The 71,107-nt window shown below is 35.6% G+C and overlaps 7 protein-coding genes and 3 pseudogenes across 11 annotated transcripts; 3 read left to right on the plus strand and 7 right to left on the minus strand.

The window, feature by feature from the left end:
* The first annotated feature begins 2,142 nt into the window (after positions 1-2,142).
* Positions 2,143-2,809, plus strand: LOC120210806 (pathogenesis-related protein PR-1-like). Its single transcript, XM_039209473.1, is given in 3 exon segments — positions 2,143-2,359; positions 2,362-2,387; positions 2,390-2,809. Coding segments are annotated over 3 exon segments (558 nt in total). The 5' UTR covers positions 2,143-2,205; the 3' UTR covers positions 2,768-2,809.
* Positions 2,810-9,474: 6,665 nt separating this feature from the next.
* On the minus strand, positions 9,475-11,473 carry LOC120210787 (retinitis pigmentosa 1-like 1 protein). Of its 2 annotated transcripts, XM_039209469.1 has the most exons (2): positions 10,029-11,473; positions 9,475-9,938 (listed from the first exon to the last, which is right to left on the minus strand). In XM_039209469.1, exons 1-2 carry the CDS (start codon positions 11,403-11,405, stop codon positions 9,639-9,641), a joined length of 1,677 nt encoding a protein of 558 aa, XP_039065400.1. In that variant the 5' UTR covers positions 11,406-11,473; the 3' UTR covers positions 9,475-9,638. The 2 variants fall into 2 exon arrangements, with proteins under 2 accessions (XP_039065400.1, XP_039065396.1); XM_039209465.1 differs by having other exon boundaries at positions 9,475-11,473.
* Positions 11,474-12,605: 1,132 nt separating this feature from the next.
* LOC120210010 lies at positions 12,606-15,279 on the minus strand. Its single transcript, XM_039208853.1, has 2 exons — positions 15,033-15,279; positions 12,606-14,584 (listed from the first exon to the last, which is right to left on the minus strand). The coding sequence occupies exon 2, from the start codon at positions 14,435-14,437 to the stop codon at positions 13,175-13,177; it is 1,263 nt and encodes a 420-aa protein (XP_039064784.1). The 5' UTR covers positions 14,438-14,584; positions 15,033-15,279; the 3' UTR covers positions 12,606-13,174.
* Positions 15,280-17,559: 2,280 nt separating this feature from the next.
* LOC120210238 lies at positions 17,560-20,287 on the plus strand (annotated as a pseudogene).
* Positions 20,288-20,387: 100 nt separating this feature from the next.
* Positions 20,388-27,300, minus strand: LOC120210825 (annotated as a pseudogene).
* Positions 27,301-32,205: 4,905 nt separating this feature from the next.
* LOC120210834 (COP9 signalosome complex subunit 5a-like) lies at positions 32,206-34,550 on the minus strand. 2 transcript variants are annotated; one of them, XM_039209511.1, is made up of 6 exons: positions 34,113-34,550; positions 33,405-33,686; positions 33,177-33,324; positions 32,982-33,055; positions 32,804-32,881; positions 32,206-32,715 (listed from the first exon to the last, which is right to left on the minus strand). In XM_039209511.1, the coding sequence occupies exons 1-6, from the start codon at positions 34,491-34,493 to the stop codon at positions 32,626-32,628; spliced, it is 1,053 nt and encodes a 350-aa protein (XP_039065442.1). In that variant the 5' UTR covers positions 34,494-34,550; the 3' UTR covers positions 32,206-32,625. The 2 variants fall into 2 exon arrangements, with proteins under 2 accessions (XP_039065442.1, XP_039065435.1); XM_039209504.1 differs by having other exon boundaries at positions 32,804-32,887.
* A 767-nt stretch (positions 34,551-35,317) lies between these two features.
* Positions 35,318-41,448, minus strand: LOC120210851. The gene is made up of 13 exons (XM_039209519.1): positions 41,068-41,448; positions 40,472-40,536; positions 40,172-40,251; positions 39,813-39,919; positions 39,577-39,683; positions 38,501-38,683; positions 37,863-38,112; positions 37,701-37,750; positions 37,469-37,505; positions 36,470-36,533; positions 36,243-36,331; positions 35,852-35,936; positions 35,318-35,760 (listed from the first exon to the last, which is right to left on the minus strand). Exons 1-13 carry the CDS (start codon positions 41,306-41,308, stop codon positions 35,427-35,429), a joined length of 1,692 nt encoding a protein of 563 aa, XP_039065450.1. The 5' UTR covers positions 41,309-41,448; the 3' UTR covers positions 35,318-35,426.
* Positions 41,449-43,106: 1,658 nt separating this feature from the next.
* Positions 43,107-45,299, plus strand: LOC120210861 (annotated as a pseudogene).
* Positions 45,300-45,544: 245 nt separating this feature from the next.
* LOC120210871 (HBS1-like protein) lies at positions 45,545-51,085 on the minus strand. Of its 2 annotated transcripts, XM_039209530.1 has the most exons (13): positions 50,924-51,085; positions 50,428-50,477; positions 50,177-50,292; positions 49,814-49,969; positions 49,340-49,561; positions 49,030-49,107; positions 48,157-48,659; positions 47,945-48,055; positions 47,390-47,874; positions 46,530-46,695; positions 46,114-46,353; positions 45,879-46,013; positions 45,545-45,775 (listed from the first exon to the last, which is right to left on the minus strand). In XM_039209530.1, exons 3-13 carry the CDS (start codon positions 50,286-50,288, stop codon positions 45,647-45,649), a joined length of 2,337 nt encoding a protein of 778 aa, XP_039065461.1. In that variant the 5' UTR covers positions 50,289-50,292; positions 50,428-50,477; positions 50,924-51,085; the 3' UTR covers positions 45,545-45,646. The 2 variants fall into 2 exon arrangements, with proteins under 2 accessions (XP_039065461.1, XP_039065465.1); XM_039209534.1 differs by lacking the exon at positions 49,340-49,561 and having other exon boundaries at positions 50,924-51,084.
* A 1,536-nt stretch (positions 51,086-52,621) lies between these two features.
* Positions 52,622-58,101, minus strand: LOC120210887 (protein ACTIVITY OF BC1 COMPLEX KINASE 1, chloroplastic). 2 transcript variants are annotated; one of them, XM_039209541.1, is made up of 14 exons: positions 57,678-58,101; positions 57,264-57,470; positions 56,972-57,061; positions 56,728-56,874; positions 55,767-55,931; positions 55,425-55,565; positions 55,150-55,329; positions 54,818-55,013; positions 54,556-54,683; positions 53,893-53,964; positions 53,349-53,464; positions 53,103-53,250; positions 52,949-53,018; positions 52,622-52,830 (listed from the first exon to the last, which is right to left on the minus strand). In XM_039209541.1, the coding sequence occupies exons 1-14, from the start codon at positions 57,975-57,977 to the stop codon at positions 52,766-52,768; spliced, it is 2,025 nt and encodes a 674-aa protein (XP_039065472.1). In that variant the 5' UTR covers positions 57,978-58,101; the 3' UTR covers positions 52,622-52,765. The 2 variants fall into 2 exon arrangements, with proteins under 2 accessions (XP_039065472.1, XP_039065479.1); XM_039209548.1 differs by having other exon boundaries at positions 52,623-52,830; positions 57,694-57,833.
* Positions 58,102-71,107: the final 13,006 nt, after the last annotated feature.

Raw genomic sequence — 71,107 nt, forward strand, 5'->3', positions numbered from 1 at the left:
GAACATGTTGGTTTATATATTCAAAAAATTAAACAAAACCAACTCGTGCTAAAGAAAAATGGTAAAATCACGTCATTAGTGTTTAAACTCCTTAAGCTTCAAAGTTCAAATTTTGATTTCATCATGTGTTCAATTTAGTCTATACATTCAACAATATTTAAAATGTAAAAAAAGAAAAATCAAACGAATCATTAAACGAGTTTGTTCATAAACATAAACGAATGAGTCGATCAACGAGCTTATTCAGGAACATTAATAAACGAGCTCATAAATGAGTTTGTTCGGGAACATAAACGAACCAAACATACATATGTGCGTGTTCATTCATTTACATGAAAATAAAAATTTTGTTCATACTAGTTTATTTAACTTAACAAACGAACATAAACAAACATTATACGAATAATTCATTAACATTTCATCGAATACTCTATTCATTTAAACCTCATCTTAGATGTGGCAGTTGCAGTGCTGCTTTTCACAATTACAAACCAAGTTAAGAAAACCTGAATAAATAAGATCAGGCCAAGGCAAAATCCATTCGTAAAGAAGCAACCCAAGATCAATCAGCACTATGATTTGTGGCCTGTGGGTACCTTTTTGTGGAGCCCTAATCAAATCAAATGGATCTGCCAACGTTCTTTCGTTCAATTTTTATGGTTCTGTTTATTGGTGAATGATATGATGAATCTACGGTTCGAGGAATATTACATAGTTTTATAACTTTTCATCTAAAATGGCAGTGGCAGTAGAATTTGATCGCAAGTAAATAGAGCACCGGTAGGTATAGTCACGGGATGGGATAAATCAAATTTTTAATCCTTAGATTTTTGATTTGAAAATTCTATTAGTTTTGACGTTGGTTAATATTTCTTCTCTCCTAATTTTTGGGCAAAAGGTTGATTCAATTTGACGAAGTTCTTTTATCTTGTCCTATAAGATAATAAAATAATTAAAATATATACAGAAAAATATTATAATAATTATTTAAATGTATAAAGAGTGATGTTATAATAAGTCATGTCAAATTTTTTATAGTAAATTCAACTCCAATTCTTTCTTCGTACAGTTGGTCTCAAATTTAAATTTCATAAAAAGTTTAAAATTATAGTGTAGATCAAATTAAAACTTAATGAATTTAAATATTTTAACATTATTGATATTATACCGAAATAATCATAAAATATTTATATTAACGAAACGACCCAAAATTTTATGTTAAGGGCAAAGTTATAAAATATTAAAAGGACAAAAATAAATTATCAATAAAAAATATATATACATACTTTAAATTATAGGAGAATTTTAAAATTTTAGGGTAGGTGTAACCCCACCCACCCTCCATCCGTGTTTACATCATTAATCTTTCTATTAACATTTAGTTCTGAAATTAAAATCACTCCTCCTCTCCCATTTAAAAAAACACAAGAAAATAGTATTTGAAACATTAACCAAATAAGATATTGGTGTTTCATATCATCATATGCCTAGCCTTCCAGATTTCTCCTGTAGTTATTAGTTGCTTTTGGTTCAAATGCAAAGATGTTTCTGATGGTGTTAGAGGTTTCGTTGATAGTTTTGTTGTATGTGATATTAAAAATCCTTCAATAATTAATAAAATAATATATTTAAAAGTTTAGAAACATTGAAAAGGCAAACACGCGTCTTCCATATGAACTGATGTGTTAAGGCAGTATTTTATGTTAATCATCCAGACGACAAAGAATTCAGACAATTAATAATATTTTTGATCATGGCGTGTTTTAAGCATTTGCTTTTTCCGCCTTCGCAGCTGGTGCACATGGTTTCACGTGTCAATCAAAAGCCCTTTTGCAGCTGAAGCATTTCAGTGACCAAGTCTCTTCAATTTTCCATGTGCTTTGGAATCCCAACTATTTGCTTAGAATGTCTATCTTCTATGACATTCATTTGCATGATGATGAGAGACGTTGTCTGAACTGAATCATTAGCTTACAATGATTAGAATTTAGAAGCCGGTATGTTAGTTAAAAGTCAAACTGATTTTCTTTTTCCACTTCCCACAGCGTTTAATACACCTCAAATCTATTGCTTTTCCTACCATGTGAAATGATTCTTTATATATATAAAAAATTCGTTCATATTAACTATCATGCAACTATATATAACTCTTCATTACCAATCAACTCACTCATCAAATCAAAATCGTTTCTTTAACTCAAATCCATGGAGATGGCAGCCAAGTTTTCATATTATCTACTAGGAGGCTTCATTCTCCTTTCTTCATTTGTTTCGTTATCTTCATCATACTTCGACAACAACGAAATTTCTTCCGACATTGTGTCCAGGCGTCTACTTAAAATAGCCTCTAATAGGGCAATCAACAGTATCTGATCCCTCACAACACAGATTAAGAGCAGAGCTCCGGCTCCCTCCTCTCAGATGGAGCAAAAAGCTGGCAAAATTTGCTTCCTGGTGGGCACATAAGAGGCAAGGAGATCGTGGTTTGATTCATTCGAATAGCGATTACGGGGAGAATCTCTTCTGGGGAAGCGGCAAGGATTGGAAGCCGAGAGATGCAGTAGCGGCATGGGCAGCGGAGAAGAGGAACTACAACTATAAAACTAATAGCTGCAGAAATAATAATCAGTGCCTGCATTATACTCAAATGATTTGGAGAAATAACTTAAAGATCGGATGCGCCAAAGTCGTGTGCCGAAGCGGCGATACATTGATCTCGTGTAACTATGATCCCCATGGTAATGTGGTAGGCCAGAAGCCTTTCTAAGTTTAAATGGCTTTGGCTGCAACTCACGCAGGCAAGCGTGATGGAACCATAGATATATGATCTTGCATGAATGACTGTCACTGTGACTTGGTCATTCTTGTCTATCGTTGTTCATAATATTCATATGTTGTAAGTAACTCCTTCAAGTTGCTAAGTTCATTATTAAGATATCAAAAATTGAAAGAAACTAAGTAGTGTATTATTCGCATTTTTCAGATACATCAACAAGGATTATATACACACACTCTTAACAATCTCCTAACTGCACAACTAGTTGTAACTGCAACAGCAGCTCTAATAGCCTTAACAGTACGCCTAACTAACACTCTAACAACTTGCAACCAAAGTAAACAGCCTCATTCATATACTGATCAAGCTAAACAACCTCCATTATTCTCCCTACTTCTTTAACTTATTCCTTCTGCATCAACAAGACAAAACACACAGCTGACCCCTGAACACCTCAAACGTTCCTTTTGTCAGTGATTTGGTGAGTCCGTCTGCCACTTGATGACTAGCTGGAACCTTATTCACTTACAATTGTTTAGCTACTACTTTCTCACAAACAAAATGCACATCCATATCCACATGTTTTGATTGTGCATGATGAACAGGATTTGTGCTTAAAGCAACAACACTTGTATTATCACACCAACTAACATGTGCATTTTGACATTCAACCCCTAGCTCACATAGTAATGAGCTTATCCACGTGACTTCTGCAGCAACATCATCTACACTCCTGTATTCAGCCTCCATTGTAGACGTGGAGACAGTTTTCTGCTTCCTCGAGCACCAAACCACAGGGCATGCACTAAGAAACACTATATACCCAGAAACAGATCGCCTATCATCGATAGGGATGGCAATGGGTCGGGTTGGGTTTTTGGGTCACCTGACCCGACCCGACCCGAATATATGACTTCGAAACCCGACCCCACCCGAAATAATAAAAAAATATTTTTATTCAATAAAAACAGTGACTTAATTAAAAAAAATTATATATAGAGGGGTATTATTGTAATTATCCCTAAATATATAGGGTAAAATTATATATATTTTCGGGTTGGGTCGGGTTGGATTTTTCTACCCTAAACCCGACCTGACCAGAATAGTGTATAAAAAAAACCCCGACCCGAACTCGATTTTTTTTAAAAAAAATCCGACCCGATCGGGTCGGAACCCGTCGATTTCGGGTTGAGTTGCCATCCCTAATCATCGAGACTGCCCCCCAATCAACATCAGTAAAAGCCACAACTTCAAGCGACTTACCAGTGCATGAGAACGTGAGACCATAATTTAATTTTCAAGATAAATACCGAAGTATCCTCTTTACTGCAGCGAAATGCAATTCTCGCGGAGCATACATATATTGAGCTGCCTTGTTGACACTAAACGCAACATCGGGTCTTATATGAAAAACATACAGAAGAGCACCAACAATGCTACGATATCCTCGGGCATATGTTAAAAGCTCACCAGCTTCCTGAGTTAACTTTGGAGCACCTACCATTGGAGTAACTGAAGGCGTAGAACTCAAAAAATTTGTTCTTTTCAAAAGCTCAACTATATATTTTCGCTGAGACAACACCAAAGAATCCTTAATGCGTTTAACTTCAATACCCAAAAAATCGTACAACTCTCCTAGATCCTTCAAGGAGAAATCCTGATGCAAAGCTTGAACAACACCATCAATGTCATGAGGAGGGCCACCTGTAACAATAATATCATCAACATAAACAAGGATATACGTATAACAACCTCTAATATTCTTTACAAAGAGAGATACATCAACTCGAGATTCACTAAAGCCCAACCAAATCAAACTGAATTTAAGTTTGTCATGCCAATTTCTTGGTGCTTGTCGAAGTCCATACAGTGCCTAGTTAAGTTTGCACACAAGTCGACCACCATCAGCAACATACTCCTTAAACCCAGGCGGCTGCTGCATAAACACATCCTCAGTCAGGTCCCCATTCAGAAATGCATTATTCACATTAACTTGTCTCAAGGGCCAATTCCTTGCAACAACAATAGAAAGAACTACATTTAATGTGGTAAATTTTACAACAGGACTGTATGTTTATTTAAAATCATAACCAGGAACTTGTGAATATCCTTTGGCAACAAGGCGAGCTTTATGCGTTTCAATAGACCCATCAGGGTTCTTTTTACCCGACAACCAACAACCTCACGTCCTTTAGGTAACTCGACAAGTGACCAAGTATTATTCCGCTGTATTGCATCTAATTAAGCCTGAACAGCTTCTCTCCAGCTGGAAGACTTAAGTGCTTCATAAATGTCAACTGGTACTTCATCAACAAGAGAACTAGTATAAGCCTTTGGCTTAAATATTCCACATTTACTCATTGTCATCATTGGATGCCTGGTCATTAGTTCACTACACATATCACCTACACCTGATACAGAAGCATCACAAAAATACAACTCCTGAACACCATATGAGAGCTAGCAACATCATCTTGCTCAACAACATCATCTTGCTCAGCAGCATCAACAACTTGCTCAACACATGGGGCTACAACTGTTACTTCTTGCTCAACATCTGGAACACTATCTGCTGCCTCTGGCATTCCAGGACCAGAATTGGCACTAGGTAGATTAATATGACTACCACTGCTACTAGCCACTGTACCTCTACCAGACCCAACAATACATCTTCCATTATGAAGCTTGCACATATCAGTTACAATTTCTAGTGACTCAGATGGACTACCTACACTAGATGTAGTAGGCGATTGAGCACACTTTTCTGCAAAAGGAAACTGCATTTCATCAAATACCACATGTCTGGTTATATAAATCCTACCATCAACAACAAGACATTAAAACCCCTTATGTTGTGTACTATATAATAAAAACGTGCAAGGTTTGGACTGAAAATCTAATTTATATTTCAAATAGGGTCTCAAATGGGGAAAACAAAGGCAATCAAACACCTTCAGCTCTCTATAATCATGCTTCCTATGAAACAACTTCTCAAATGGTGAAACTCCTTGCATGACCCTTATAGGAAGCCTGTTGATCAAATGGACTATAGTAACCACAACATAAGCCCAAAACCTAACTGGCATCGAAGCTTGAGCAAGGAGAACAAGAGCAAGTTCTATAACATGGCGATGCTTACGTTCAACCACACCATTTTGCTCGGAGGTGTGTGGACATGTAAGCCTATGTGTGATGCCTACTTTCAGTAAATAGCTCGACAGCCTACGATATTCACCTCCCCAATCACTTTGGACAACTTTTATAGGCAAATCAAACTACACCTTAACCATTTGTTTAAACATCTCAAAGGCTATGACTACTTGAGACCTGTCAGTTAACAAATATAATCACGAATGCCTGATGCAAGCATCAACAAACGTTACATAGTACTTATAACCATTAGAGGCAACATGTGAGGGTCCCAAAGATCTGTAAACACTAATTGAAAAGGAGTATCATACACAGTTGTAAAAGCATGAAATGATAACTTATGGCTTTTTCCCATATGGCAGGCAACACACGTATTATTAATACTTGAAGGAAGAATTACACTTAGTTCCTTACAAACTGTGACTAGGCTATCATGCGAGGGATGTCCCAAACGCTGATGCCACAAATCATACACAGATTTAGACAACTGTGTTGTATAAACTTCTGTATTGGAACAATCTTCAACTGATGAATCAACAACAAAGGAATATAAACCACTATCTTCTTTTCCTCGAAGCAAAATTACACTAGTCTTTTTATCACGTACACATCACTCATGTGCATGGAATTCAAAGAAAACATTGTTATCCCTAGCAAGCTTTGACACCGAGAGTAGATTCTTGGCACATGTAATAAATCAGTCAATAACAAAACATGAGAGGATGTATATAAAGGAGATCGACCAACAGATTTAACATCTAACGCAACACCATCACCAACAATTAATTTACCTGTATTGTTAAAATCAACTGTCTGAGAGAGATTCATGTCATCAGAAGTAACATGGTGTGTGGCACCCGAATCCACAACACAATGCTCACGTGTAACTTGTGGCTTAAACTATGTCAATGCTGAGATCTAGACTTATGAGTGGTACCACAGTCACACCCACCATCCTTACAATTATTGACATCATAATAAGCAGTACCAGACTCATTCTTTGAATAAGAGTTACTATTGGTTGTAACTCCAGGAAAATCTTCATCGAACCGATGCCAACATCTATCAACTAGATGGCCGTTCTTCCCACATAGTTGGCACTGCAACCGAGATCTACTTCGTCCTCGACCAACATATTGTCCACGAGAATACACCTGACGAGAGGAAGCATTACGCTCATATTGATCTACAGATTTACCTGACACCTGCCCTTGAGCAATATGAGCACTCATAGAGAGTGATTCGAGTAGATCAAAAAACCCTGCTAACTAAGTTTCAGCATCTAACAACATGGTGTAGATAGAATCAAGAGATATTGTCTCCCTTATAGTGGTTATGACAACCACAAACGGCTAATACTCACAAGGCAACCCCTTCATAATACTAGCAACATGCACAGTTTGAGACACAACACTGCCAAAAGATGCTAGGGCATCACAGACTTCCTTAACTCGAGTAAGATACACTCTCATTGACTCATCACCTTTCTTAAGAGACTGAAGCTTATAATGCAAACTAATGACAACGATTGTAGATCTATTCGAGAAAAACTGAAGCACAATATTCCAAACCGCAGATGCTATTTCACCAGGACGCAAGCGCACTGTCCTGAGCCACAAACTCTTCATACAGTTCATTCAATACAACTTCACCGGAATCATCAAGCACCGTTGACGACGAAGAAGACATCGAATCTGTGAGTAATCGTTCTAATCTATGGCTACGAACAGTGAGCAACCAAAAGTTGTTGTTTCCACAACAAAAAAATTTCTTCTTCAAGAATGACGTTAACCTTCATATTAGAAAACGTCTTAGCATTCCTCGAAACAGATTCCATTGAAGAAGACGATCTATTAGCAGTCAGTATGATGAGTCTTCAAGCAGCGAAAACACAAAGAAACCGCCCAGAACGTTCAGCGAAAGATACCATATTAAGATATCAAGAATTGAAAGAAACTAAGTAATGTATTATTCACATTTTCAGATACATCGACAAGGATTATATACACACACTCTTAACAATCTCCTAACTGCACAACTAGTTGTAACTGCACAACAAATCTAACAGCCTTAACCGTTCTCCTAACTAACACTCTAACAACTTGCAACTAAAGTCAACAGCCTCATGCATATACTGATCAAGCTAAACAGCCTCCAATATTCATAAACATTAAACAAGCATTTAGCTAATATAATTGGCTTTGATGACAGAAAATGCTAATACAAACATAAATGGTCTTCCGATTTTGAACCAAAATACATATAGATCAAGCAAATAACATAAAAATTCCACACTAATCTTACAAATTACGATTATAATAAGCTTATTTATGCTTAACACTCGGCAACTACAACGAAATGAAGCTTATCGGCAGGCATCAGACATCTACTTTGCGCAGGTGCTGCAATAGATCTTCCTCTTCTTCCAGAAAAATAGTGGCAAAAAGAACAACTTCCAGCTAGTCTTTATATTCATAGCTTGCAGCTTGCCTTCACAGTAGGGACAGGCCCCTGGTCGCAGCTGCCCATATTTGACCCTCTCATCTTTTTCGCACACAAATACCCAACATATTCTATGCATTGTCTGCGTTCTTCGAGAGGTGATTCTTGCGGTATTGTTAGACATCGTCTTCTGTTTTCTTTACTGCATTGAATTGAAATATTGTTTAGACAATGCAACTTTTTATAGACAAGAGATGGGATTGGAGCTCTCTGTAAAGTGTGTCTCGGTGTCTGTATCTCCAGCTGGAAGATATTGACTGACCAGTAACCACATGGCTGGATGTTTTTTATCTAGGTAACTTGACATTTTCAGTTTTACCATAATTCCACCATTTTTCTGGTCAAATACAGAACTGTAGGTAATGAAGTCTATTTCTTGTAGTACCATCTAGCTTGGCTGCACCCTGCGGCATTGAATAATGCACGCCTGTCAGATTCAGATGTCATTCAATAAATGGCAACTTCGATAATTTCTGATGGAGCTGCACATGTGCTGGCAGACTGAGCTTGTAGCTCCTGAAATCAATGGCAGCATGGCTTCAAAACCTTTGGTGTTGGAATTCATCATGCTGATTACATTTGCTTGGAACATGCATTAAGTTTATCCTTATTGGGTGTAACTCCAAGGTAAATTTTTAAATATCTGTATGCTAATGTTTTTACTAGAACTTTTGCTAAGGTCACACTCGGAGCCATGCACATAATATATGAACCAAAAGTTTGCACATTCCTAGCTGCCCTTTGCATATTTGGAGAAATTTTAAAGCGGGCTGATGCAAATGTGGGCTTGAGGCCCAAGCCTCACCTTTATCTCTCCATGATGCGTGCTTTTGTTTGCCGATGGAGGGAATCACAATATTATTTCAGCAAATATCAGAAGCCGAGATCACCATAATGCAAGTAAATAAAACTTTATCGTGTTTATTTGTTGCTGATTTGTTTCCCACGGCGGATAAGCTTTAGCAAGTTTGGGTTGTTTAACTTGTTATTACCATTTTACCACATTGAGTTGTATACAAAGAATCAGGGCAAAGTTAGAAGAAAGAATAAAATTTTAAATAAAATAAACAATGGCATGTCTCCATGCGGTGTAGATGGTGATGAGAAATCTATGAGCTGTGGCATACAAAGTGTTGATCGCAACTGAGTGTGAATCTCGGGACATCGTTAGATCATTTATATCACTGCCGGTTTTGGAAGAGAACCATGTTCATTTGGTGCGAAGGGATTCTTTATCTATGACAGTCTGAAATGCCCCAACAAGTGCTAACACCTTGTTCCTCCTCTCTTGTACTAGTTTACTGGCTGTCTCCTTGATCAAATTATTGTATGGTTTTGCAGGCTCCTTTCCTTGTACTTGGCTCTTGCTGATGACTTTTGTAGTCTCTGGCTCTGGCTCTGTCTTTGTCTTTACCTCTACGTTTACCTCTTCCTTTGCCTCTACCTTTTCCTCCCCTTCTGCCTCTGACTTTACCTTTACATTTTCCTCTGTTTCTGCCTCAGGTCCTGCCTTTGGCTCTGCCCCTGCCTTTACCTCTATTTCTGCCTCTGGCTCTGCCTTTGCCACTGTTTCTGCCTCTTCCTCTACCTCTGTTTTTGCCTCTTCCTCTACCTCTGTCTCTGCGTCTAATTCTTGAACTGTTTCTTCGTTACTGGATTCAAGTCCCTGTTGCACACTTCCTTCATTATCCTTTTTCTGCCTTTTTTCAGGTTGCTTTTCTTCTTTTTCTTCTTTAGTTGCAGCCACCTCTTCAGTTGCATGTTCTTCTCCTCCATGTCCAATTTCAGGGTTCTCTTCCTGATCCTTATGAGTCTTTTCCTGCTGAGGATTATCATCATCAATGATCTCCTCTTGGCTTTGACTCTCCTTATCTCCATCATCAAGTTGAGCAATGTGATCTGATTTTACTTGCTCAACCCCATCTTCCACTTTTTCAGTCTGAGGCTGAGGCCGAGGCTCATGTTCATTTTGTTGTTCGGAAACTGCACTAAAAATATCATTCTGTTGTTCCGAAACTGAACTAGAAATATCATTCTGTTGTTCCGAAACTGCACTAGAAATATCGGTATGATGTTCCGAAACTGGACTGGAAATATCAGTTTTATTTTGTTGTTCTGAAACTGGATTAGAAATATCAGCAGTATATTTTCCTCCTTTATCAACCACACTTGTGACCTGAGTAGTATCTTCGTCAACCTCCACGGCCTCATCTTTGGTGTTGCCACTTTTTTCAGCTTTTGGTGGTTCGTTATCATCCACTTCACCTTGTTCAGCTCTTGGTGTTTCGGTATCATCCAGTTCACCTTGATCTGCTTTTGGTGTTTTGGTATCATCCACTTGGCCCTGATCATCTTTCACAACCTCTTCAGCCTCAGGCTCAACTTGATGATCCAAATTTTCCTTATTTTTATGCTCGGTTTCAACAGACAATGCTTCCCTTCTATCAGGACTGCTCGGAGGTTTCCTTGAAGCCGAAGGAGGAGTCAAAGATCCCTTCCTAGTCCTAGTACTATTGGTAGAGGGAGATTTGTGCGAGCTCTTAGACGAAAATGACGTCTGTGTCTGTGGTCTCGCCGGAGCATTTGGCTTTTTGGCAACCTTTTCCAAGGGTGCCTTGGGTGCAGCAGCCGCTTTTGAAGTAACAGAAGAAGACGAGGATGTTGCTCCTGCTGCCGTTTTAGGTCGAACGGGAGAGACAAGTGCCTTGTTAGCTCGAGCAGCCGATGGAGGCCTATCAAAGGATCTTCTCCTGAGAACAGTGGGATTTTGGGTGGCGTCTTCGGTCGCAGGTTTCTTTAAAGTCTTAAGAGCAACATCAATGCGTGAGGACTTCGTGGGCTTGAGATAGTTTGGTACTTGTTTTTCACTTGAACCTAAAGCCGAAGAGGAAGGTTTTCTTGGAGAAGGCTTCAAATTCGCAGGGGAAGAGCCCTTCTCTTTCACCGAAGTGCCAACTTCTCTCTTTGTGGTCGCCATAAATTATTGATTTCGTTTCTCTGATTATCAAAATTGCAATACAAACCTGCATTATTATCAAATATAAATCACTTCCTTTATTTATTTATTTTTTTGTTAATCACTTATGCATGTACATATACCTTGGCACGAGCACCACCTTGAAAAAGAAGGGGAGAAAGACCGCGTACCGCCTTGAGAATGAAACCAAGTTTTATGGACGAAATGAATTGATATAAAGAAGACTTATTGTATATGAAGGAGATGATAAAGATAAATTGGTTTGTTTTCTTAGTTTGATAAAAGGAAATCAAAGGGAAAAGGAGCGACAATATCGCACAACTCAACGGTCTATATACACGCAGGGCATCCCACAAAATTGGGCATCTTTTGACCTCTTCAACCACATTTCTTTGGTCTTTACCCATATTGGCTTTTCATATTTTAGAAACATTAGTTGGCGCCACCTACCTCCAATACTATATAAAGCTAAAGCAGCTGCTCAGCTTAAAATACATTACCAAATAATCTAAAAGTAATTTTCAAAAGTCCTAAAAAGTATTTTTCAACCACACTTTTAAAAAACAACGCTAAAATGATCAACCGTTTAGGAATAATAATCACGCCAACAATAATGGTATTTGATTGCTAGTAAAACAAAATATCTTTTTGGACATTTGTGGCTCTTTCAAGACAGTATATGTAATTGTAATTTTCCGGTAATGTGAAAGTTTGATAAACAGCGATACAGGATCTCTTATGTGATTGGTGTGCATGATTGAAACTTAATTGGTTCATCAAGTTGGTAAATTTTCTCAAAGTGGCACTTGAATAATCAATTAGGACGTTGACGGCATTGATTGGTCAATGTTGAACGATCAACTAAGGTACCAAAACCTGAAAAAAAAAATCTCTCCATCAAAGCAATATTATATAATAGAGAATCTCAGTTTTATGGCCGGGGAATAACATGGTTCCAGGACAGATAGTTTTAATAAATTAAAAATGCGCAAGATTTCTTGTTCTTCATGCCACTGCCTTATGTTTCCCGTACATACAACGTAACAAATTACACTGATCTTCACAAGCATTGATATTCAATCAACAAAATAAGAACAGTAGCTTGAGCACTACGGAAAACTGTATGCCACCAAATATTTTAAATGACAATTACAATTAGCAAATCATAAATCCACAAAAACATCGAATCAAAGCCTCGCAAATACATTTTTCAGTGGTCATCGGCAGAAAATCATAATATAAACCACACGGACAATTTAATGGATGTCGACTTCTTATTAATATTGAAACTCAATCTATTCTCGGATTCTAGATTACATATAGAGCAATGCTGCAGCTCTTTCAAAAATAAATTTACCTTTCACCAAGTTACAAGGCAGTGTCTCTGCAAAACTTTCTCAGATTTCCTCCTCAATGGCTGTAAATTACAAGAAACGATTGAGATCTGTAGAAGACAACCAACAACAATGCTAATTGTACAACAGAGCAACGAGTTGTAAGTTCTTCCTTTTTTAGCACTTCAGCTCAGTTGCTCAAAAATAATAATCTGATCCGTCCCAGCTCTGCGGCAAGGTATAGGCATGAGGCATCCCAACACTCACACCCAGAATTTAATCTTGCAAGGGCCAGAGCTTTATCTGACTGGGAACAATCTGGTTCATGTCAGTAAATGTAAACAAACTGGAAGCTTCAACATTAGTCAAGCACATTGAACCAGGATGAACATATCTTTATAACAGCTTCATGATAAGCATTTTTTTGTTGGGAGTTCATTCTTCAAACGAAAGCATACAGATTTTTTCCAGAAGCAATGACCAATCTTCACCCAGCTGCTGGGGATTTAGCTCCATTGCAACTTTGAAATCAAGCAAAGAAATTGAGCACCCTTGCCGCTTTTCCTGCAAAACTTCTGTAGGCCCAGAGCAACTCTTCATACGCATGTGACTACTTGACCAAAAACCATTAACAAGCTTGCTTTGGGGCTGCTGCGTGTGGGCAGAGTGCTGTCTCAATTCACATGTAGATCTTGATCCCACCAGATTGACACATGATCTAATCAGTCTTTTCAAGTATACATCCAACATGTTGTTCAACATATTAGCACATTCCAATGAAACCCCTCCAAGGCCCTGCGCTGCTGCGATCTGTTCCATACGTTTCTTCAATGTCTCAGTATCATACAAACTACCACTGTCATAGTAACTAATGAACTCGCCAATGCTTGCCACATGCATAGCTTTGTGGGCCCCACCAACACTAGCTGAGCAAAATGGAATCCCAAGAGGTGCAAGCAAAGGATTTCTAGAGAAATCAATGTGGCTGGCTTGCTCCACCCCCTCCCCATCTTCAACAACAGCTCCTTCAGTTAGACCTTTGATAAGCACCCTTGGTTTTCCTGTGGAACCCCCCAAACCTTCTCTTTCAATTTCAGGCTGCTCGGCAACTGTTTGAGGATGCTGCAATGGTCTCTGATAGTCATATGACGACAAATCCCCATTTTCTAGACCCAATTTATTGCCATTGTCTTCAGTACCCATGGATTGATGTGAGAAACTCTCAACTTTTCCATTTGGCCCCAACGGGCTGGGTCGATCCCTGAGCTTTCTATCCTGTATTCCAGATCTAACCTTTCGCAGGGATGACAATGACAAAACCCCATTTGAAGAAATAGCCATGTTTGGATTCAGGTTGGGTACAAGGGATCCAATTGGCTCATGCCCATCATCTCTACCAGCATAACTTTTCACATTTCGTATCGAAGATTTAGCGGGACCTACTTCATGAACTGGTGGTGGAGTCTTAGCCTGACATGCATTTTTCAATATTGAACGTATCAACTGGTTATGCAGTGGCAGATTTTCCCTTCCCAGAATGCGGTAACATGACTTATCGAACTCACTTTTACTAAGCTTCTGGCTCAAAAACCTACTCAAATTATAAAAATACCTTTTTGACCTCTCAGCCCCAATCTTCTTCACTATCTGAGCTTTTAATTCGCCTAAATTGATTCTGGAGCCCTGCTGTGGTTGCATTGCTCAATAAGCAGATTTCTACACGATTCACAGAACTATAAATCCACCGAGACCTGTTTCCACCCCAATTTACAATTTTCTCAGATGCCAAATGAATCCGAATCCACCGATTTGCATGCTATATAATGCAAACCGAACTCTTAATCTCTGCATATTGAGAGAAAAAGAGCAAGCATGAAATCCCAGAGAAAGAAAGAAAAACAAACTCCACAGGGGAACCGTTCATACAATGCAAACCCAAATTTCATCTAGGCAGAATCAAAACCCTAGGGATCAAACTCCACTTAAGTAATAAACAGAACCCCCCACAAAACACAAAGCCGAATTGAATAAACGCAAAGCACAAATGAAAACCCTAGAGTTGGAACAGCAAATAAAAACAAAGGAAACAGTGCAGCAATTGAAACCACGAAGGTATGGCTTTTACCGGCAACTGAAAAAGGGAAAAGGTTGGAAATTAGGAAATTGAAGTCGAGGGAAAGAGATCAGTGGAGTTGGGTAGGGTAAGAGTTGAGGAAGGGAGCTGGAATTGCAGAGACAAAATAAGCAAGGAGTAACGAAAGAGAAGCTTAAAAGGATTGATAAGAAGGCTGACCTTAGGCAAGTTGCTTCAGCAATTGCAGAGAAATCCAGCGCCACAACAGTTGTTGGTTGGTGTCGGGGTTGGATTGTTAGGAGCCTCTATTGATTTCTTTTTGGCTCCCTCTTTCGATTTTTTTTAATTATTTCCTTCTTTCTTCTTTTTTTTTTTATAAATATTACTCCAATATACAATAATCTGTATATTTAGAGTCCATTTTCTTTTTCAGTTTTCTCCTTCCCGTTCTCTCCTTGTCGTGCTAATGCCAATGCTCATTATATTTTCAGCTCGGCTTTCTTTTTGGTTAGCTCCATCTCTCGCTGCTACTATTTTAGTTTCTCTTTTATTTATTTCATTTTTATTTTTCTCTTACTACATATAATTACAATTATTTCTACCTATATGGTCCGTTGAACCTAATAAAATTTATCAAATACTTTTATTTAAAAATATTTGAACTCTTAGGTTAATTATTTAAATAGTAATTTTTAATGTGTTACGGATCATGGATCACGACTTTTGATTTGTCGGGTGGTCGATTATCTTATTCTCTATTTTTATTTTATATTAAAATTTCATTTTCGATCTTTAAATTATTTCACTCTAATATTTAAAATCTCTAATTTAAAAGATTGTTTCATTCTAGCATCTTAATTTTTTTTTATCCTCAAATAAATTTAAATTTTATATTTCTTAAAAAAAGTTACTTTTGAATTGTGTAATTTAGATATTTAAATTCTATATTATGATTTTTTAAGTTTCATGTCTTTTATATGATAATATTTCTAAAAGTAATGTAATTTAAAGAAAAAATAAAATAAATATAAATTGGATATTTATAATCCGAAAATACATGCATCCGAGTTCAATAGTTCGGGACATAAATAAAATATTTTAGTATCCGAAAAATTATATATACATACCTCAAGTACCTGAATATAGGGATACTGATAAAGAACATACATGATATCATACTTATATCTATTTATTATTTATTTGATAGAAACCATTAGTTTTATTGAAAATAGAAAATATTCAAATTAAAATGAAGGTTTACGGCCATAAATGTAACTAAATATATAATAAGAATGTTTTTCTAAACACAAGAAAACTAACACTTAAAATCACACAAGGAATAAAACCTAACCAAATAAACTCTTATACTCGAACAAGAGATAAATATGAATAGATCTGAATACATCGGTGAACGAACCACAAAAGAAAATAAAGATATTGAAAGACCACCGATATACTTCAAATCATAATCAAGTAATGTGAAAATAATATCCATGAACGCAAATTGTATATCTAAATTCAATCTGAGAGTCTAAAGTAAGGAAGATCATCATGATAACAAATAAACACCAACTTAATAAGTCGTAGCGATGTTAAATCAAAATTTGAAAAAAAAAACGAAACCAAAGGTAAAACAACCGAAAACATGTCATAGAGACAGAGAAAAACATGCTATAAAGGCAGAAAAATAAATGTCAAAAAGTCAGAATTATTAAAAATAAAAAAAGAAAAAACAAAGATACACTATAATAAAAAAAAATGAATACCAATGGTCGGCAACTAATACAAAAACTGATGTCGCCGTCGATTATAAAAATTAAAAAAAGAGACTAACAACGACTATTAAAAAAGAGAGAAAAAAAGAACAAACCTAAAAAATCTTAAAAATATATATTTATTTATTTTTAAAATTACTTATCATATATGTATATAATATATATTTTTATATATAAATATATCTCAATCAATTATGTACATATAAATATCGATTAAGTCTTAATTTTGATTTATATGTTTTGTAATACAATTGATTGAGATATATTTATATATAAAAATATATATTGATTGAGATATTGCCCCACGTCAACAATTTATTAAGATTGTTCATAATTGATTGAGATATATTTATATATAAAAACTAAGACTTAATCGATATTTATATGTACATAATTGATTAAGATATATTTATATATAAAAATATTATATATATATATATATGATAAGTAATTTTAAAAATAAATAAATATATATTTTTAAGATTTTTTAGGGTTTATTCTTTTTTTCTCTCTTTTTTATATCGATTAAGTCTTAGTTTTTAGATATAAAATTACTTAATAAAGATTTTTTTAATACAATTGATTGAGATATATTTATATCTAAAAATATATGAACAAATATATATTTATTTATATTTAGCTATGCATTGTATTATAAATTGTTGACGTGGGGCAATATCTCACTGTGTAATTGGTACACAACTTCTTGCAAGAGGAAGATATTCGGTTGGAGACTACACGAGAAAGATGTAATGTAACTAATATATCTTTCTTTCTTTTTCCTTTAGTAATTCTGTATGTAGACATAAGATTACACAAAAATGATTGCGTTGATAGCGTATACATACCTGGATAAGGCAGCTGATTTCTTGTTGGTTTTATGAACCTAGAGTAGGAAGTAGAGAGCTGATGAACATGCTCGTATTCTTTGACTTTTTTTCTTTGAGGATTAATGCTCCAAATGGTCATGATTTGCTAGGGATTCTGAAAAGATGATATTTGAGCGTCTACAAAAAGAATTTGAAGCTGCAAGAGCTTCTCAAAGTCAAGGTGAATATATGCATTTGCAGTATGAATAACATTTTTTTATAACTGTGTTTTATAGCAATCAAATACGTGTTCTATACTGCTTTATCTATATGTTTAAAATCTCATTTGGCACTATACTCTTATCTAATATGAAAACAAAAGTTGTATAATTCATGATTTTTAAGCTCTGACAAGAAATTTCCTTCCCCCTTTCTGATTTTCAGAGATTAATTTAGATGGTGAACAGTGGAATGACGGGCTATTAGCTACAATAAGAGAGCAGGTATCGCATTTTTTCCATTCTGAATGCTTCAAAACAATTTTTTGTGATTCTATTTTACTGTTCAAGTCGGGATTTGATGATGTTGGAGTTATATTGATGTTGACTGATGTTCTTGCTTTAAATTACTCTCTGTTAATGATGATTTCTCTATTCCCCATTTGATAAAAGTATCTAGATGCAAACTTATCTGATTTTTTATCAGGTTCATATGGAGGCTGATAGAAAGGCCACATCTGGAGACACAAACAACATTCCAACATCTCATTTCCAAGAAAAGGTTACTTACAGAGTCGGAAACAAGGTAACAAAATATGTAGAGAATACTTTTTGCAATTTTCATTATATATAATCCTGGATTATAACTGATATTAAATTTGTCCTCATAAAAACTAGATTTGTAAGAATGTGATTGAAATTAATATAATCAAAGTTTAATCAAATCAAAGATGAGGGAAGCTGGGGCAGCTTTCTAACAGTTGCTGGGAATCTGGGATAGGATTTAAATTTTAAGGGGAAGTGCTTTTAATTTGGAGTTGGAAAAAGAAAAGAGTTTTTCTTTAATTATAGTTAAGCAAGTCAGTTTCAGAAAGTGTGTGTGTAATTATCAGTAGGTTTTGCTTTAGGTGATCAATATTGCAACAACTCTTTTATGTATGTGCTTTGTTATTGTTGTATCTGTGAAGTCATTTCCAGGGAGCTCAAACTTATAAGTGGACAGGTGATTTGTTGTTTGGAAGGGACAAGAATATGCATATTGTATGAGACGTCTTTTGCAGATGCTACTGAAGAAGTTTTTATAATTTGATTATTAGTATCTGCAGTTAATTATTTATTTGGCTTATTGTATGTAAAAAGTTATTACCTCAAGCTAAGGCATATACTGTGGTGTATTTTGATTTAAAGATGTAATTTTTTTAGAGAAGTTGAGTAAGAAAATGAATTGTCCTTCATATATGTGACAAGGGTTATTCTTGCAATTCTTGTTTCTGTAATTTTGGTTGGGGAACCTTGTGAACTTTACCACTGTGTGCTAGAGAGCACGTCATTTCTTGAAAAGATAACTGTCATTGAACATTCAATATCCTTTCTTTCTGCTACTACGAGAAGTAGAAAATGATCTTCTTTCTTCTAATGCCATGGTAACTAGAAAATGATCTTCTTTCTTCTAATGCCATGGTAACTTCGTTGCATATCTAGTTTTTATTTTAAGATGATGGTATTTATAGATCATACTGGAGGATTATTGCAGGCTTATGTGGACAGATGTGAACAGGTAATGCTGTCATGTCGCTCAATATGAATTTGTAACATTTTATTATCCCAAATCAGTAGTTCACATGTTTAGGTGATATTTTGTTTCTTGAAGCACTTACTTGGTCCACCATGACAGGTTCGGCTTGTCAAGGAGCTGTACAGAAATCAAATAGGAGAGCTATATCATAGTCTTCCGTACCACATGATTGAATTTGCACTCGATGATTCTGATTGGTTGGTCGGCTTTATACTTTCTAGTGTATCTGTACTTTCTGTATATTTACATGGTTTAGTTGTATCTTTGGGATATTTTGGTTTCTGAAATTATTGTGTTTGCCTGAATATGGATGCTTCAGTCTTTCTTAATTTTATACTATTTGGAAATGGGAATATGGAATAACTGTTTCTTATAGAATAGTCTTCACTATAAGGTTCGATAACTATCTTAAACAGGAAATAGTTGTTAAGTAGTTAGTTTTGCTTGGCTGTTGACAGGACTGTTATGTCTACATTTGTTGCAGCAAGGTGACATTCGGTCTTAGATATCCAGATCTTGTTTCTGTTCTTCCAACTCGAGTAAAAGTTCTAGCATGGCCAATGCATCAATTTAAGAAGAATCATGCAAGCTCAGCTGGAGCAATGGGCTCCCAACCTATTCCAGCTCGTTTATCTTATGCAGAAGATGCTTCGAGAACCTTGAGCTTACCAGAAGGTATTACCTTTTCTTTTCCCATCTCCAGTTGAAGAAGTTCCTGGTAATTGATGTTGTGAAATATCATTTGCTGCTGAATTTATATTTGGATTCAAGTTTGAAGCAATTCTTCATGAGATGGAATCATTGCCTTAGAAAACCACTTACTACTTTCTCTGCTTTGTTGCGAGTGGGTAAGTAATATGTGATATGATTTTCTTTGAGTTTTTCCACTTACATTTGGTTGATTTCTTGTTTCTTTGTATCATCAGCATACGCGGAGATTGTGTTGAATCTACCACAAGCCCCGCTGCAAATATTTCAGGTTGGGAGCCCTAGTTAGTGCTTCACTTCGCTTACTTTCCTTCCAGTATGCGTGGTGTACAACAGTTGTATGGGTTGTATAGGATGGCATTACATGAATATATACTTGAATCATTGGGTATTGTTGGTTTTCCATTGTTTAGTTAATATACAGGAACATTCCCCAAAATCAAATGGTTGATTTTTAAGTCTACATGTTCATTTCTTAAAATTTCAGATTATGCTGTTAAAAAGAGGAGTTCCCTCTGTGGCATTGAAAAAGAGAGTAACAATGGAATGTGATAATATTCCGAACATTTAGGAAAACAAATATGATCCTATAGATCTCCATTACCACTACTACTACTATAATAATATAATAATAATAATAATAATCATCCTCACTTGTTCCTCGTCATCATAACGAGAATATTCCAAACAACTCTCTTGGCACTTCAAACTGTATAATGCTGCTGAATGGTATCGATATCAAGTCCCTTCAGCTTAACCACTGATTCAACGTGCCCCTTCAGTGTATTCAGCTCCCTCAGCCTACACAATTCCATTAAATAAATATCATAATCATGAAAAAAAGAAAAGGAACATCTTTTATTAATATGTATGCATGGGTCTCACCTTGCAACCTCTGCCCTGCGCTTGGCCTGCTCAGCAATCTCCGAAAGTTCTCTGTAACCACTCTTTTCATTGAAGAGGCCTGAGGTTTCAGGTGGTTGAAGGCCATGCAGAGTTCTCTGCGCAGCTGCCCATTGAGCTTCTCTTTCCTCTTTTCCATAATCTTTCTTTGTAGTGAACGCAGTCTATCATTGGGGGGAGGAAGAAGTTGGAAGAAATTCATGAGCAACAACAGGTTGGAATTGCAAATACAAAAGAATGAATCCAATATATTATATATATATACCTTGTTCTCCAAAAGGTTATCCCAAGCCTTTCCACTAAGAACATATCGGATTGCAAATTTGATGAGATCAAGTGGGATATAAGTCACCACACTGTAAAGCCATATCACACCAGCCCATCCCCAACCCATTCCTTGAATCCTTGCGAAACCCCAATTTGCATACACAGCTATCGCAGTGGCCACCTGCCAACAACAAATTCATTTGGTGGCTAAGCTTCATTTTTTTTTACTTGGGTAAAATGTGCTGAATCTGTGCACCTGCTATGCTAAAATCTTACCAAGGAAATAAAAGAGTTAAATTTTCTTACCAGCTGAGCAAGAACAAAAGCAGTGAGAAGTAAAAGTCCAGGACGTTCAACATAGGACCAGCTGCGTGACCGTGTGACAAAAATGAGGGCCTGACTCACGATACTAACTTGAAGGTATAAAGCTGCCATCATTTCTTCAGGATTATCCCTTAGTGGTCTAACATTAAACATGTTCTGAAAAATAGGAAATGGGAGCTTAGCAAAACCATACCAAATCCCACAAAATAAAACAGAAAAACTGGAACATGAGCATAGCTGTCCTTACTGAGAAGAAATCGGTGTCTTTCATTGCCCAGAAGAATACCACAGTCATTAGTGCTAAGTAACCTCCAAGCACAATGCCGGTCGAGAAAATCTCCTTGAGTTTCCAGCTGTCTGGCAACGGAGACGGTTTTACTCTGTCCTTGGAAATTGTCATGATTGTGCCTATTGATGTGATGATGAATTAGATTAGATTCATCAAACATAATTGAACATATAATATTTATTAGTGGTCAGGAAGGTGATGGCCTTAGACAATTTATCTTCTGGATTAGATAGAAAGTCGCAGTTGATAGTGGTCAAGAGAAAAACGAAAGAAAAGATTGTATAAGAGGATGAACGGTGGGTGCAGGATTAAAGATCCTGTCTTTCAGTCTTGTTTGTGCGAGTAAGGTGATTGGTGTCAGTTAAAACTGATGACTGTTGATGGGTTGATAGATGGGTAGATCCAGTGGTCGGATAATAAATTTAACTAATTATGAGGTTGACAAGGTCATGTTAAGAGACTGTAGTCAAATGAAGATAATAACGGAATTATGTCCAAATGAGTTTTGGAATATTTTAGAAAAAATCTGTAGACCTTAAACTCCTCATGCAAAAGAGTGACAATGAAAATATGCGGAGGAGTAATAGAGAGACGTAATTTAAGGGATACATCAATATTGATGTAACAATCTGATAAAGGTAGCATCTTACCGTCGTTTAGGATGGCGATAATTAAAACCATGAAGGGTGCAAAGTCAAACTTCCATATCAAGGCGATAAACATGAAGCCAAACTGCCAAAATGAAAATTAACATATTTAAATAATCCATATGTAAAACTATATAGAATTATTAGTGACTTAGTGTTCAAGTCTTAACGGCTCTTTAAAGACTTACCACAATACGAATGGTGATTGAAACTGCATAGATCTGCAGAGTCAAATAGAATCAGGCAAAAGATTACAAACACTTAACACTGTGGAACAAGGACCGTAAAGATGCAAACAAAAGTAAGCTAAAATATGACTAACCGTGTAGTTCTTCATCCTTTGGAAAATAGCCCTACTGGTCAGCACTGCACTGATGATGACACTTAGCCCAGGTTCAGTGAGTACAATGTCTGAAGCACTTCGAGCAGCATCTGTAGCATCAGCAACAGCAATTCCAATGTCTGCCTTCTTTAAAGCAGGGGCATCGTTGACACCATCTCCTGTCATGCCACAAATATGTTTCCTCTCTTGTAGCCTCTTTACAATTTCATATTTGTGCTCTGTCGTTGACATAAAAAGGATTTGTTAGGGGGGAAAAGAGAACCTAGAGTAGAGGACCCTATAGCAAAGAAATTTATTACACTATGAAAAACGACCTAAAAATATCAAAGTCCCCTGGATAATGTGCATGATAACTATTTAAAAAAAATAAAGAGAGAAAAACTATAGCTGCTGCAAACATATCGTCTTGATTATCAGCAATTTATATTTTCTAGAATATCGCAGATTTTGGATACATCGTACGAGTAAAACACACCAGGAAATACTCCTGCAAATCCATCAGCCTTCTCAATCAATTCATCTACAGGGAGAGCAGCAATTGAAGAATCCTTGTCTCCGCCCAGCAAGGAAGAGGAGGGGTACATGTTTGTTCCCATTCCAAGCCTCCTACCAGTTTCTTTGGCAATTGCAAGCTGATCCCCTGGGTATAATTGGAAAATCTCAATATAGAATTTACACATGAAATTATAGACATCATAAAATATTAAAATAATGTTCAAAGACCTCTTACCAGTAATCATCTTAACATTCACCCCAAGGTTTAGGGCTCTTCTGATGGTTTCTGCACTATCATGCCTTGGAGGATCAAACAGTGGCAACAAACCAATAAACTGCCATGGTCCCCCAGGAGCATCTTTTGATTTCTCGGGTACTTCCTATTCAAATAGATATAATATGATTTTACCCCGAGTTTACTCATTCAATCAAAATGAAGCAAGCTAAGTTTAATTTGCTTACCTGTCTTGCAACTGCTAAAGATCGAAGTCCACGTTCAGCAAACTTATCAATAACTGCATGAACCTTTTTCCTGACATCTTCTTTGCAATTGCAGAGAGTTATGATCTGTTTCAGAAAGAAAAACAGAAGCATGTATGTTAGAAGTTACCTAGCTAAACTTTCAAAACTGATTTTGTTTTTTCTTTTTAAAAAAGAGAAGTAACATTACCTGCTCTGGAGCACCTTTGCTAGCACGATGCCAGTTTCCAGCAGAATCAATATAGGTTAGGGCAGTTCTCTTGTCTACTGGGTTGAATGGTAGGAAGTGAACCTCTCGAATACCAGCTCTTGCCTGGCCAATTAGAATCCAAAATTACTTTAAGAATTCTCGGATCAAATCCTTAATATAACAGAAGAAAGACCTGGAAGAAAATAATACCTCCTTTGGATCTGCAAGCATCCCTACAATTGCAGCATCAATAGCATCCTGGTTTTCAGTCCTTGAAGCCCTTGCTGCATAAAGCATAACATGCTCTTTTTCGACTCCCTTTGCAAACACTTCAATTAGGTTTCTATCAACAGTGAGTTTGTTTAAAGTTAAAGTTCCAGTCTTATCACTGCAAAGAACATCCATGCCTGCCATTTCCTCAATGGCTGTCATTCTCTTTGTGATAGCTCCTTGTTGAGAAAGCCTATGGGAACCGATAGCCATGGTGACAGACAACACCGTTGGCATAGCAATTGGGATTCCACCGATCAAGAGAACTAGTAAATTGTCAATTCCATCTCTATACTTGCGGTGTTGTATTGGATACATGACTATTAACTCAATGATTATTCCAACAGCAATGGAGCAAATACAGAAATTACCAATGGAAGTAAGCACTTGCTGGAAATGTCCAACTTGATTGGTGCTGTCCACTAGGTGGGCAGCTTTACCAAAGAAGGTGTGGACGCCGGTTGCAATAACAACTGCTTCTATTTCACCTTGTTTACACGTTGAGCCAGAGAACACTTCATCTGATGGATTCTTCGTGACCGGCAGGGACTCCCCAGTGAGAGCAGATTGATCTATCTTCAAAGGATCGCCCTCAAGAAGACGGCATCAGCAGGAACTATGTCCCCCAATTTGATAGTGATAATGTCCCCCGGAACCAGAATTGCTGCTTCTTGCTCACTCCATCGACCATCTCTAAGAACCTACATTATGTTATAAGAACAACATGCAATTATTAAAATTGAAAGATACTCTATGAACTGTTGAGTTGCTGAATGTTTCATTTTCACCTTAGTTTTTGGAGCAAGATTAGCCATGAGAGCAGCTGCAGCGTTTCCAGCATTATTTTCTTCAATAAAACTTATGGTGGAGTTGATCAGCAACAAGGCAATGATACCAACGAAGTCTTGCCAGTCAGGAGGCCTTCCATCACCATTTGCCAAGGCAATAGCCATTAGAGCAGCAGCTTCCATGACCCATGACAAAGGGTTCCACATAAAACCCAAGAACTTGAGGAATTTGCTCTCCTGTTTGTAGAGTATCATACCGTATTATGCAACAATATACAAGCTGAAATTTTACAAACTCATACGAAGCGATAAGTAGTTTACTATACGGACCTTTTTCTCTTCTAGTTTGTTTGGTCCAAAAACTTGAAGGCGATTGGCGCCTTCCTCGGAAGTCAAACCTGCTCTTGTACATTTCAGCTGCTCGAAAACTTCCTCAATAGGAATCCGTTCCTGAAACAATTATCATTATCTTAGCCAACTTAAACGGCAGAAAAAATGAATTTTTGGAGTATGCTTTTTGGTTTAACCGTTTAGGTTGTGACTGCTCATTTCAGCTTAAAGTTGTAGCGGAAATTATCCAAGCGTAGCATCTTTTCGCAGAGAATCATGGAGTTGCGTTTAGTCTAACCACGTGGAATCGATTCTTTTTCGATGTAACCTACCTGATCTCAGGCAAAAAAACGAACCTATCGCCAACAGAATCGATTCTAAATTCTAATGGTGGGCTTCAGGAACTCCTAAAACAAAGTCATAGCAGTGAATGGTATAAGAAGCGGACTGAACTAAAATGAAACCAACAGCTTGGCATAGTTGTTTAACCCCTCGACTCTGGAAAAGATCCGCGTTGAATTTTTTAAAAACCAAACAATTTTGTTCAAAAATATTGTATAAAGATAATAATTTATAAATTATTCATTATATATATATTATTTAATGATAATTAATTAGTATTTATATTTTAAATTATGTAAAAAAAATAATTAAAAATTATATCTATTAAAATAAGTATTGTTAAAAATTAATTAATAAATAGTATCAGATGATTCTCAAGTTTCAAATAATCATATTTATTAAACATAATCATATTATTTTATATATATTGCTAGAGTCTTAATTTAATTAATATTTTATAAAAACTGAATTTAAATATATTTAAGTACAATATATTTTATTTAAACATTTAAAAAATTATGAATTATTTAAATATTATCCATTTGTAAATCAAAATATCTCACTAATACAGAGAATTAAGGCATATATGTTACTATTATAATATGGTGAAATTATTGAAATGGATTTTCAAAATATGCCAATCTATGCACCAGCAGTCAGCCATGAATGATAGGAATATTTGGCAAGCCTTTTAGTTTAATGGCACGTATATATTGTAAAAGGCCGTATAACGATTTGGTTGGTTTGGTTGTATCATGATTTCTCTCTTGGACATCAATGCATTCGGCAACTACGTTCCCCAGTGATTCTCAAGCCTTATCGACCAACTTGTTTCATGTGATTCGGTCACTCCAAATTTTCAAAAGAGAAAGAACTTCCAAAAAAAATGTAAATCGCAGATTTTTCAAAAACAAAATCCTGAAACCAAGCATTTAGCCGTAGAATCATAGGCAAATTGGATTATTTTTCAATAGCAAAATCATCGGTGAATGCGGACAACAAGATTTATGGAGAAAATGATGATTCATACGCTCATTATACTTGATCTTTGATAAATCCACATCTTTCTCTCTTTTCTCACCTCAAGAAATAGGAAAAAATGAAAAGAAAAAAAATGGAGTTCTTAATTCGAGAAAGCTTTCTGTGAGAAAGAGAAAAGCGAAAAGCCAAAAAATGAAGTTACTAAAAATAATAGAGATTACAGAGAGTGAAAAGGATGTAACCAAAGCACACGCAAATCATTGTTTGAATGAATCATCCATGATTTTTTTTCAAAGAAGGACCGAAAATAATTCCAGAAGTGAGAAAACTATACAAAAACAAATTATTCATAATATTATATAAACACAAACACAACCAATCAATAATATAGACTTGCATACATCAAATTAACATGATTGATGTAATCAAATGATTAGAGAAAAGAACATACCAAATCGACGGATTCGTTTTTGATCTCCTCAAGGCTGATTCCCTTGTCGTCACCCATCTTCCAAGCTTAGTTGGATAGCAGGCGAGGAAGGAACAAAGCTTTCGAAGTATATAAATTAAAGCAAATGCAAAATGAAACCACGAAACATTTAAATACTCCCTTTCAAACCAAGGAAATAAGCAGCACTGATAACAAAATCTACTAAGAAAATGATTTTTTTCCTTCTTCTTACAGACGTAAATGAATGGAGTATCTGTTTCTGCGTTTATGGGTTTATATACGTGAAATGGCGGAGGAGCCTCCTGATCGCTGCCTCGAAGTACAATACAAAACAACGAGCGCACCAGAAAGCCAGTGTGAGGCTGGGACCCGCTTGGCCTGGTTCTTCTCGTGACACCACTACCACGCGCTGTTTCTTTAAGTTGACTTCACACTATATGTATAGTTTCTGTATAATATTCGTATTTGGAATTTTAATTCTTTATATAAATTTTAAATAGAAAAATACGAAACTATGCTAATGATTTTAGTTTTAAATTTTATAAATGGTGAAATTATATATATAAATAAAATTATATTTAAAATTTTAAAGTGAAAGTCTATTATTTTTATACTAAATTTATCATTTTTTATTAGGTTTACGTAAATCACAATGCAAAAGCTTTAATTTATAAATCGGATTTAAAATTTTAAATTTTAGTATCATTTTACGTATGGTATTAAAATATATGTAAAAAAAATTAGTATCCTTTTACATATGATGTTAAAATATATGTAAAAGAAAATGGTATCATTTTACGTATAATGTTAAAATATATGTAAATCTATCTCGGGAAGATATGGTGTTAAAAAATATTTTTAATGTTTTATTAAATAACTATTTTGTTTATATTTTTATCTTTGAAGTATCTTGGACCTCAACATTTATTTTTAGAGCAAAAAAGTCCATTGCATTTGATTAAATTGTCAATTTAACTCTTATTTTTTATTATATCATTTTGATATGTTACGTTTCATTTTATGATAAAAAAGATTTTTATTTTAGAGCGTTAGTTGTTTGTTAACTAATAATTTTTATTCATTGAAAAACTTTTTTACGTAAAAATAAAATGTAATAATCAAAGTATTCTAAAAATAAAATAAAATTATTGTTATAGAAAATATTTTTGTCATTATACCTTTCAAGAAATGGAGAAGAGAAAGTCGTGCAACCGACGCAAGGGTGGCGGCGAGTGGTAGCATCAGTTGAACGAAATTAAATGGGAAATGTTTCTCCTGATCTCTGAGTTCTCCCGCTGTCAAAAGAAAGGTTACGTGTAATTGTGGTGGCTCACCGGCTTTGATTTTATTTTGAAATTGATTTTGGTCGTCATGCATGCAACAAAATTACCCACCCTTTAGGCCGGAACATCTGCAGCCTTCAATTGCACATGTTTTGTTTTAGGCTCTTATAATTGAACTGCTCAATGTTTTATCATAAATACGACCGACCTAATAATATATGCATGGCGTGTAAGAAAACTAAATTGATAGGAGTACTACTTACAAAAAAGGTAAACATTGTTAAGGTAAAATAATTTCATAGATAGATAGTGAATACGATGGTGTTGTTGTCCACGATAATTATTTTTTAAAAGAAATTATAATTCAATTAACTATATCATGTAGTTTGATATATGATTCATGGTGTTCTCATAATCTTGGTTTAGGCCCCAATAGAGTGGGGAGTTTGGAAGAGGGGGAACTCTTGGATTCTCCACCTTCTCCCTTTTATTTATAAATATTCTATCAAAATATTCAGTTATGCTATGTATGAATACAAATGAAATTTTACATTTTTGAGTAAAATTGATGAAATTTTACATAATACAAGTAAATCTTAATCTCTATATATAATTTAATATTACATAATTGTTTTAATTACAAATATTAGTAAATAACGGAGTTCCAACTATGTTTTACCATCCAAGATAAGAAATTGATCACTCCCCTCCTGGGAAAAAGGAATAAAGGGAAAGAGAAATTGAAAAAGAGAGAGACAAGTGTTTGGCAGAGCAGATAGTGGTGTTCAATCCAATTACTTAACGGCTGCTATTCCCATTCACTAATGCTCACACCAGATATGTATGCATGCATGCATAAGACGGTCCATTATTCTTGTTTCAAGCAAACGAAACACAAATGTTATAAAAGCAAAGGCAGACGGGCATATCTGCCAGAAGAATAATTGGTACAAAAGATGTGGCTGCCTTCACCCTCCACAATATCCATACCTGGGAATCGAACATTTTCTTTTTAGGTGGCCTTTTTTATTATTCGTTTGAAAAGAAAATACATCTCTTTTCGGGTAAAAAGGGGTTTGGCTGAGTTGGTTTAGATGCTCTTTGGATTGAGCAAGAGTTAGAGCAATGTGGGTGTGTGGAAGGAAACACGACACATACCTGTACCGTAGGTAACGCAAAATAGTGGAAACGCTAACAGTTTCAACATGATCATAAATAGCAGACGATTCGTAACACTTCCCCGGTAGGGATGATGAAAGTTAGATTCGGAATACTTTAGAAAAGAATACGGTTACTCATTTATTAGGTAATTGATAAATGATTAAGATATGTTTATTTTAAAAAAATAATTAAAACTTATTATTTAAGATTTAAACATAAGACTATTATGCAAAAAAAATATATAAGATTAATGAATTTATACAAGATGGACCAAGGGGAGCAATCAGAAGCAGTCATCCCCTCAAAGTTTTAAATAATTACATATTTTAGATATTTTTTGTATTTTCTATTAATAATATATTTACGCCCTCCAGAATTGTATGAGTCCACTCTCACAAAGGCGTTTACAATGATGAAAGCATTTTTGAAGCGGCGATCCTTAGAACGGGTCTTTGGGTGAAAAACAAATGCCCTAATAGTGCCTGGTCTATAAACGATTTCATTAGAAACCCAAAGGAGTGTGACATTGGCCTGTTTTGATGATTCAGACTTTTGTTATGAGTTTATACTTTTTGTGACAACTAGTAGCTATCTCGTCGTTGAGCCCAAAGATGTCATGTTTGTGTCATTCGCCTTATTGCAGTTTTAGGTTGTAGTTTTAGGAGTCAGGCAGTGGGGGTCTCGCGCGGGTGCTGCCGAGATGGATTCTCTTGTTCATGGTGTTGCTCGGGAGCACTGGGGTTATCTCATTTGCTCTTACATGTGGCAGCTGCTGGTCTCCTTTGCTGGAAGGTCTTGGGCACATGTAGTATGGCGTTGGAGCGTTGTTTTGCTTCTTCGGAGTTGTGTGTGTGCGCTCTGTTTTGAGGCAATACTAAAGTTGGGGTTTGGCTCTGAGCCTCGTTTGTGTGTATGCTTTTGTTTAATTGTGGCTTTGTATTCTTGTTCTATTGTTGGTTTTCTTTCATGAAAACTCATGGTGCACTCTTTTTCTTCTATATAGGTTTAGAGAGGTTTTTTAACGAATCTCATGATGTTGTTTAATTTTGTATTCTATCCATCTTGAATACAAAATCCCTTTCTCAAAAAAAAAAATAAAAAAATCTGGCGTTTGTCCTTGAATTCATATAAAAATATTTGACAACTTCATCTATAATCATTCGTTAAAATATTTCAGGAATATACTTTTTTACATTAAATTTTATTTTTTTTTAAAAAATTATATGGTATTTTAAAATTATTTTTCACTAATTCAAAATCTAAAATGATTATTATATTAAAAATTCAAAAATATAATTATAAAAATAAATTCAAATCGATCCCAGATAAAAATAATTATTTGCGTACGTCTAGTGTAGTCTGGAAAATGTAGTGCATGAGTTGAGGGCGTGATAATATTTATAGATCTGTCTGATATAAATATACATGGATTGTGATGACTCACGGGACCTGTCCAAGTATAGCTTGTTTTAATTAATGAAATTGGTTAAGAGGGGGAGCGTGACACAACATATTTGAAAAGAGAGGCCAAAGTGTATTGAGATCACATGCAGGTGAGCAGTGGGAAATGCTGGCTCTCTCACATGTTACCCTCCTCTGCTAAATGTTTTTTATTTTATATACGACTAGGCATCAAGAGAAGTGAATTTGAGAGTAGTGCACTTATATATTAATATAAAAAGGATAAAACAAAAAGAAAGGAGAGGTAGGGAGTTAACCCCATGTGAGATCGTCACAAGCAGTGCCTCAAAGTCAAAGATACATGGCAAAGAGAAAGAGCCCAACCCCATGAACAGAACCATTTCTCTGTTAAATCTTGAAACAATTAAATTCTCTTTTTGTGCGGCTAAGAGGACCATTTCGTTCACCCTTCAACCAGCAAAGAAAGACAAATTTGAAAACCTTTTGTCCGTCTTTGGCAAATTTCAAAGTAGTGGGACATTTGGAGATAGAGTGATGGTGATGACAAGTCTCATCTGGAATGCACTGGTGGGAGGCTCCGTATTCATAATCGTAATGATTAAAAAGAAAAGAGGGTTCACAAGGGATGTGCTTTCTTTGCATGTGAAAAAGCACTACACCTGTGCTTGGAGTTTAAGTGAGACGCTGCCTATCTTTTTCTTCAACGATATTTATATCGTCTAACTTATTTGGTTCAGCAAAAGGAAAACGGGTCCTTTCTCCTTGCTCTTTAAGTTCGACTACCCTACAACCCATTGACCTCACCAGACTACTAACGTTACATCGTTTGTCATTAGATTGTTGAACCAGCAATAAGAAACAAACTCATGATTTTATACATGAGGATAAATTTATAAAAATATAAGTAACGATATTAGATTATTAATAAAATTATATAAAAATTTTAAATTTATTTTATATCTAAGGATAAATTTATAAAATTATAAGAAAAGACAATAGATTATTAATAAAAAATTATAAAATAAAATTTATATGAAATATTAAAATTTTCAAGAAGGGTCAAACCCACCCATCCATCGATGCCAACTATGATGAATGCGGCGAAAATGGGTCAACGGAGTTGGAGAAAATAGCAACAGAACCAATTGGATTTGGACAGGGTGTTTTAGTTTACCAGATTCAAAGTAGAGACTAGAGACATAGTATGCAAACTTAGGGTTGGGCCCAACCTAACAGCAGTTTCGTTTTTATATTGTTTGTACACTTTAGTTATGGGTTATACGAAGGCCTAGTTCATCTGTCGGTCTGAATAAAAAGCCGGAGTTCATATCTTCAATTAATTGCGGAGCAAGAGATCTTTCAACAATTCCAAAGGTGTTATTCATTCCACTGCGAGTATTTTCAACTCAAATCCCTTGTGTTTTGTAAAGCTGCCAGCCACCATATTCAGCAAATTTTATCACGACTCCTATAACATAACAAGTTTACAAAGGAAACAGATAATTTGAAACTACTACTTGGATTTGATTCCATACTTGGATCTCTTCAACAATTCATGCATAAACTAGCACAGAATTAGGCAAAAAGCTTAGTTCAAAACAGATTAATGATTAAACCCCACCCCAAAGGATCTGACTTCTTACATCAACAGAGTATGGGAAAGACACTGCCGCCTGGAATCCCATGTATATGTATTTTCTTCTTGTAAAAACTGGTCTCTCAAGCTCAAGGTAACCATTTCATCAGGCCAGAGGTTAGGATCAAGCTTCAACCATAGGCTCAGGACCAGATTGCCCACTAGGGGACCCACTTGACTGTCGTACGGAGTTGAAAAGAATGTCCTTGATGACCTAAAGATATGAAATGGTTAAAACCGAATTCCATAATCAATTCATGGATAAAGTAACAATTTCTAAGAACCTGGAACAGCTAAGTCACCTGCGACATTAAACCATGGACTTGCTCCACACTTATCTTTGAGCTATCTCTAGTAATCTTAGCCAGCTGAGATTCTTCCTGCAACTAATAAGCGGGTAGCCACATTGCATTCATTAAGAGAGAGATAAATTATCCTGAAAATAGCTTGAGCATACAAAATTAAAAAAAAAATACAGACCTTCTTTCGTGGGGGTCCTAGAGGGCTGATGCGAGAGTGAGCCAATTGGTTTTCTGCTTGCTCCAGTTTTTCAGCTGTAAGATGGAACAGTGTGAACAACATAAACAACCAAGAAATTAGTAACAAATAAAATTTTGTGTGCAAACTAAGAAAATATATCTGTACAGCAACATTAAATAGGAAAAGAAGAGTTACCTAAATCTGAAATTTGTCCAGCAACATAATCTCCATTAGCCAAGATAGGTGAAGAAGAAAGGGTGTTTACCCAGTATTTATTCCATAACAGATCCAGGAGGTGACTATCAAGAGACGACTTAAAATAAGTGATATCCAATGAATAGTACTGCAGAAAAACATACAAGTAAATAAACAGAGAGAGGACAAGTATTCTTGAAAATAAGGCTAGTTGGATTTCAGAATAACCTGTTTACAGTGCACACCAAAGTCTTCGATCTTATTGAGAGGAATGGTCTGATATTCGGAGACAGGGTCATCTTGAGGAACATGTCCTTCAGGGTATGTCCTGAAAGCTCCAATCTCAACTTTACCAGCCGAAACAGTCCTAGTTGGATCGATTACAACTGCCAGGAAAGGCTCCTGAAACTGCTGGTTCAGCATTTGGGTTGAAACATCAATACCGGATAGCCAGCATCCATACCCGGGATGAGAATGGTACCATCCAACAGCATTCTCCAATCGACCAGCCTACAAGACAGGATATCTTATTCTTCTTAAGAGCAATGATTTTCATAGACAACAATATTACCATGTTTCCTGAAACATAACACTATCTTGCATCACACAAAAACTGCTGATACAAATATACATAACTGCAAGAATGTAAGTGGAAACCATGTAGTTCAACTTGAATTCAATCAACTTTAATGATCCTTCTACAATCTAGATGGTGCAACAACAATGAGAAATTAGCTCCTCGCAGTAGAAGGAAATGATACCCATAGACATTCATTTATTTTATTTGGCATTTCCCTCTCCGTATATAATCATCAACTCTTTCCGTTTGCCCTGGTTACGGTAAACTACTTAAATTACCGAGACTAAATTGATTTAGGGTTTCATAAACGCCAGCTTTAAAGCAAAACCATACAAAAAAGAGACTTTAAAAAGAACCTGCTTGTTAGTCTGGGAATAGTCGACCATATACTCATAGGCATCAGCCTGAGCGTTAACCCTAGTCTCAGTCCCTTCAACAGGCAAAGCAAAGGCGTCCATGACGATGATGGCGTCCCCGTCAGTCTTCCCTTGCATCAGCCCCATCACCTCTATGGTACCACCAGATCGGGCGTGGACAACCATCTTGAGGAGAGCGAGGGCCGAGATCTTGACGCGCTTGAAGTAGTGATCATCATTGGCCCAAGGTTTCTCTTGCTGGAACTTGGCTTGAGCCGCCTCGTCGTAGTAGAAAATTGAATCCGATGAACGGTTTGGTGTTTCAACTGTGAGGATATTGTTCTCTAATTCCCATGTTTTCTGGGCTATTGCGGAATCCATTATTGTTGTACTTCCAACTCTTTTTCACTGAGGCACCCAAGGACCCTATTGGAGTATTGGTTTTAATTTTATAAAGCACCGGAGACGAGAGGACAGGTGAGAGAGGTATTAAGAAAACAACAGCCTCCCTCCCAAGGATTCAGGCCCATGCCTATCGCTTGGCTGCAAACCGTTTGGCAGTTATTGGGCTTGGCCCTTAAATCTCAATTGTTTCAAAATTACTGGTTAAACCTCCATGTTCACGACAAAAAGTACAACAAAATAATCGAATCTTTAGTGGAAGTGTGATGATTTTTCAGTTTGGTGGCAGAAAGGCTGTAGGAATCGGCGGCGGAGTCGGTGGAGAGGAAGAGTTTATGTTTTTTATGAAAAGAATGAAAAGGAAAAAGAACCGTCTAACTTAATCTAAAAAGAAAAAGGTACAATTGTTCTTATGCAGTTCATTTTCTGTTAACATAAAAAAGGTAAAATTATTTTAAAGCCCCTTAATTTTAATTGATTTTTTCTACGACATAGTCCATTGTTTCTCCACCTGATAAATAAGTCATAAATAATAGTCACGACTATTTAATAATAATTTTGACTCGAAAATAAATTATAAAAATCAGTTATATATTTAACATATGACGGTTGATTTCGATTTATGATTTTTACCTATTATCACTTAATATATGTTCAGTAATCATTCAGAAGTTAATTTTCAAATTATAAGTCCATATATGTGAACGATGATTTTCAACGTATTCAATAATAACGAGCCAAAAAATAATGGACCAAATCCTACTCTAAAATATGACACCTTAATATCAACCACTAAAAACCTAACAGCTCTGATATCATTTGTGAATTTTACTATCGCTTACGAATGTTCTCTCTGTCATGCCGTTATCTTTTGCCTCGGCTATAGTTTACACAGGTCATTTTACAGTTAACTCATCTGTGCGGTCCTCTGTTTCGCATGTTGTATCTGCTCACTTTCTCTCTCTGTTGCTGCTGCTCTATAGTAAAGTCACGTTTGCCTGTCGAACTGGCTTTTGATGTTGGTGTATTCTGGTCTTGTGGTGAACCTTCATTCTGCATGCTCCAACTGCGGTGGGAACCAGAGTCAGCAGCATCGGTTTCATTTACCGTAGGAGCCTCACACAAAAGCTCACGCTTCTCCTCTGCCACAACTCTATACCTATTCTCATCTCTGCATGCACCTGCCTTGTTTTCCTCGCTAATAATTGGTCCATGATTTTTCTCTTTATCCACTTCAGAAGACATACTGAAAAGAGAGACAACTCATTAAACAAAAAATAATCAAAACTATACAAAATTAAACCATGCAGATTAAATGGTAGATGTGGCTGTGTTACTTGGATCCTGAAGGGAACCTGGTGGGGCTGCGTATTCCAGCAACTTCGTTTAATTTCCAACAGTTTTTTTCTTCTACTTGTGAATCTGCAGATTATGTTTAGCAGTGAAGCAAGCTCATTATAAACTAAGCATTAAATAACAGACCATCTCGAACCCAAAATGTTGCAAATAAACACTTGAACAATATAAATGGAATCTTAACAGTTGAGATTTCTCTGAGTTATATTATCTTCCAATCACTCTACTTGAATCATGCAAACTGTTATATTTTTAGCTGTGACCGTTACTGGTGAGCTAGTATTTACATGAGCTAAGAAGAGTTAAATAGGATAGTAACACAACTTCATAAGCATCAAGTGAAAAAAAAAACTCATATGACTAGTTTCTTACCCTGAGCAGTTCCTTCCCTAGTACAGCTAAATGGTTGGATAGACCCGTTGGATTCCTTTAAATGATAGGCCTCGGGAGCATCAACATCACTGTGACATAAATAGATAAAATTTACAAGAAAAATGATCATTGACATTATCGCCAAAGACGAGATTTTCCAAGGGAATCATTCAAAATCAGAGCTATTTTTTCCCTTCGGGGAGATTTAATGAGAATTATAGACCAACCTATGTGTTTCAGTCTTCACATATACTGTTGATTGAAGTATTGGTCCCACTTCTAATGTCTCATCTGATCCAAAAAATCTCACTCAGAAACATTTTATAGAGGAACAGATTTATTAGCGATAAAGACTGTAAAAAGAAGACGAAAAAAGAAAGGGAATATAGTGTGGCTGCAGTTATCCACAACGGAAAATGGAAATGTCTCAATCACAAATTTATTGGATTTACAGAGAATCTAAACAATAAGAACACTTCTTTTGCATTGAGCCACTAGAAGATCTTGCTGGAGACCATAACCCATCAATCTGATGTGGATGTTTTTATTGGAAAACAATATCAGAGAAGCAGGCAATAAATATATAGCGGGCAGCAAATTAGTGTTTTAATTGTTTCCTCGATTATATTAGATTTTTATTTCTTTTATAGCTTTAGTATTGCTAGTCGAGATCCTATTTGTTAGGGATCTTTATTTTATGTCCATTTTGACTCTTTCCTTTGTCACTAAAGGCATATAAAAGGCAAACTAATTGAGCGGCCTCACTAGTTAAAGGAAGTTTTCTTCTATCTAGAGGTCTCAGGTTCTAGTAGTTGCATCTATAAGGTGTGTATAAAGTGTCAATGGTTAAAAAAGATTATGAACAGTTACTAGCATATAATCACCCCCACACTATTAAAAAAAAGAAATATTTTTAAATTTGCTGGCCTCTATATATTTATTACCTTCGTTCTCTGATATTGCTTTCCAATGAAAGCATCCACATCACAATCTTCCAGAAATATGACACGACATGCCCTGTTTAAGTCCATGAACCAGTAATCGTAAATTTTGGAATACAAATTGCACGGGTGGACTATGAGTCTACTGATACTTGTCCACTTTTACTTATACCTCTAAAGTGAAAACGTTACTCCGAACTAAACTCTAATTCTTATTAATTATATTACTTTCTCCAGTAATATGTTTGATATGCGACAAAATGAAAGACGTGATGCAAAGAATACCTTTTTCCTCCTTAATGCTTTGAGTGGGTTGCATAACCTTTGCAAGAAAGAGAATAAATCTATCAAATACCATACACCGTGATTAATGAAATGAATTATCAACATAAATCTACTCTATAAAAATAATGGAAAGGTTTTGGCTATAAACTAAGGGCATAAATATTGGCATAACTGTACAATTAAAGACATTTAATGAGCACCATGTGAGCTTCATGTTCCACCATTAACATACCTGGTCTTGTAAAGCATCAATATGAAATAAATCTTTTGTAAGCTGTGGAACTGAAAGGAAAAAGCAGGAGAGGTAATGTCTTTGATCATTATGACCTAGAAACTGAACAGACTAGCTGAATTTTGAAAATCAGGAAACACAATCTGATGAAAAATACAGTACCTGATTTTGCAGCAAGGTCTATAGACACATCCACCGGCCTTTTAGAGATCTGTACCTTGTCTTCCCTAGCAGGTCCTAAGTTATTGGCAGCTATAGAATCAGGACCCTTCTTATGTTCTAATGGAATTGAAGGCCAATCAATTTTTGAGGACGACAGATTCCTCAGCATTTCTTCCGTTGCTTTAAATCTCACTTTTCGTATTTCATCTTGGATGTTCCATGAGCCGGTGGCAAGAGAATTTCTTTTCCGCTACATTCATGTTAATACAAACCCAGCAAATTAAATCATAACCAAGGGAAAAAGGAATTTCAATCAATCACTTATACCCACACTACATGCACATTACGGGCATGCATCTTTTCCAATCAGTTAACCAAGTTTCAACAGCTTCAGGTTAGAGAAACCTGTAATTTTATTTCTTCTATGCTATGAAAACACACACACGGGGGCTCAACCCCAAAAGCAGTTGCAAAAGTAACACAAACGGTCAGCTGGAAAATCATATCACATCCATCCATGATTAAACCACATGTTATATGCCAAAGAAGCCACAGTAGCCTTCTTACATGTATTTGAATAAGATACATATATGAATTGTGACATAATTTCATGCATAGGAATAATCATATAATAGCACCTTGGATGAGTACAGGAAATTGCTCCCAATTGAATATGGTGTGTCTTCCTTGAAAAGTGACATCACAACTGATGATGGAGATCTAAATTCAGTATTGTTCTTAGAAGGTGATGCCCATGGAGGACAAGTTTGCTTGTATGACTTGGCCAAGTCCACAGGTAATCCCACTTCACGTTCAACATCCTGCAGCAATAAAACCTACTGAGAAAAATGGGTATATTTTTGCACTAATATAATATTCAGATATCAACAATTTTCATTTTTAGTTTTCTTCTACAGCGGTGGTGTTTGAATCAGTACTTCATTAAAACATATGCAACAAGGATAAGAAATCGCTTTAAATTGTTGCATTCGCAAATGTGAGTAAACTATGAAACCAAACAACCGACACAAATACTCCTTATAAGAAATTGGCGTGTATAAGGAAAAAAGAATTCTCTAGTCAGCATTTTATAACAGATGACATCACTTAAGATTTTTTTTCTTTGTAAGATCTTCCAACAACCATTTAAGCACATGAAGCATGATTTATGATATCATCTAAATGTGTAATTGGTATTTTATAACAAATGAAACCAAGTAAATTTAGGTTATGGTAACACCAAACATCATAGAGACATATGGACATACATGTATTTAGAAAGAGAAGCAAAGAACACATGAAAAGACATAAGCTTAAAAGTTGTATGAAAACAGAGGCAGAGATAATTTCAGTCTTCAAAGCAGAAAGAGATGACACAGAGAGAAGGTGAGAAGGAGAATTAAAAGAACATTCAACTTAAAATTATCTGAGGCAAGAAACAAGTTAAACATATCAGCATAAAGGAGATGGCACATAATCAATGAGAGAAGGGAAAGAAAAAGAACATTCAGCATAAGTTATTAGGTTATATGAGGCAAAAGGGGTTAACCAATACCACACAGCCTTACTTAAGAAGCTAGCAATGCCTAGCACCATCGATGAAACAGGAAACATCATGATGATGATATAATAAAAACCCTCATAACTTTTTCACATGCACTTTTTCCTTATAAGAAAGAATCCACGAGGATTATAGGAAAAAAGTGTTACAAACATGTTTCAGCATAACGGAATTCAGAGCAGCGGTCCCATGGTGCCCTTCTGACTTATCATTTGATCCTGACTTCTTCTCCTCCAACAACTTTGTTGCCTCCAAAACAGCTTTTTTGCAAAAATCATGAATTTTAACATCAGAGAAACAAGAAACACAATCAGTCAACTATGAGTGCCGAGAAATTCATTCTTCAAATCTGGTGCCTCTCAAGTTTATGAAAGCAAAACTATTTCCACCTGTTCTCTCAGGTGTTTCACCTAGTCGCCCAAGCCCCAAGCCACAGATTGATGGAGAATCCACAACTCTTGACTTGATAATATCTGTTAGTTTATCACACTCTTGCCTGGTCAAAATAGCATCCATTTATGACTTAAACTATGCTTATGGGACATAAAAATGAGGGATAATCAGTTAAAACAAAAACAATGTCATGTGAAGTTTTCCCAAGGATTTAAACACTGAACATGCCATAATGTACATGCATTACTAGGTGTCGATCGCATAGTGTATGAGCAGAACACCTTATGGAGGAAGAAGAAAAGGATTAAAATAAGAAAAATGTCCAAATAAGAAAGTAAGAAAATTAAGTTTTTACCTCGAGAAAGACTCCTCCATGAGAAGCTGCTCTATTAGACACTTGGATTCAGTCTTTCCTGCAAAAGATTGGGGCACTCTCTGATGCCCTCAAAGGAACAACTAAGGCATCCTCTAAGATAATTATAACCCTCAATTGTGTCAAGAATGTGTACATGCTACCATGGCAAGTAACCAAAATAAGAAGAAAAAAAGAATATTATGAAATTAGCATCAAATTTACCAGTATCACCACATATTAAGAGAAAAATCATAGTTCTTTTTGAAGCATGACCTAAAGCATAAAGAGCAGCACGCTTACATATTCAATTGCATGAACCCCTTGAGATGAAACTTCCTGGTCATCATTGTTGTCATGAGTGTCATCTGCACCAAAATAAATAAATAAATGAACAGACGCAATGTGCTTCATGAGGGAACAAAACTTTTTCGGAAGAATAGACAAAGTAGCAACAAGGAACGTTTATCTCCTCCAATTTTTATCTATTAGCCTCTATTCCTATAAAAAGAAAAATGCTTAATTATCATTTAAAAAGTTAGAGCCACTATGAAAAAGGACGAGAAAGACTGGAGACATCCGCAATAATAAAATTAAAGTACGCAGCATCCCCGAAATCACGCAGACATAAAGCGGTTGGCGTGCAAAGCAAAGCATTTTGCAAAAGGGAAGCATAACACAATCAAAATTAATACTAATGTTACTTCCCGCAGACATGCCATGCTCCTATTTTGTGTGGAATTGAACAGTTAAAAAATGCACCCACTTTAATTTCGGAGATGCAAAAAACTAGAATAAAAGCTACTAGCGCAATCGCTGATATCGTTAAACTAAAAGGAGGAAATTAGTGGGAAAAGTCGCATTCTGAAAAATCCAAATATAAAAAGGGTAGATGGAACCTGAACAAGAACCGCATTCCGAAGATGAAGAAGAGGAGGAGGATTCAAAGCCAAGAACAGAGGCGAGCACTCGGCCGGCACCAGTAACAATGGAGCGAGTGGGAGGAAAAATGTTCCTGGAGATCCAATTATGATTTTGCAGGGCTGAATTGAGAAACCCGGGGCGGTCGTAAGGCGTGTCGGGTGACACGGCACCCGATTGAGAGTCTCGGTGTGGGGAAGCTCCAGAAACGGTGGCCATATTGGAGGAAGAAAGATAAGCTGATTAGTTAGAAAGTGGTCCGTCAGGCTCAGGCCATTGTGATTTATTTGATTTCATCCGTTTTTTATTGTTGTTTTACTTTTTCTGGAGTGGTTAATAACCGTTATTTCCAAATTCCCTAAATTTTCAAGTGTTATTATATTTTCGGCCATTTTCAGCGAGACTGGAAATGAATTGGATGGTTAAGCTTTCAAGAATAAGAGCAGAGTTTTTTTTTTGGAAGGCAAGAAAGGAGAAGAGTTGTGTTTATGTTTAGGATAAATCACATAAGAGGTCCTGAAACTATACTCTAAATGGTTTTTTTGGATATTAATTTTTGATAAATTTGAAAAATTATTAAATTTGTCAAAATAGTATAAAATAATCATCATAATCTATGAAATGATTATAAAATTTATTAAATTATCATAAATAGTCATTAAAGTTATTAAATCATTACAAAATATACATTAAATTTATCAAAAATTATGATAATAAGACGGCGTGGAAATCATTTTACAACAAGTTGATAAATTAAAAAAAAAACTTGAGTGATCTAAAATGTCTTATAATATACGATTTTAATTAATTTTTTTAGATTTGCAAATATAATCAACGAATTCGCAACACGAAAGCCAATTTGCAACATAGTTTCCGAATTCGCAACTTGAATTTGGAATTCGCAACACAAAAGTCGAATACGCAACTCGAATTTGACATTTTCGCAACACGATTTTTTTTTCACAACTCGATTTTTAAATTCGCAACACGAGTTTCATTTTCGCAACTCGATTTTCTAATTCGTAGCACACATTTCGTTTTCGCAACTCGATTTTCGAATTCGCAACTCGAATTTAAATTTTACAACTCAACTTTTGTAAAATTCACGTTGCGAAATTGCTTTTGTGAGTTAACGTTTTCCTTCTCAAGCACCCAGATGTCCCTGACATAGAGAATGTCTGCCTCAAGGACGAGGTCCTCAACGCAGTAAAATCCAACTATAACTCATCCGATTAAGCTCTTATATTTTTTCCGAGATAATTATTCTTGCTCAACTCTAACACCAATTCTTCTCGTGTTTTCGTCATGGTTGTGGCGGCGGCTGTAGAAATGACTCCATATTACGAAACCCTAGTTGCTGATAAAGTGGTGGAGCTGGATCAGAGCGTTTTGGACTCGATGTGTGCCAAGAATGAAGACGAGATTAAGAAGCTCGACGAGAAGTGAGATTTTATTCTGTTTTTTTCTTTCTTTCAATTTTTTATGTTTGCTTAGTGATTCGATTTGCGAATTAAAAAATCGAGTTGCGAATTCGACTTCTGTGTTGCGAATTCCGAATTCGAGTTGTAAATTCCGAATTCGAGTTGCGAATTCAAAAACTGTGTTGCGAAATTGGCTTTCATGTTGTAAATTCGAAATTGAGTTGCGAATTCATTAGTTATTTTTGCAAATTCAAAAAAAGTTGATTAAAATTATATATTATAAGACATTTTTTGTCACTTAAATTTTTTCTCTTAAAAATTTTTATAATTTTTAAAAGTTAAGTGATCAAATATATTATTTGAGAATAGTTTAGGGATCTATATTAAGGTTAAGGTTGAAGCCCATTAACCATTGGAATTCAACCCACTCAAATGGGTAAACGTAACAGCAGAAACCAGGCCCATCATATTGGACTCACAGCTAAGGTCTGTTTTCTCATCCTCAACCTCCCGTCACCGACTAGGGAGGATGCTACGTTTTTTTTTCCTGGTAAATAATATACACACAATGTTTATATATATATTTGACAAACCCTAATGCCCTCCTTTCATCATCCCTCAAAAACCCTAAACTCCAGTTTTTAGATAATTATCTGCGATCAAAACAAAAGAGGAAATGTTGGGTCTAACCTGCAACGCGTGTAACAAAGAATTCCTTGACGATGCTGATCAGAAGCTCCATTACAAGTCTGAATGGCATCGCTACAATTTCAAGCGCAAGGTCCAATTTTTAGCTATTCCTGATTGCTTCTCTTTTTATTTTGTTATGATTTTTCTGAACATCCTTGATTTTTAGCTACTATCGCTGAACAGTTGCATCGTGTTTGGAGATGAATAATACTGATAACTATGTTAAAGCTTGAAAACTCTGTCTGGGAATGATAATTAAGTGAGTTTTAACGGTAAAATTAATTAAATCAGGTAGCTGGAGTTCCTGGAGTTACGGAAGCTCTATTTCTGGCAGGACAATCGGCACTTGCTCAAGAGAAACAAAAGCAGAATGAAACCCCAATGTTTTACAGTTGTGGTGTTTGTGGCAAGGACTATCGAAGTTCCAAGGCTTATTCCCAGCATCTTAAGTCACGACCTGTTAGAAATAGAATGTAATTAGTTGGTATTGGTTTAGTCAAGATTAACTGAGTTTCTTAAAGGTTGGTTAGTTTGTTAGATCAAGTTGTTAAACTTAGTTTAGTGGTGCTATATAAGTACTGTTGTAATGGGTTGACTCAAGCATTTTTGTAATTCATTTTTCACATTTAGTAAACAGAGTTGCCTCTTTCACAGCTTCTCATCTTCATTCACTGTCAATTACTTTCCTTCATCTTATGGTCATCAATGGCACCTTTCTCACACGAGCCCATATCATGCAAGCTTCTCAAGGAACCAATCACCCTCGAGAGGAGAAGGCAATTATCAAGCCACTTCTTCGTCTAGCTGTAAACAAACCTCTGACCCAACCGAGGGATAGAGATGACGAGGAAAGCGAAGACGAGTGGGAGGAAGTTGATCCGGAAGAAGAATTGGTTGGTCAAGCTGCAAATTCTTTATGCCATTTGAATGTAACCGAGCATGGTGCTGGTGATCAGATGGAAGAAGATGAAGAAGAGGAGGAGCTAGACCCGTGCTGCAGTTTTATGTGCTACCTTGAGCACGATACAATTGAAAGTTGCATGGTTCACATGCATAAGTTACATGGTTTACATGCATAAGTTACATGGTTTCTTCATTCCTGATGTTGAATATTTGAAGGACCCATAAGGCTTGCTCACCTTCCTTGGCCTTAAAGGTACCATATTGATGTGATTTCTAGTTTTTGACTAAATATGTTATATTAATATATTGAGTTTTGGTCTGTTCATGGTTGTGTTTCAGGTTAAGAGGGATTTCATTTGTCTGTATTGTAATGAAAGGTGCCATCCTTTTGCTAGCTTAGAAGCTGCTAGGAAACATATGGAAGCCAGAGGTCATTGCAAGGTGCATTCTGGTGATGGTGATGAAGATGAGGAAGCAGAGTTGGAAGAATTCTATGATTATAGCAGCAGGTATGCATCTCATTTTACCTTTTTTTCTTTATATATATAGATATATATAATATTTTTATTGCTTATTATTATTTCTCTGGAAACAGCGACGTGGATGAGAGTGGGAAGCAGTTGGTTGCCGTTGGTGATATGGGCAACTCTGTTGAACTTGTTGGTGGCTCAGAGCTTGTTATAACCAAAAGAACTGATGGGGGAATAATAAGTATAACACTTGGTTCCCGAGAGTACTTGCGCTACTATCGCCAGAAGCCTCGTCCATCACCTGCAAATAACATGGCCATTACGACTGCCCTGGCCTCTAGGTTTGTTTCCACTCTCCCCAAGTCTTGCAGTCTAGCTCATCTATGATATGAACTGCAATTGCAACCGTCAAACAACTATAATTATGTGTATATATATTGAAGGAGGAAATTCTGCATTGATTTTCAAGTACAAGAGTATGGGCATAGCAACTGTGCAGTCAAGGGAGCAAGTAGTGAGAATGAAGGTTATGAAAGCAATGAATAGGAAGGGTGTGGAGGCAATGCGTATAAAAGTTGGCATGAAGAATAATGTCATTCGGAACTTGCCAAAGAATGTCCCATATTAGTTCCAACTCTCGGCATATTCACTTTTCTTTTTTAGTATTATATTATATTGAGAAACTCGCACTATTTTTGCTTGCGCCGATCCCAGTAAAATCTTAAATGAAATTAGCTGGACTACAAATACAATTGGTTTGGTCATTTGCTCAAAGGTGATGAATAATGTTCAGTTTGGTAAAAGTTCTTGTTAAGTGGTACCTAAGAAATTTTGATTAAAAGATTACTCTTTCTCACCTAGGAAACTAGTACTTTTCCAATGCCTACATATAATAAATCTGTTGGAAATTTGAATTATTACACAAGCCCGGCTCTTCAGTCTTAGTACTTTTCCTATGCCTAGATTCATAGGACCAAAACAAATGCCTTTCCTCATTTTATAACACTTTATATTTTTCACATCGATCTTGAATTACTACACAAGCCCGGCCCTTCAGTCTTAGTATGAAACTACTACTGCTCCTCAACTATTCGAGTCACGATGCCCACAGCAACTGTTCTTCCTAATGTTCTTAGAGACACCCTTCCAAGGGCTTTATATTTTGAAAACTCTTCAATGCAAACTGGTTCTTGCAAAACCACCTGAAAGTAGAAAAACAGACCCATGTCAAACCAAATTTGGTTGCAATTATGAGGCCAAAACTCAAATAAAACAGCAACTGGAAACAACATCCAGCTGACTTGCCTCAACGACTGCACTCTGCTTGGCCACAATGCAGCGGGGTGCTTTCTTTGCGACCTTCCCGGTCTTTGAATCAAGCAATGATGATATCCTTGAAACTCTTGCAGCTTCCTTTGCATGATGTACATAGAACTCCAACTGATTTTTCCATTTTGATTTTAGATTGTTAAGTAAAACCTTAACATTTCAGACAAAAGAAGAAGAAAAATACACGGCAGAATGAACAGAGGAAGCTTGCCTGAGAACCCGTTAAAATTGGGGTTGCACCATCCAAAACCAGCACCCTCAACTCCAAATGTTTTGCAAATGCAACTGGAAAATCAGGATGACATAAAACACCACCAGCCATCACATGATTTCCATCTATCCCATGCAGGTTGATAACTACATTGTCTCCAGCTCTTGCAATTGAACAAGCTTGGGAATCACGCTCTAAGGAACGCACGGTTGCTATATCTGCAGATGGCATAACTAAAACCTACAATTGTACGCAACAAATCATGGTTACAGATGATATTCATGTTATAAACAGAAATTAATATCATTGGGCACCAAAAAGGAACTTTTGTAGGTAAAGTTAATCAAATATAGCAAGCCAAGATAACATATTATCCCAACAAAAACAACAATCTCTATCATCAGAAAAGGGCATGCCTTTGATCCACTTCGAATAGCTCCAGCCTCTAACTTGCCACAGGCAGACACTTGCCCCTGTGAAGATTTTATAACATCACATATAGGCATAAGTAGGGGCTTTGAAAAATCTCTAATAGAAGGCTGGAAGGAATCAATTGCATCTAACAAATAAGGTCCCTGATACCTGCATTAAAATTACCAGTTAATTTTACAATGTTTGAACATGAATGGGAATTCCGCCATATTTCTGCAGTGTGCAGTCTCACTTCTAAGTGATTATAAAAATTACGAAATTAGCATAGAACTCCATAACATAAATATATGTAATGAACATCACCATGCTAAATCTTGTAGTTCAAAGTCCAACCTGGCATGCATGTTTGAACCTAAACGATGGCATTAATCAGTGTATAAGACATTGCCTTTAAATGAGATACACGATGGATGCTATGTTCTTCATGGAAGTAAGGCCCTCTCTCCTACCTCGTGCAATCAAGATAACAGAATTGGCCATCACAAATTGGAGATACACAAATAAGAAACGAGAAATTTTACTAGACTTGAGGTGATAATCATATTTCTCAAGACATATAAATCACTATTGAAAGTGGGGTAGGACATTAAAAATAAAGTGTAATTCACAATTTGGAAAAGGAGCTAAGCCAAACCTAGATTTAGTTTCACCAAACCATGAAAAGGCACAATTCAGCAGCCAACTAATATCATCTCCGGAAAAAATTGACCTAGAATACTTCACAAGTTTTCATTTGGATCTGTTAGACTAATTTTGCCCTTGTTTTTTTGTGGTCAGCAGAGATACACAACATATGAATTCTAAAAGTATAGTAATTTTGAATACATGCAATAAGACACCTCACCAGGATAAATGAACATCAGAAGGTGCAGCCACTAAATTCTGATTTTCAACAGCACTTAGTGGAATCCATGAAACTGAGGAGTCCTTAAAGCCACAAGAGCGGAGAAATGTCCCAAGCTGTGATTTTATAAAATCAAATCGATCCTTAGAATAGTCCACAGCATCCATCTTGTTAATTGCAACTATAATTTGATCAACACCAAAACTTCTGATGAGTTGTGCATGTTCCCGTGTCTGTCCCTTTGTGCCATCCATACCAGCTTCAAACGAACCAATAGAGGCATCTATGACAAGAATCACAGCATCAGCTTGGGCTGCCCCAGTTATCATATTTGGAACAAAATCTTTGTGCCCTGGGGAGTCAAGGACAACAACATGATAGTTTTTTGAATCAAAATAAGCTACAGCCACAGTCATAGTGATTCCCCTTTCCCTTTCTTCAGCACTCTCATCCAATGCCCAAGCATAAGCAAAGGATCCTTTTCCCTGATTGAAAATAAAACATCAGATTATGGACTTGAACTCACAAACTCAAAGTGAATAGTCCAGAAATCACCTGCAATCTGGACTCCTTTTCATATTTGTGCATTTCTTTTTGGGATATTCGTCCCAAAAGGTGAAGCAATCTACCAGAGAGTGTTGATTTTCCAGAATCAACATGCCCAACCTAAGACATATGAAGAGTTATATCATTACCATGCTAAGATGAGAAATAATAACACCAAAACATTTTAAGACTGTTAGGCCCAAACTTAAAATGTAACTTACAATTGCAAGATTTAATTGAGTCAGAGAATCTTCTGCTTTTTCAGAGAGCGTCCACTTTTCAGGCTTATATTCTGCATGTGAATTTACTCTTCCACGGCTTATATCTTTTGAGTTCCCAGATTCAGAAGCCAAAACCATGTTTTTTAGATTACTGGTGAGACTATGTGCCTCATCTCCATGCCTTGAAGAGCTGCTGTCATCAATCATGTCAGTTCTTTCTTTTTGCATCAACGATGATGAGCTTGGACCACTAGAACACATATTAACAGCAATACTACTTTTGTCCGTATTTTCAAGGCCACCTTTTGGCACTGAAGAAGAAGTTCTTGAACCTAATGGTACATTGATTTCTAAATTCTTCGGAAAGATAATCTCATCGTGCTTGTCTTTTGCTGTTGAGTCATATGAGCTATCTGACCTTTTAGCACTTGATGCTTTAACTGCCTTATTCTTCCCAACCACACTTGAGGGAACTTTGGAAGATTTCAAGCCAAAATTCTGTGCTGCAAATGAATTGAAGCATAGAAAGAAGACAAGACAACATTTAACTCGGTAAAATGGAAAAAGTTATCCACAATATCCATTAATTCTGGGTCCATTTTAGAGACTTTGAACTTTAATGTATAACCACACTCTTAAAATGCTAAACAGAAAATCAGCACCTATATAGAATTCAGACTTGCATATGCATATCAAGATGAAGCAGATATAGTTTGATTGTGATCCCAATTCATTGCAGCAATACAGAATAATGACAATAAGAAATGAACTATCCTCATTGAAAAACAATGGTCCTTTAGTTTCTTTAATGCCGAGTACAACGACTACTAGGGAATGATTTCAACATATCCAATTGCAATAGCCAAAGAATACCTCTTGGATGCTGTTTAGACAAATGCATGCCATTGGAAACCATGTCATCTGGAGATGGAGTATCAAATTTGAAAGGGGCTGTATCATTAAAGCATGTATGGTTAGAATATATAATTGCAAGATACATCAAGCACTATTTTTGAAAAGAAAAACGTTAAAATGCCTCCCAAAAGTAGATGACAAAATAATAATAATAATAATAATAATAATAATAATAAGGAATTTTAAAATAAACAACAAAATGTTCCTTCTGTTTGGAACAGCATATTTTCACATTAAAGTAACACCTGTGATACTAATATGTCCAGACCTATATTAATACGAGAATGGGTAGGAGAACTATAAGCTTCATGAAATTCATGAAACTGTTGTTGGTTATTCCCAAGCAGGTGGAAGTTATTGCCCTCTTTCAGCCGAAAATCATTGTTCTGTTGTTGAGAATCTACAACATTTTTGGACATTTGATGTGGCGATGATGCAAAAAGTGACTTGGCCATAACAGATACTCCAGAAACTTTGCATATGCCATGAACTGCAGGAAAGGGGTCTAATCTATAAAATGTCTCACCAATGCAAAAAGGAACCTTGGAAACAAAGAGACGTACTGGACATCCAACCATCCACAAGTTATCTAATCTAAAGAAGATGGAACATGTACATCCTGAATTAAATAGGAAGTGAGGTGAGGAACATGGAGAGGGGAACAAGGAGAATTTAATAGTTCCCCCATACTTGATGATATAAACAGAAACATCAAGAGGTCAACTACAATTGTAACACATACCTGTTCTCTTCTCATCATAGGTTCTGTTACTGACCGAAGGACTGCGAAGAACCCCACAGATATCACATGATGACATGGTATTATCATTATCATAAGTACAAATGGAGCAACGCCACACACCATGTCTGATAGTATCTTGCTCAGAAGGTCCTTTCACTGTTTTAAGAAACAAATAGCATTAAGTCTGTAAGCAGAATGATAAATGTATAATTTCTGTTAACCATTTTGATCAGTATTAAATTATAGGCTCATATTAGAGAAGCTTTTCATGAAACATAAAGTTAACTAACAAAAAAGCATCTAATTGGAATCTCATCGTAAAACTAAGATGTGACAAAAATGGAGGGAAAAAAGTCCACTTACCATTTTCTTCTACAGCATATCCAATTTCATAATCATAGTCATAGTCATAGTCATAGTCATAGTCATTATAGCCATCGGCATACTCGTTTCCGTAACTAACTTTTCGAGGCATAGTTCTAGCACCCAAGAAAGAAACAGATATTTCAATCAATTATGAAACAAGTTCACAAAGAGAATTTAAAGTCTAAGCTAAGAAAAAGAGTCCCATATTCCAAATAATAGCAGGAATTGCAAGGGGAAATGAAATCAACCTTTAACCAATACTAAGATCTCTCCCACATCGATGAAGGCTAAAGCTGCACTGCATGAAAACCCAAAATCCAATTCAGTTCACACAATATACACTCTTCCATTTTTTTTCTTTCAAATTGTGTCTCGAGTATTTCAGTTTTTCTTTCCCCAGAAAAGCTCGCTTCCCTTCTCCTTCTAATGATTAAATAACCAAAACTAAAACTCAACTATACTAACTAGAGATTCAAATAATCAGACTTAGTTGAGGAGTGAAACTAAAATGTTCTAAACTAAAATAAAATAAAAAGCTCAACAGTTTAACCGTTTCATAGTCTAGGTAGTGCAAGTTTTTTCAGGCATTTATCTTGATTAGGAAGAATCGCAATAGATTATGAATTTCACAGAAACTTGACCACTCCCTAAATATCATACCGACTGGCCTATTTAGTAAAAGAGCATGTTATTGTAAAGCCGCTTTCAATCATCCAAAAGAAACCAGTTAATTGAGCAAGATACCTGATTGAGGCCGAGGAAGGCGAGGGGGGAGGGAGGGACCCAGATGCTCTCTCTCTTCTCTGGATGTAAGCAATGCTTCGATTGCCTGCCGGCAATTGCAGATATATTTGTTTCTCGAGTTTCTTTTTTCCCCCTCTCTTTTGGGCTAAATCGTAAGCTTTTAGGAAATTTGAGGAAAAATTGAACTTCAACCGTTACTTAGGCTGGCGTAGCCTAGTATACTCTTTTTAAAATGGGCCGGGCTCCTCAATAATTTTTTATTTTTTTAATTGAACAAAAACAAAATATAATTCATGAATTATAAAATTTTAAGTTAATATATCAAATTTAGAATCATATTATAATACAGGACAGACAATATTATTTTATCAAGGATTAGCAACGATCCTAATACATGGTACTTTCAATATCACTTTTTTAAACTTATAGTATCATTTTGGTCTTTTTATTTCTTTATTATTTTTTAACAAATAAATTTATTATTTCTGTCATTAGAAAAAGCAATAAACAAAAAAATCCTACCCACAATATTTTAGAAATAAAGTTAGCACTAACAGTTAGTTTGTTAATTAATTAGGTCGTATTATGTTAAACGGTTTCTAATTAATTTGAGAATAAATTATAAATACACATTGATGTAATAGGCTTAAGCACAAGAATATACTATTTCATTTTAAGCACAAGAATTGCCCGTCTAACTCAGTTGGTAGAGCACAAGGCTCTTAAACCTTGTGGTCGTGGGATTGAGTCCCACTGTGGACAATTCATAATTCTGACTGCCAGAGGTCTTCCACGGAAGCTGCTCTCAACCTGGCGTTGGGGACAACCTACTACCTACTACCTTATCTCCTCTTCACCTCATTACATATGGGAATAGGGTTAACTACTTTTTTTTTATTTTAAGTGTGTGTCTAATATCATGTAAACCTTGTCGCTCTTCGTTTTCATTACACTTATGTCACTGTTCAGTCACCAATGCCTCTTATCTTACACAATAGACTAATTATATGTGTACGAATCATGAATATCAAAGGTTTGAGCATTTAATGTCAAATGATTAAGAATTATCTAAAAAACAGATACAACATTATACTTAATGAAAATTTTTAATGATCGTTACAATCAGAACACTTAAAATGATAACATTTGTAACGTTACGCATCTGGATTGACCGAAAAATAATTTATACACCTAATGGAAAAAAATATAATTTGAGCATTTATTTTTGTATTAAACTAAATTTTATAAAATGAAATGACCATCCAGCTCAGTTGGTAGAGCACAAGGTTCTTAACCTTGAGGTCGTGGGATCAAGTCCTACGGAGGGCATTTCATAATTTGGATATCTCTTACGAAAGCTGCTCTCAATCTGGTGTTGGGGGTAGCCTACTATCTTACCTCCCCTTACCCCATATATATGAGAAAAAAAGGACAACCATTTTTATAAAATGTGATTTTAAATATTTTTTATACCTTCAACCAAATATCAAAATCTAATATTCCTAATGATTAAATCAAACTTAATAAAACGAAATAATATTTTTATGATAAATAATGTAGATAAATATCATAATTAGTCTAACATTCTATGAACCAAACCTCGATTAAATTTGTTTTCCGTTTCACATTTAATAAAATCCACCTTTCCATTGCAAATAGGCCATATACAATGTGATAACCACCTACACCAATAATGAATATATATTATATACAACTATCAACTCCAATAAGGTACAACATTCATATTCACTTGTCACAGTTTCAATAAACCAGCTGCTCTCTTGCTCCACAACGTGTACTGGAACTCATCTATACAAAATAAATGTCTGCCAAAATTTTGCTTCATCTATCAGATAAAACCGAGTTGCTCCATGAAAGCAAGAAATCCCGAACAACATTTGGAAAATCTACCCAAAGAAAGGAGATTTAACAACCAGAAACACAGTTAACCAACCAACTTATTATCTCATCACAACAGGTTGTATTAATATTCTGATGTAACTTGAAAAGCTCGAAGAAAGTTACCTCGTACAATTTCCCTAGCCACCGCTGGTACGTCTATATCATCTTCAACCAGTCTATAGACATCCACCAGCTGATAGACAAAACATAGCATTAAGGAGCCTCATACATAAGGTATTCTAACCATCGAATTGCAACTACTGAAATTCATACAAACCTCTTCAACATGGAGCTTAGAGTCTTCAGTCAGAGCAAGCAGAAGCTGTCTACGGATACCTTCATCAAAGAGGAAAAGGCGAGCTCCGTCTTTAATGGTGTCTGTCAAGTCCAATTTGCTTACTGTTTGCCAGCTTCTTGAACTTGGCCTAAGAAAAGAAAAAACAATTGAAAACTTTATGCAACTGCCCATTATTTGATGGAATCTAAAACAAGATGAGTAAGAGATTAGGCATCAGATTCGTACACACTCTTCTTCACTTGCAGTGCAGGGTTACTACTCATTTTGGCCACATTTTCCTTCGCAAGAACAATAAGATTTTCTAGCCGTTTCCACTGGAAAACACCATCTTTAAAAAGAACCTGACAGAAAAGGACCCTTAGTCTTGATTACAATCTCAGAAACCTTTCAATGCAACAACTTGGGCAACAACAGTTATTGATTTACCATAATAACAATATAAACTCTACTTAAGAAGTGTCATTTATGATAACCTAGTACATACATGACCTGCGAATGGAAATGATATGCAAAGAGGCAACACAAATAACAAGTCTCAAATCCCTTTTATATGTAGTAAGTGCACCACAAGCAATTTGGAACCAAGTTGTAGTAGTAAGTATAGCCCAAAATCATCATTTTGACATAGTGCTGTTACACTGAATCTAATTGGTAATTATAAGTATACTCCTTTAATTTAAATGGCACATGCAGAGGAAGGGCATTTTCACTTTATCAAATGGAATATAAGAGCGATGGGCATTCTAAATCAAGTAACAGATACAAGTACCTGTATGAGGCGTTCACGAAGAGCTGGATTAGGATCTGTTAACAGGCGCTTTGCCACATATGGGTAAGCAACCTAGTGAAAACACTTAAAATCAGTAGAGTGATTGGTATGATGTGCATCAGACAGTGTACCAATGCAATCAAGAATAAAATAATTATCCCATTTTATGCATAACAGAAACATAACAAGCTCTTAATCACAACAGGGGTATATTCACATAAGAAGCTGAAGATCGGTTAAAAAAATCCTAACCATTGGCATATTAACAAAGGAGTAAACTAGTGCAGCACCAATTCTTGAGCTTAGAGAAGATGTGTTTTAAGGGAACCAAAGGGGCAGGCCTTTCCTATGGACATTCATAAATTCAAAAGAATCCCAGTTTGTAATATTTTGCTTCTCTTTTTGCTCATACACATGTTATAAGCTAGATGTTCCAAAGACAAAATGAAAAAAAAAGAAGCTATCCACTAAGGTTATAATGATATGATAACCCCAGGACCACTCTACTAAATAATTGAAGGTGTAAAAAAATGAAAAAAAAAGAAGCTATCCACTAAGGTTATAATGATATGATAACCCCAGGACCACTCTACTAAATAATTGAAGGTGTAAAAAGGGTGAGGGTGGGGCAATGGGCAAGTAAAAGAAAAAATGTAACCTCACCTCTAGAAATTTAAAATCTGGCTTGAGTTTAAAACAGATACCCTCCTGAGTCAATAAAGAACGAATAACAAGAGAAAACCTCTCTGGAATCCTAATGGGATAATTATAAACCAGTTTGTTGAATTGCCCTGCAGTTAAAATAGCAGATATATAAGGCTTGTAATCTTCATAAATCAAACATAAGTTAAGAATAATGATTTATCAACTAAAAACACAATATTATATACATACATATAAATATATATATATATATATATATTACCAGTAACACTTCGGAAATTAAAGTCAGCAAGTCCTTTTCCAGAAGAATTCTGCCAGATAGCTTCTAAAGCTGGAATAATAGGAGAGACATCAGTTCCACTAGCCAAGAAACCAAGTCTGGTAAAATCATTTGCCATTTCAGCATAGTCCTCATTAACAGCATGGACAACAGCATCAATTAGTATCTGCTTATTTTGCTGAAAAACAAAAGGCACAACAATGTGTGAGGTAAGACATACCAAACATAGTGAAAATAAACTACTATTGCTATCAATTGCCTTTTATAATTGGTAACATGCTGAAAAACAGAATTTGACTTCTGGTATATCTTACCTGACTAAGCACAGCCACATTCCCAAAGTCCACATAAGCAATACGTCCATCTCGCAAGGCAAATATATTTCCAGGGTGTGGATCTCCATGAAATAACCCAAATTCAAGCAACTGCCGGAGAGCAGCGCTTACTCCAACTGTTAGAAATCCATTTACGTCAATTCCAGCATCCTTGATGGCCTGAGATGCATTGAGACAATGTTACAAAGAGTGATACAACAACATGAAATTGCTTCCAAATGAATACATAATGAATACAATCTTGATATCCAAACCTTTGGGTCAGTGCATCGAATGCCATCTATCCATTCCATTACCAAAACACGTGACCCAGAGAATTGTTTGTAAGCCCGAGGAATTTTAACAGTAGGATCATCTTTGAAGTTCTCAAGGAAGTCTTCAATGTTCCTGGCTTCCTAAATAATAAAGAAAGAAAAGAATATAAGATAGAAATACAAACAACACATCCATTTTAGCAGTGTTTGTTTACCACTTTAATGAATATGTAGAAAGGCATTATCGTGACTGGCATTCTGGAAATCAAGCTAAACTCCAATGTTATCCTTGTAAAAAGAGCATAGGCAAAGCACCAGGAAGCTTAGAATAAATGAACATACCAAGGTATAATCAAGCTCCTCCAAAAGCTTTTCACCAAATTCATCAACTATTAGTTCAGCATTGCAGCCCAATTTTTGTATGCTAATTCCATTTAAGAAGGAGGCAAGTGTTCGAAATAGAAAAAGATCACGATAGATTATAGGTTCTATCTGTGGCCTCTGCACCTGTAAGTAAATGAAATATTATTAATTGTATGTCCTTGCTTTTGTTGTATGATTACCATTTTAGAGTTGAACTTCAAAAACAAATCCAGCAAATGCAAATATAGGTGTGCATGACAGACAATAACTAATATGTTTTCTCGGCAGAACTTCATAATTCATTGGCAGATTTTAATAGGTCAACTAAAACAAAATGACACATATAAGAGAAAATCAAGTATAGAGATCTCTAATCATGAAAATTATGGACCCTTAAATGCAAAAGTGGCAAATAGTAATTAGTAGTTTCGAACTTAGGCTGATGAAAAAAATTAAAGGCATGTAGAGTAACATGAGTAGGAAACATTTCCTTGATAATGTGCAGAAGCTAAATAAGATAGCTAAAATTACAATAATAATCTGCATTAGATGTTAAGCAAACCAAAATCACTACTTTTGAACTGACCACAGCAAGGCATTTAAAGCAAGCAAGTAACCCAGAGTAAAATTACAGAAGCTACAGGTAGAACACTATACATGCTTGTAGAACTTAAGGTGCAACAGTACTTGAGAATGTGATCTTAACTTGTAGCCCAAAGTGCAATTATCATGTAACAATTCATGCAGTACAATTTAAACTGCAACAGGTGCTCAAACACAGATAATTTGATCATCGAAATAATATCAAAGTAAGTGGTTTAGCTTATCAAATTCCAAAGAGAAATAGGATCAACAAGAAAATATCAACTTACAAGTTGAGCAATAGACACGGAACTAAGGAACAAGGGAAAAGAAAAACAGTGTTTAATCACTCTAATACCTTAATTGCAACATCCTCTCCTGAAGAACGAAGTGTCGCACGGTAAACTTGACCCAAGCTTGCAGCTGCTATAGTTTGCGATGAAATTTTGCTAAATACAGCTTCAAGGGGTTGGCCCAATTCTTCCTCAATGATTTTAAAAGCAACCTGTCAACACAATTCTCATCAAGTAAAATGGCATGATCCCAGCTAACACAAAATCTGGCCATTTGAGAAACACAGGGATAATAGAGTAAATTCTTACCTGATTGGGAAAAGGAGGAACATCATCTTGAAGAATGCAAAGTTCATTCATATAATCTTCTCTGATGATATCAGGTCTGTTGGCAAGAACCTACCAGAACAAAATAAAATAACCATCACCTGGTCAACCTAAGCTTAAAGTTAAAACCATTAGCTTATCATCAATCTCTTTTCAACAGTTTTTGGTAGGCATTTTGGAAAAATCATCTTTTAGAATATAGGACCCAGTGAGTTCAAACAGAGAAATTAGAAGAAGCATTTACAACAACAGTTTGAAAATTGAAGAGTGAAACCTGGCCAGCTTTAATAAAAGATGGTCCGAGATCACATAGGAGATTCCTGAGTTGGCGAGCTCGAAAGGGAACAACCTCTTCATCCCTTCCGACCAAACAATCGTACATCAAAGAAGACCAATACAGACCCAAATTCCACACAATCTCCACACCACGTAAAATTAGTGATGCAACCGCCCCTCGAGACTCCAGTACCTTATTTCTGACCTATATGCCCAAAAAAATATCATATTAAACACAGCGATTGCAATTAGCAACTTCAATACGACCTTCTTGCTTTATAAGAATTAAACGCATACATTAACGGGTTTCCTAGGAACAGTAAAACCAAGCAGGCTAACCAGGAAAATAAAATAAAAGCAAAGCAAATTGAAATAAATATGATCTGATTAATAGCATATAATATTATCGTACTGTCTCAGGAGAGTACTTGCGAAAGGGGATGCAAACACCGCGTTCGAAATCAAGTTGTTCCATAGCACTGCTAGACATCCTCGAAGGTAACGCCTTATTCTGGGAGTTGACGGAAGTCGTTAAACTCCGCCTGAGTGTTCCATTGTCTACCGAAACTTCAGTCATTGAGGCGGCAAGACTAGAAACTCTGAAAGCCGAAAGCTTCTTCTTGTTTATTCGTGGCGGTGGGACGCCATGGATAGAGACAGGTGAAGATGAGAATTGAGATTTGTGTATGCAATTGGAGTGAACCAAGTTCATTATGAAACCCTTGAGGGAGAGGGGATATTTGGCGTTGGAGAGAAGCCGTTCAGCTGGGAGAATAGAAGTCTTGAAATTTTAGTTAAAATGTTCGACCACATAACATTTTGCAGATAATTTTTTAAACTAAATAAAATAATACTATAACATCGAAGGGTGAAATCATAAACGAGTATATGTTTGGCTTGCGATGAGTCCACGCTATTGCTTGGTGCATATGCGTTGCGTCCTGCGTGACAATTGAAGCAGCTTTTGGCTTTAATTCAATATCTGACTCACTCATAAACTTGTTCACGTATCCTAATTTGATGTGATTTTTTTAAATTCATTTATTTAGTTACTCGCCTATTTTTATGTTTTTTATTTGATTATAATTTTTTAAAAGTAGTAATACTATATCTTATTTATGTGTTTTTTTCTCCTGATTCAAAGGTTTTTTCTTGATTAATTCGGATAGACTCACGTCGTACATCTGACTTTGGTGAGTGAGTCTCTCAACAATAATTTTCTACATACACAATGACTCGAAGTTGAGACATTAATTAAACGATATCATCTATATATAATTAAATTTTATCATTTACTTAACAAAAATAATAATATGTTATATAACAATAATTTTAATCTCAACAGTTTACATATTATATCACAATTCTAATTCAAAATAATTTAATAAATTCTTAATATTTAAAAATCCTATTAATTTAGTGAAATATAAAATCTCCCAATCCCTCTTCCAAATCCCAATCTTTCCCAACGTCGTCGCCGTCCGTTTGTTCAGCCACCGCCGTCGCTTCTGTTATATCTTCTCTTGGTATTTAAATTCATGTAGTGTCTTGCTCGTTGGGAATGCAGGTCACTGAAGAGCAACTTGCATGTTTGTTTGTGAGTTGCGGGCAGGTGATATTATTTTCATTTCTCTTTATTAGTTTCATGAAAACAGTAAATCCGAATGAGTTGTTTTTCTTGCGAAGGTGGTTGACTGTCGCATATGTGGCGGTCCTAATTCTGTACTTCGTTTTGCCTTTATTGAGTTCACCGATAAAGGTCATGTTCAACTACCGTTATTTGATGCATTATCTATTTAGGGATTGTCAATGTAACCGTAAAATTGATATTTATGTTCTTTAATGCTTGACGGCTTGGTTGTGACTGTGCAAAAGGTGCGCAAGCAGCACTGAATCTGTCCGGGACTCTGCTTGGGTTTTATCCACTTAGGGTGATCATAGTCCTAAATTACAGTTGTAAATGTTGCGGACATTACAAAATGGTTTATTTTCTAAATGTCACTGTGAAAAAGAAGATGGAGTAAGAGTACGTTAAGTGTGAGGCAAGTTAACCTCATGTGGGATATAGAAAATGAGTTTAAGGAGCCAGTCCCTAGTCTTCAATGGAGAATTTCCCCATGTCCAAATTATGAAGACCCTATTAAGGAATGGCAGGTCGAAGAACTTTCGGTTTGAGCTTGTTAACAAGCCATTGAGCTCAAGTTTGTTAGCAGATCATTGATCCAGACTAGATCCAGTTGTGAATCTGTCGGATAGTTAGTCCTGAGCTATATAGCGTGATGATTCTGGGTCTAGAAGTAAGAGGCACTAGCGGATCTAAAAATATTTTTTTAGGGTGAACACATAGACGTTAATAATACAAAACTTTCGTATGTATTGGATACAAATAAATTTCAAGACGTGAACAATCAATAAAATGAGTAATTGGTAAAAGAAAATTTAGATTTCAGAATGGGCACATGTCTACCTTAAACTAAGGGTGGATCTGCCACTAGTCAGAGGTCTGGTTCATTACCCGATAATTGTTCTCGTTCTTGACAGCATCCTTAGCAGGGATGCTTAATGAGTTGAACAACTCGTGCACAGCTAGAACTTGACTCGATTAAAACTCAACTCGGTTTGACTCGACTCGATATCTTAACGAGTTGAGTCGAACAAAGTCTAACTCGACTCGATAAGTTCGCGAACAACTCGTTAATTTTTTAAAAAAATTTATAACTTTGTAGTTTGGTGATTGCAAGAAACAATAAATAGAGTGAAGAGATGTTGATTTCTTTATTTTTAGGATTGATTTTGTGTTGTTGAACTTTTTTTTTTCAAGAATGTTTTGAATACGTTAGTTTGATTTATTTTTGGATTGTTATTTGGTTTTAATATATTAGTTTGATATATTTTTGGATTGTTACTTTAAATTTTAGACTTTGAAATTGTTCCATACATCTTTTTAATAATTTTTTTGGTTAAATTTGTTAATTTATATTTATATTAAGTTTTATATAGTATTAGTAGATTTCAACTATAGTTAAAAAACAAAGTAAAAATTTTGGTGAGCTCAACGGGAAACGAATCGAGTCGAGCAAGAACTATTTTTAACGAGCACGAGTCGAGCAAAATTTTAACAAGCTTAACGAGCAACGAGTCGAGTCAAGCAACAAAACTTTTTAATGAGCACGAGTCAAGCACTGTCCAACTCGTGATCGACTCGTTCGATAATCAACCCTAGTCCTCATTTTCAACTCTGTCGTAAGTCCAACTGATGGATTCAAGGGTTTTGATAAATTGGTCCTGAACTATCTGCAACTACCAGCAAATTGTTGCGGAAGACGGCTATCGGATAGAGCAAAATCGCAACTGATAATTTGAGAAAATAAAAATGAAGATAAAATAGCAAAATTTACGTGGAAAACCCCTAAATAATATAGGGTAAAAACCACGGGCAACGGTAGAAGAATTTCACTATGAGAAAATAGGAATTACAACTTCTCTCGATCTACCAAGGAGAAAACAATGATAATTCTCTCTTGATAAAAAAGGAGAAAACAACTCTCAAGAAACTCTCTAAATTCTCTAGAATTGGAAGAAAGCTAGAATGCTTTGGGATTATTTTGAAGCTAAATGGGTTAGGGTATTTATAGTTGAAGCTTAAGGATTAATCTTGTAAATACCCTAAAGTTCAGCGACTAAATATAATTATCCCCTTTAGCAAATATTCAACAAAATTGGCTAATAATAATTTTTTTTTCAAAGCCACCGGCTGCTAACTAGCAGCCCATGTGGTTTTTGATTTTTCAATAATCTCCCACTTGAAGATTTGATTGAAACAATCATATCTTCACACCATTCTTTATACCTTGTACCATCATGTTGCTTACGTCTCTGACAGACCACAGAAGGATCGACACCAGGTAAATTTATCAGTGTTGATCGCCTTCGTCATGAAATCTACTATGTTGTCTTTGGTATGGATCTTCTGCATATGTACCGTCCCTTCTTCCACCTTTTCACGAATGAAATAGTACTGAACTCGTATGTATTTTGTCCTTGAATGAAATGTTGGATTCCTTGTTATATGCAAGGCGCTTTGATTGTCACAAAACAGAGAGACATACTCTTGATTGTGCCCAAGCTCCTCCAATAGCATCTTCAACCAAATTGCTTCTTTACTGGCTTGTGTAGCTGCTACATATTCTGCCTCTGTTGTGGATGTAGCCACAACTGATTGTAATTTTGAAACCCAGCTTATAGCTCCACCAGCAATTTTGAACACATATCCTGTAGTAGATTTGCTTTTATCCAAATCCCCTGCATAGTCAGAATCTACATACCCATTGATTAGTAAGTTTGATCCTCCGTGACATAATGCAACATTTAAGGTCCTTTTGATGTATCTCAAAACCCTCTTTACTATATTCCAATACTCTTTTCATGGATTCGCCATGTACCGACTAACCACTCTCACTGCTCGTGCAATGTCTAGTCTTGTGCATATCATAGCGAACATTAAACTTCCCACTGCTGATGCATACGATACTCGAGACATCTTCATCTTCTCTTTTTCACTGTTAGGACTCATACTGGAGGATAATTTGAAGTTAATAGGAAGAGGGGTAGAAATTGGCTTACAATCTTGCATGTTTAATCGTGATAATATCTTCTTCAAGTAATTCTTTTGTGAAAGCCAAATCTTCCTATTACTTCTGTCTTGGTGAATTTACATCCCTAGAATCTTGTTTGCTGATCTCAAGTCCTTCATTTCAAATTCCCTAGCCAGATGTGCCTTCAATTCTTCAATATGATCTTTGTTGGGTCCTGCAACCAACATGTCATCCACATACAACAGCAATATAACAAAATCATTATCACCAGACCTCTTGAAATAAGCACAAGGGTCTACATTAAGTCTATTGTATCCAAGGCACACAATGAAGGAATCAAATCTCTTATACCAACACCTCGGCGCATGCTTTAGACCGTACAAAGATTTGTTCAACCTGCAGACCAAGTTCTTCTTTTCTTTTTCTTCAAAACCTTCAGGCTGAAGCATGTAAATCTCTTCTTCAAGATTTCCATGAAGAAAAGTTATTGTAACATCTAGTTGCTCTAGATGTATAGCACACATTGCCAAAACTACTCGAAATGTTGTTAGTCAAATAACAGGAGAAAATATTTCATTAAAATCAATACCTTCTTTTTGAGCATATCCTTTGACCACCAGTCTTGCACAATATCTCTCCACTTGATCATCACCATTTCGCTTGATTTTGAAGACCCATTTGTTACCAATTGGCTTCCTTCCTTATGGTAGTGGCACAAGGTCACATGTATTATTTTTATGAAGGGCTTCAATTTCTTCTTGCATCGCCATCATCCACAGTGAAGCATCTAAGTTGTTTATTGCCTCCTGGTATGTTGATGGCTCACCGTCCTCTGTTAAAAGGCAGTATGCAACATTTTCTTCTATAACATAATCTGAGTGTCAATTGGGACGTCTTCTCACACGATATGATTGACGAGTTATTGGAGCTTCAGAACTCTCTGGTTCATGTTCATCATGTGTTGGTTCTGCTTCAAAAGTATCTCCTTGTTCTAACTCCTTTCCACATGTATTTGTGTAGTGTCTGACTTTTCAGTGCTATCATCGTCTTCTTTTCTTTGTATCTTATCTTCCATAAAGATAACATCTCTGCTAATGATCACTTTTCGGGCAGTGGGATCCCACAAGCGATACCTCTTTACACCATCAACGTACCCCAAGAATTTGCATTTCCTGGATTTTGGATCTAGTTTTGAAATTTCTTGGGAGTTGTACATCACGTACACAATACTTCCAAATACATGGAGGTTTGAATAATCAGTTGGTTTACCAGTCCACATCTCTATTGGTGTCTTTAGCTCTATTGTAGTTGATGGAGCTCGATTCACCAAATAATAGGCGATATTGACTGCTTCTGCCCAGAATGATTTTTCTAGGCCTGCATCCCTCAACATTGCTCTTGTTCTTTCTAACAAGGTTTTGTTCATCCGCTCTGCCACTCCATTTTGTTGAGGAGTGTTCGCCATTGTGAATTGTCTTTTGATGCCTTCTTTCCTGCAAAAGTCATCAAATTCTTCACTTGTGTATTCTCCTCCATTATCTGTTCTGAAACACTTGATCTTATTTCCAGAATCAAGTTCCACCCGCGCTTTGAAGTTTTTGAAAGTGGAAAACACATCTTACTTTTTTTAATAGGGTACACCCAACATCTCCTAGAGTAGTCATCAATAAATGAGACAAAGTATTTTGCTTCACCTATGGATGTAACTGGTGTTTGCTATATGTCAGAGTGAACCAATTCTATAACACTTTTGCCTCTAGAATTTGACGTATTGAACTTCAATCGGTGTTTCTTACTTGTTATGCAATGCTCACACAAAGACAGTGATATCTTTGTTAAGTCTAGAAGTAGCTTTTGCTCCACAAGGACTTTCATTCCTTGTTCTGATATGTGTCCAAGTTTTTGATGCCATAACATTGCAGAATCTGAACTACATGAGGCAACAGAGGCTTCTGCTTCTAGCACAGTCTCGCCCTTCAGCATGTACAAGTTTGCTGCTATCTTTTTGCCTTTCAGCACCACAAGCGCTCCACGAAACACCTTCACGATTCCTTTCTGTGTTTCAATCTTGCTTGCATTATTATCCAACAATCCATAGGATAATAAATTTTTCTTCAAGCTTTCACGTGCAGCACATATCGAACAACTTTAATTGTTCCATCATACATCTTCAATTTGATGGTTCCCACGCCAACGATCTCTAAGGTATGATCATTGCAACTATACACAGATCCTCATGAGACAAGTTCATAGTGATGGAACCATTCTCTTCTTGAGGTCATGTGATATGTTGCTCCCGAATCAATGAGCCATATGTTTGCATATCTCTTTCTACCTTCCACGGTGGTTGACGCTTCACAACATAGAGCATCTCCATCATCTGAAGTGTTTGCGGTATTACCTTGTGGATTGAAGTTTTTATTTAGACTCCAACAATCCTTCTTCAAGTGACCCTTCTTTCCATGGTTGTAATACTTTAAATTCTTCTTGCTCCTCAACTTCGATCTACCATGTTTGTGACTGCTGCTTTGGCCACATTCTGTTGATCTCCCTCTCATCGTTGTCAACGCTTCAGCTTGTTGCAAATTTACTTGTCTTCTTCTTTATTCTTGCACCGATTTTCTTCTTGTAGAACAGCAGCTGCAACGTCATCGAAGACTAGACTGGTGACATTATTGTTTGTCAAGTTGATGATGAGTTGATCATACGAATCCGATAGACTTTGAAGTAGAAGTTCAGTACGTTATTGTTCTCCTATTGTACATCTTAAAGATCTAAGCTGAGAAAATAAAGTGTTCAGTGTGTTTAAGTGCTCCGTCACTGAAGTAGATTCTGGCATACGGAGAGTGTACAATTTCCTCTTAAGAAAAATTTTATTGTGCAGCGATGTGGCCTCGTACAGTTTGGTGAGATGATCTCATATCTCTTTAGTTGTCTTCTTCTCCTCGATGCTTGACAATACTTCATCCGCTAATGCTAGATGAAAGTTTTCCATAGCATTCCCATCCATTTCGATCCATTTTTTGTCATCTTGATGTAACATTCCAAATTATAGGTTAGTGACTAAATTGTAAAATTTCAGAATTTGGTGATTAAAGTGAAAAAGTTAAAAAGTTCAATGATTTATGTGGAGATAATCCCTGGAAGTTTTTAGTAATTATCCAAAGTAGTAAAGGGCAAAATGGTCATTTGACAATAAATATATTTTTATCCCCTTTAATAGGAGATTGAAACGTGGAAGATGAAAACATTTCATCTCTTCTTCCTTTCTTCTTTCTCCTCCGTAAGGGCAAAGGTAAGTTTCTTTATTAGTTGATTATTTGTTCAACTAAAGGTTGGGTATTGTTCATTGGATAGTAATTAAGCTTAAGAAAAGCTTAATTGGTTATAAAACAACGAGATGAAAGGTATATGAGAGATTAAAGATTTTGAGTTTTTGAATGAAATCTTGAAATAAAGTTGATAAGTTGAATTTTAAGTTGAATTTGACTTGTCAATAGTTGAATTAAGAGATTTGGAGTGATAGAAAGGAATTTAGAACATGTTGAAAATTGAGTATAATTCCTGAATTTCTTTAAGAGGAGAGGATTTTGAGAATTAAGATGGATTAAATGAGTACAAATGGGCTTAAGTATGTGTGTTTGAGTTTAGTATATAGAGAGGTTGAAATATGAAGTGTTTAAGATGAAATGAAGTAAATTTCGTGCTGAAAATATGATTTCTGGGCAAGGGGAATCGGTACCCATTCAAGGGAATCGGTACCCATTCAATGGGGAATCGATACCCCTCAAGCGAACCAGAAATTCCAGAATCTCATAGGGGAACCGATTCCCCCACAGGAGGGAATCGATTCCCCCTAAAAGAAACATGTGAATATTGATTTAATAAGTTCGTTTAAGTTGCTAGTATCCAATTACAAGGTGTAGGTATCTAATGATTGCCTCAAAATGTACATTTATGTAGATTCTGCGCGTAAAACAATTCCGGAACATTTGGCAAGTAAGATCGATCAAGGGAAAGATAAGAGATTGGAATTGACTAGTGAGGCCAATGTGAGTGCATACTAGTGAGATGTAATGTTTAATGGAAATAAGACTTGCGATGAGTCTATTTCCTAGAGTAATATGCATGAAGTCATGGACATGATTATGTGTTGTTATAATTATATGTGATTATTTGTATTACATTGATTGTATGTATGCATGACTAAAGATAATGATATGCTTTGTATATGCTATATGATTTATGTAAAACTTTATTATGTAATAATGGAAAAAGATGGAATAAGTTATATGATAGAGTCATAAGAAATGAAATGAACACGAGAGAATAAGATAATCAAGTATAAGTCATATGATATGGTATAAGTGATTATACGAGAAATGTTAGGAGACTCTAAGAGAATAGTATAAATTCGAGGGCATAAATAAGGATACATAAGTTATATAGGGAAGATTGATAAATTAAAGGAAACTATGGTTTATGTATTATAGTGAAGAGCTACAAAGTTTTATTAAAGAGTATTGTGGAAGTCATGAGAAATTGAACTAAATAAATAGATGGTTTAAGTGAGTGGAAAAGGAAAATGATATAAAATAAGTGGAAATTATTTATAAGATAGAATGAGACTAATTGAACCTGTAATATAAACTTTATAAAGGAGTACTTAGGTAAAATCATTATATGATACAATTATAGAGTATTACTATACAAATTATATTAAAATATGATATATGAGAATATGAGTAAGTTTATAGGTTATTGATAGGACATATAAGAATATATAAATGTATGATGATATGAAAAAGGGAACTAAGTTTAATGATGTTGAACTCTATGAGTAGAAGTTATGTGATTATAAGTAACATGATTATATGATCACAAGATATGATACATGATATGAGATATATGAAAGAGAAAATATATGTTATATGAAATATTATATGACTATGCGATTATATGGAAATGTTCTACGCGTAAGTGAACCATGTGTTTATATGTATATGGGATATGTGATTTATATGACAATGAGCTATGTGAAAGAACTACATGACTATGTGTATGTGTGAATGTATGTTAACATAAATATTAATGCCCATGTTATGTGTCATGAGAGCTAGGGGTATAGTTGGCATGCCAAGAGTCGAGGGTCTACGCGGTCCTTCGGGACATATATGTATCCTTTGGAACATGTGTGAAGTCTGGTGAGACACATACTTAATCCTTGGCATATGTATATGATTCGTAAGGAATGATATGTGGTTCTTCGGGACATATATGTATTCTTTGGAACATGTGTGAAGTCTGGTGAGACACATACTTGATCCCTAGTATATGTATATGATTCTTAAGGAATGATATGTGGTTCTTATGGACATTATTATATGGCACTACGGTGCAATTCTACGCGGCACTCCGGTGCAATTCTACGTGCACTTCGGTGCAATTATACGAGCTGTGGTGACAGCATAGTGTACAACCTCTATAGACTCACATATCTATAGTTCTCACATGTATACATGGGCTTTGAAAAGAGAACATAATTTGATATAATGATATGTGTATTTCTCGTGACATGGTAGAAATGCATATATGTCATGGTCATATGAGATGATTTGCGTTTATGTATTATATGATTATAGAAATTAGTAATGTATTGTGGCATATTAAAATATATATAATATGTTTATATTCATTATATGCTCATATGACGGAATTGAAGTAATGACAAGGGAATTAGTAAGGATAAACAGGTTGGTGATATGAGAACAATGTATGTGATATATGTATATGATGTGTGATATGTGATATGAATTGCATGATATGATATATGTGTGATAGGGGTTATGGTATCTGTTACATAATATACAAGAATATATGTTGATGTATATGTAATTGAGTTGTATAATTTGATAGCATAAAATAGTCATGCATGATTAGTGGGTATGAATTCCATTAGATGTGTTTTCTTTATGCCTCACTAAGTCATCGACTTAGCGTGTGAGTGTTTCACACGCAGGTTACAGAAAGTGAATATAGAAGCTGTGAGGAGCAATACAGGTCAGCATCTCCCTTACAAAATTTCAGATCAGAAAATAGAGGATTTAAATGTTTTTGGTTATTTTGAGTATAGTTGGCATGTACTAATTGGTTGAATTAAGTATGCTCTGATTGATTTTGGTTATGGTAGTCAGTTTATGTAACTAAACCGCTTTTACTTTAATGAAATGTTTAAATTTTCTTTGAATTTTATCAAGAGTCAAAGTTTGAAAAGTCAATGTGACACCTCATACTCGTATTCGGGTCGGATACAGGTTGGGGGTGTTACATTTAATGGTATCAGAGCTAAGGTTTAGTCGATTCTCGGCATAAACCGAAGTCCAAAGTGTCATAAAATGTGTACATGCCAACTAAGGTGAAAAAAATTTCTGATCTGATAGTGTAAGGAGTGTGTTGTCTTGCTAATAGAATTAGATTGTTAAGTTATAATAGAAGTATGATTATATTAATTTCGAAGTGAAGAAAGAGGCGATATTCCTTATTGTGATAGCAATTCACCTGCCCTGGCCAGGTAGGGGGAAGAGCGGACACTTTAGAAAGTACCTCATAAGATCAAAGACTGATTTCAGAAAGTTGAAATCATATTAGAATAGTGTTAGAAAGTTTTCACAGGTCTGAATCGGAAAATTGATATGAAGTATTCTTATTATTTCATGGATACGATCGAATATGGTGAACAAGTGTCAGCATAAGAAAGTTAAAAGATCTAAGGATGTGGCTAGAATTGTAGAAGAGTTCAAGAATAAGTGAATCAGTGACCAGTTTATAAGATAAATGCAATTAGTGTGATGAATTTGAAACAAAGAGATAATACTGGGTATAAGCAAAATGTGGATATTATAAGGGTTTGCATTCTAGATGAAAAGAGTTAACGTTGGCTAACCAGTTTATGTGACGAAAAATGTATTGAAATTAAAGGATTTGAAGATATTATTAGGATAAGTTAACCGAATATGAAACGAATATGGATATAGTTGTGTATCTCGACCATGTAAATGTGATGTAGTGAAGGAGATAAGGATTCATATGGTTAAGGAAAGTTATAAAGTAATAGAAAAGTTTAAGAATCAATATATCAACAATCAGTTTATAAGACAGAGAAAGTTAGAATGCTTGATTTGAAAACAGAGGAATCGTAACGTGTAGGGATATGAATATAGTTTGATAAGTTGAAGAAATTGGTGTTAAGTTATTTGAAGGAAAAATGATGTATGTAAGTTAGGTATGGAGGGTTTGTGCCTAGACGAAAAGAATATTATTGATGTTAAAAAAAATTATTCTTTTCAAGAAGTGATGAATTGTATTAAAGATCTAGAGAGATCTCAGAAGAATTAAGAGAATTGTATCTCATAAAAATCGATATTATCGAAGAGAGACATAGATTATGATTGTCAATTATAGACTCGATTTGAATTAGTTGTATTCCATAGCAAAGGATCAAAACTTGATGAAAGACAGATACACTTGAATAGTAGAGTCTGGTACTGGAAGATTAAATAAGGAGTTAAGAATGAATATGAAGTTAAGTTAGAAGGGAAAGTAATGGATTGGATTAAAAGTTCTGCTAGAAAATAGGTAAAGAAAAATTATTTTAAAAGGATCAAGTGATACAGGTTCTGTTTTGCAAGGGTTTAAGAATAGGTGCATTGATGATTGATTTATAAGATAAAGGAAATTGTAATGCCTGAGTTTGAACCCAGGAAAATTGCATTGTGAATGAGTAAGAATGTGAGTTGAATGAGTCAAATAAATTAATGTTGAGTTAGTTTCGACCGGAAAGAGTAAATGATTAATATGTTTGAAGGAAGTTAAGTATATGTGTATTATGATTTGAATAAGGACTTTACGAAGAATAAGGTATGTGCAAGGAGTGTTGATTATCAAAGTGATGAAGAGATGATAAAGATTAGTAATCAGAGATGAGTACAAGTGAGAGGAAAAGAGTATGTGGGCATGAAAGAAAATATATGATTTATGTATAAGGAGATTTTGATTTTGAATAAATAAAGGTTATGTTTCTTGGTCAAGCAGATTTTAGTCAGAGGAATAAAGAATAATTTATATGTATTAAGGAAGTTTAAGAAGTAATTAAGCGATGATGGAATAAAGGTTGGTTATTACTGCAAGGTAATTAAAGACTGATAAGGAATTTGATTGATTAATGATTTTGAGTGATAAGAACTGATGCTATTGGTTATATGATAAGTGACATGATAAGGATGTAAAAAAAAAAGAGGGTAGTTGAAGAACTAAGGGAAAGAAAGATTAAGTAAAGGAAACAACATGAGAACATTAAAGACATGTTCTTATCAAGGTGTGCAGTGAAAATTCGAGGACGATTTTTCTTTAAAGGAGGGGAGATTTGTAACATCCCAAATTATAGGTTAGTGACTAAATTGTAAAATTTCAGAATTTGGTGATTAAAGTGGAAAAGTTGAAAAGTTCAATGATTTATGTGGAGATAATCCCTGGAAGTTTTTAGTAATTATCCAAAGTAGTAAAGGGCAAAATGGTCATTTGACAATAAATATATTTTTATCCCCTTTAATAGGAGATTGAAACGTGGAAGATGAAAACATTTCATCTCTTCTTCCTTTCTTCTTTCTCCTCCCGTAAGAGCTCAAGGGAAAAGGTAAGTTTCTTCATTAGTTGATTATTTGTTCAACTAAAGGTTGGGTGTTGTTCATTGGATAGTAATTAAGCTTAAGGAAAGCTTAATTGGTTATAAAATAACAAGATGAAAGGTATAAGAGAGATTAAAGATTTTGAGTTTTTGAATGAAATCTTGAAATAAAGTTGATAAGTTAAATTTTAAGTTGAATTTGACTTGTCAATAGTTGAATTAAGAGATTTGGAGTGATAGAAAGGAATTTAGAACATGTTGAAAATTGAGTATAATTCCTGAATTTCTTTAAGAGGAGAGGATTTTGAGAATTAAGATAGATTAAATGAGTACAAATGGGCTTAAGTATGTGTGTTTGAGTTCAGTAAATAGAGAGGTTGAAATATGAAGTGTTTAAGATGAAATGAAGTAAATTTCGTGCTGAAAATATGATTTCTGGGCAAGGGGAATCGATACCCATTCAAGGGAATCGGTACCCATTCAATGGGGAATCGATATCCCTCAAGCGAACCAGAAATTCCAGAATCTCATAGGGGAATCGATTCCCCCACAGGAGGGAATCGA

This window comes from Hibiscus syriacus, unplaced genomic scaffold (genome assembly GCF_006381635.1).
Source record: "Hibiscus syriacus cultivar Baekdansim isolate YM2019G1 unplaced genomic scaffold, ASM638163v2 tig00000715_pilon, whole genome shotgun sequence".
Lineage (NCBI taxonomy): Eukaryota > Viridiplantae > Streptophyta > Magnoliopsida > Malvales > Malvaceae > Hibiscus > Hibiscus syriacus.

Coding starts and splice junctions, on each gene's coding strand:
- LOC120210787 (XM_039209465.1), bottom strand. CDS start 11,405: ATGGCGACCACAAAGAGAGAAGTTGGCACTTCGGTGAAAGAGAAGGGC.
- LOC120210010 (XM_039208853.1), bottom strand. CDS start 14,437: ATGCAACCACAGCAGGGCTCCAGAATCAATTTAGGCGAATTAAAAGCT.
- LOC120210834 (XM_039209504.1), bottom strand. CDS start 34,493: ATGGATTCCGCAATAGCCCAGAAAACATGGGAATTAGAGAACAATATC. Junction 33,056..33,176: donor TGGACAAATTTCAGATTTAG/GTAACTCTTCTT, acceptor TCCATCTTACAG/CTGAAAAACTGGAGCAAGCA. Junction 32,716..32,803: donor TCCATGGTTTAATGTCGCAG/GTGACTTAGCTG, acceptor TCATATCTTTAG/GTCATCAAGGACATTCTTTT.
- LOC120210851 (XM_039209519.1), bottom strand. CDS start 41,308: ATGGCCACCGTTTCTGGAGCTTCCCCACACCGAGACTCTCAATCGGGT. Junction 38,113..38,500: donor ATTTCCTGTACTCATCCAAG/GTGCTATTATAT, acceptor ACATGAATGTAG/CGGAAAAGAAATTCTCTTGC. Junction 36,534..37,468: donor AAGCATTAAGGAGGAAAAAG/GTATTCTTTGCA, acceptor TTTTTGGATCAG/ATGAGACATTAGAAGTGGGA.
- LOC120210871 (XM_039209530.1), bottom strand. CDS start 50,288: ATGCCTCGAAAAGTTAGTTACGGAAACGAGTATGCCGATGGCTATAAT. Junction 49,970..50,176: donor ATATGCTGTAGAAGAAAATG/GTAAGTGGACTT, acceptor TTCTTAAAACAG/TGAAAGGACCTTCTGAGCAA. Junction 45,776..45,878: donor AGCAGAGTGCAGTCGTTGAG/GCAAGTCAGCTG, acceptor TTCTACTTTCAG/GTGGTTTTGCAAGAACCAGT.
- LOC120210887 (XM_039209541.1), bottom strand. CDS start 57,977: ATGAACTTGGTTCACTCCAATTGCATACACAAATCTCAATTCTCATCT. Junction 55,566..55,766: donor AGGAGCTTGATTATACCTTG/GTATGTTCATTT, acceptor TTTATTATTTAG/GAAGCCAGGAACATTGAAGA. Junction 53,251..53,348: donor CTGCAAGTGAAGAAGAGTGT/GTACGAATCTGA, acceptor TTCTTTTCTTAG/GCCAAGTTCAAGAAGCTGGC.